The sequence below is a fragment of the Spea bombifrons genome, chromosome 2 (assembly GCF_027358695.1).
Source record: "Spea bombifrons isolate aSpeBom1 chromosome 2, aSpeBom1.2.pri, whole genome shotgun sequence".
Classification (NCBI taxonomy): Eukaryota; Metazoa; Chordata; class Amphibia; order Anura; family Pelobatidae; genus Spea; species Spea bombifrons.
The window spans coordinates 3,610,556-3,682,644 of NC_071088.1; the positions used below are offsets into that span (position 1 = coordinate 3,610,556).

Consider the following 72,089-nt stretch of genomic DNA (forward strand, 5'->3'; position numbering starts at 1 on the left):
GTATCTTTGGGGTCCCTCCTTGTTTTGAGACATTTTTACGAATTGTCAAAATTGGCAATGTATGAGTCTAGTCTTTACAGCAGATAACACAGGCTGACTAGACGGGCCGACTGGGGCCGATTTGCCGGCAGGTTCTGTTCCCAGCATGCGCATGCTCGCGATTACGCGCAGGATTAACTACAAGGTTTCAAGGATAATCTACTCCTCTCTCAGTAAAAGTGAATTGAATATAATTGTGATGAATATTAGACAAATTAAATCGCACGAGGGTTTTAAAGAGCTTTATTCTATGTTCCTACCAAACATGTGATAATGTCACATATAGAATCATAGAACCTGCTGGCAGATCGGCCCCCATCCGGCCCCTGTCTAGCCGCCCATTTCTCCTGCTGTCCTTAATCAGTCGTTGGTCTCGTCTTAGATTCAGGAGCCGTATGTCTATCCCATGCATGTTTAATACCCTCACTGTATTAGCCTTTTACCACTTCTGACGGGAGGCTGTTCCATATAAAGGCTGTTCCCTGTAAAGGCTGTGCATATCTGTGGATCTTTATAACATATTACAAATGACATATTGATTGATATATATATATATATATATGGTTTGTAAGCAAATTGTGAGTTCTGCAGTCCTTGCAGCAACTCATCTTAAAATACTCCGTATAAAAGATACCTACAGACTCAATTATATGACCACCATAGGAATCCTGCTTGAGTATCATTGATATTTGCGTAGCATCCATTTGTTTCCATGGCAACAGGTCAGTGATTCAAGCATCCGTAAGGTATCATGTCTTCCTGTCGCAATGGAGACATTATCATTGGCTACAGAATCTTTGTAATGCTAGTTCCATTCAGCCGGTTGCTGCGAGAGCCTCGTTTCGTACGCTGTAACTATGTAGCTTTTAATATTCCCAACTCGCGGTGCAATTTTTCAGCCTGAATATAAGCACTTAGTGAAAAAGCAACGGAATCTTAAATACAATGTGTCAAGGAGTGGGCGACAGAATGTAATGCGTCCTCGGCATCTGAGGCTATAAAGACTCACACCTTAATAAGTCGTTTCAGGAGCCATATGCATATACCCTCACTGTATTTCCCTCTACCGCTTCTGCTGGGAGGCTCTTCCACCTGCTCAGTAAAGTAAATCTTCCTTCCGTTCCATCTCAGTCTCTGACTCTCAGTCTATGTTGTAACTTTTCTCCTCCTTCTAAAAAACTTCTCTCCCTTTATGTATTAAAATGTATCTCCCATCCCCCTTTCTCTCTCTCTTCTATTTTGGGGTTTTGGAATGGGATGCTTCCTTCTCCTCACTGGGACAGATCCTCTGGCCTTAGGGCTGGGAATGCAATGGAGCCTGAGGTGTTGATTTGCCCCGGCAGCAGTGCTGGAGTCACCATGTGCGGTATTGCACGCCTCTGCACATGGTGAGCGCACGATCGCACTGGCGGTTGCTTTGCACTTACTTTTCCCCTCGTACCATTAGGTCTTGGGGAGAAGAATTTATTTTTGAATCTGGCTAGGCCAGCAATGGCCGCCCTTTAATTATTTTTCTTTATTTATACATCACTTTGTGATTACACGAATGCCCATTAATTTCCCTCATTTAATTCACGGCTTTTGAAATTCACGGCGAAGCCCCCACTTTGAGTTGGCACACGATTTTGGCACCTTCGTTTTTGGACACTGTTTCTTTTTAGACGCAGTGAAGCTGGGTTTTGCTGGAGGAGGATTGGGAGCCTTTCGCCCCTTTCTTCAAATAAGCCCAGCAAAGGAGTCTTACCCTTCGGGGGAACTCAAGATCCAACCCTCCCATGGGGGGGGGGGATTTGTCTGGGTTCTCCTTGTGGGAACCCAGTATCATATCTGGCTTTTGATGCCTTTTGGCTAAGATCAAGTTTTTGATTTCAGCTAAGGAAGGATGGTTGAGCACCTTATTTATTTTCATGATTTGCACTGATATGTGCATGTGTGCAAAGCGCTGTATTGCTATGCTTCTGTATACCACAGCACCGCAGAGGATCCCAAAGAGCTATGTTTCCTGCTGTCTTCGACGCTAGTCCTGCCTGACAGTTGAAGTTTCTTGTCCCCAGTGGCCATGGGGAGAAGGAAGGATCGTCTGGTGGGTATTCACAGTTGGGGTACAGGTCGTTCCCATCACATGGTGGCAGCCGTGGGATGCTTCCTTCCAAGCGGGACATCCAAGCCACCACCGAGATTGATCACCCTGTGGGTGGAGAAGGAGCGATGCCAGGATCCTCAGCTCTGGAAGAGGGGTTTGGATGGTATATGCAGGAGGCATGGGCCAGGCCTGACTCAATGGACCTGCATCAGCAGGGGACAGGCTGCTGTGGAAGGATCGTATGCATCATCATCTCTGGTTGGAGGATCTTCAACAGGAACAGGCTACCAGGGGCTTCATGCATTTCCAGCACTAAGACCGGAGAACCAGGCGCTCACGAGACCAAATTCTCTAGATCCCAATTTTCTACCTTCTATTGCTTGACCAAATTTATAGGTTCTGATTGCAGGATTGTGTAAGTTGGTGTGATTTTCCTTTATAACTAATCTGCATGTGATCTGCATATTGTGTTTTACATATGGCATGATGCATGCTGGTCAGAACTCACCACAGCCTATTGAAAGGCTCTTGGAGGCTGGTGGTGATTCTTTCTTCCGTAAAGATAGTTTTTCTTTTACTTTAACTTGAGCTTTGGACTTTTGGCTAAGATAAAGTACGTGCCTGTGAACAAGGCAAAGCATAATGCCCTGAGGTTGATTTTAAGTTCCCAGTCCTCAGTCCTGGAGCGGGTGCTGTGTACTGGGTGTTAGTGTGTCTGTAAGCACATTTAAAAAATTGCACTGTTATTTTTGTAGTGCGTGTGTGTTTTTACTTTTTGATATATTTTTGTATTTTGAGTTTATTGATGCAAACTGTGATTTGATAGATTGGACACGAACATGACACTGAAAAGCCACGGTGGAGACGGTGAGGAGGGGAGTCAGATAGTTCTTCTGAGCAGATAAAGAGAGCTTATTGGGGCAAAATGAGATAAAACCAGGTTTTGTCAACACCAACCGACATTACTGTATACAGTGCTGGGGGTATATTACTGTATACAGCACTGGGGGGTTATATTACTGTATACAGAGCCGGGGGTTATATTACTGTATACAGTGCTGGGGGTTATATTACTGTATACAGTGCTGGGGGTTATATTACTGTATACAGTGCTGGGGGTTATATTACTGTATACAGCACTGGGGGGTTATTACTGTATACAGTGCTGGGGGTTATTTGTATACAGCACTGGGGGGGTTATTACTGTGTACAGCGCTGGAGGGGTCATTACTATATACAGCATTGGGGGGGCTACTCAAAGAGATAAATATTTTCTCCATGGGACTCCTCGTTTAATGCCGTTAGAAGCTGATGCTCAGGAGGCGTCCTGGATGTCTCTGCTGACTTTCATGTTATGGAGGACGGATATCCCAGGAAGGATGAGTGGCGAGGAAGTGAAGTCTGGCTGCTGTAGACGTCATTAGGTTGGGTTGAGTGATGGGTCGGTGAGACGCAGTAATCGTGGCTTTATTGAATCTTGAAGGTTGGGTTGTATACGGCCAGAGTTATTTTCCACTAATACAAAGGATTGTAGAATAGATTAAAAACACTTTTCATATCCAGATTATCTGCATCCTATACAGACACCGCATGTATCAATCCTACGCCCCGGCTTCTGAATTAATGAGCTACAACATCTAACAAAAATCACACCAATTATTTGTGATGTTCTCAATATTTTCATGGCTATTCAAGCTGTTTGGCATATAAGTGTATTTTTAACAACCAGATCTAAAGAAATTGCGACAAACACAATGAAAAAAATGAAAAAGATAGAAATGAGAAAGAATATTTATATATCAAGACTCGTGCCTTAAAGGGACGGTTTAGTCTCTGAAACCCAAACTATGAAAAAATACCTATTAAAGTATTTAAAAAAATAATTGGTCTTATTTACAGTTTAATTTATAAAGCCGTTCCCTGCTGTTTCTATACACATTATCGGGGCTTTTAGGGCTGTAGAACCCTGCGATCCCCTCATACCCAGCAAACATTCTGACCTCCTAGAAAAGAGGGCATCAGGGGGAGGAAAGAGGGGCAAAAGGGGAGGGGCATTGGGGGAGACCAGAGAGGAAATAGTAAAAGGAAGTAGGGGTATCCATGGTGATCTAGTGGTTAGAATCTGGCACTCTCACCGCCACAGCCCAGGTTCAATTCCTGGTCAGGGAAACCAGTTTCATCAGTAAAACCCTTAAAAATGTCCATTTCCCAATAGCAGTGATGACTTTTTATTTCACTTACAAAAGGCTCTGATCATGTACTATATGCTAATATCACTACCTTTCCAGAATAGTACCCTGCATGGCTGCCGACAGTCCTGAATGTAATGGGACAGTCCTGAGAACTTGTTTTTTTTTTGGTATGATGGCAATCCCAGCAAAGAGAGATCATAAAAACTGTCCTTAGCCAGCAAAGGGAGAGGTTAAAAAAGTATAAGTATGTTTGTGTGTGCGTGTGTGTGTCTGTTAAGTGTGTTAGTATGTATTAAGTGTGTTAGTATGTATTAGGTGTGTTAGTATGGATTAAGTGTGTTAGTATGTATTAAGTGTGTTAGTATGGATTAAGTGTGTTAGTATGTATTAAGTGTGTTAGTATGGATTAAGTGTGTTAGTATGTATTAGGTGTGTTAGTATGTTTTAGGTGTGTTAGTATGTATAAGGTTTGTTAGTATGTATTAAGTGTGTTAGTATGTATTAGGTGTGTTAGTATGTATTAGGTGTGTTAGTATGTATTAAGTGTGTTAGTATGTATTAGGTGTGTTAGTATGTATTAGGTGTGTTAGTATGTATTAGGTGTGTTAGTATGGATTAAGTGTGTTAGTATGTATTAAGTGTGTTAGTATGTATTAAGTGTGTTAGTATGTATTAGGTGTGTTAGTATGTATTAGGTGTGTTAGTATGTATTAAGTGTGTTAGTATGTATTAGGTGTGTTAGTATGGATTAAGTGTGTTAGTATGTATTAAGTGTGTTAGTATGTATTAAGTGTGTTAGTATGTATTAGGTGTGTTAGTATGTATTAGGTGTGTTAGTATGTATTAAGTGTGTTAGTATGTATTAGGTGTGTTAGTATGTATTAGGTGTGTTAGTATGGATTAAGTGTGTTAGTATGTATTAAGTGTGTTAGTATGGATTAAGTGTGTTAGTATGTATTAGGTGTGTTAGTATGTATTAGGTGTGTTAGTATGTATTAGGTGTGTTAGTATGGATTAAGTGTGTTAGTATGGATTAAGCATGTTAGTATGGTTGGCTCTTAGAACCAAACCAAATTTATTGACCCCTCTATACATTTATATATTTAACTGAATTTATTACTTCTATTGATGGGATGGAACTTTCTTACAGCCGTTTTCTGTCACTTTTTTTTTCTATACAGAATATTAATTTACCAAATCGTGTAGGCCGTGCCGTCTGTGGATTTTCTCGATGGGTATATAATTAACCACAGAAACAATGCAGCTGCTATGGCGACACAATTCCAATTATTTGGGATATGTGAGAAAGCGATTGTTCTACAACGATGACTTCTCTTCACAGACTCCGCTAGTGGAAGTTAATATTTCAGGGAAATGGAACTTTGATACAAAAAAAAAAGGCCATTCTTAGAAAAGCTATTTTCAAAGTAGAAGATAAAGTGCAGGAGAACGTTGTCAAAAATAGTCTTAAACAATGAGCGTTGCTGCCAAATCCGTGGGATTTATGTTTCTGTATCAAAAAAATTAAGAAAAAAATGCATAAGGAGCAATAACTGAAATCAATAATTATTTACAGCTCGGGCTGAACGACCCATTCATCAAAATTACACGACTGTAAGAAAAAAATAAAATGAAAACCCAAAGGGCTCTTCAAAAAAATTACCCCTTCTGCTATACTTATTATAAATACATTTTGAATGTTTAGACCCCCTCTAGCGATTAAAAAAAACAAAAACATATGCGAAACATACATAAAAGCCCGATCTATGTGAAATGTATCCAGATTTGTTTTTACATTATTATTATTATTATTTACAGAAGATAGTTAAGCGGAGCAGACATTTTTCACTGAAATATAACAAAATAAAACTAAGCATTTGGGTGAAAAAAACTTTGTGTTTTCACCAAAGCTGCAGATATATCCCCATTCATGACATAATTCCATCCCTCCATTAATCGCTCCGCAACAGATCTTGTTTGGGGTCTGGCTCCTTCAATTCCTAATGGTTTTCCATTTGAAGAAGAGACCTCTGAGGTCCCCAAATCTTATGGGACTCTACATCTCTCTCTCTCTGAGTTGGCCTAATAAAAGATATCGCCAAAGACCATGCCCTCCATCTATAGCTATATCCATTTTCCTTATTAAATGAAGAAAAAAAATTATCGTCTGCATGTAATGGCTCAGAATACACAAAGAGTTAATTCTAAACCTAAAACTATAATGATGGGAGTAGGCGATCTCACCAAAGGTCCTGGCTGAAAAATCATTAGCGAAAGAAAGGATTCTTGCGATTTCTTTGCGTTTTCTACCATTTTTGACTCGGGGGAGTGTGAGAAGCGGAGCAGAGCGCGTCCTCCTAATAGCTCCAGCAGCGGCGATTTCCTCTAATCCTTCCCCGCTCCGCCAGCTCTCCCGGGCGCTGATAGATGGTATCCGTGTATCCGTGCTGTCCAGGGAAGCCTCGGATCATAGAAAACGTCAAACGAAAGAGGCTTTGGTCACAAAGCGATCGATTCGTCTGTTAAGTACGGCCGCAGAGCACTGAAGCTGCATCTCTGGAGCTGCACTGTGACTGGCGATGCGTGTTCTGGATAAACACTTTATATCTAGGACTGTGAATTCGTTTGATCTCCTTTCTATATCAAGATCTGTCTCGTCTGCCTGCTCTTCTAGCTGCTTTTTGACCTCCTAAATTCAGGGTAGTCTTATGAAGCTTCCATGCTGATTTTAATTCCATCGCCATATTAACCTCTACCACTTCTGCTGGAAGGCTTTTCCACTTATCCGCCGCTCTGCCATAAACTATGAATTATATTTATTAAAACGAATGCTTTTTTGGGCAATATAACTACTTTAAACAGCTGATTTTATGAGGTCTATCATACCTGTCAAGTGTCCCTGGTTAGTTTGGCAAGTCCCTCTCTGGGCCTCAAATCCCTCTACCCCTATTTCTGCCCCTTTTTCCTCCCCTGATGCCCCTCTTTCCTACCCTGAAGCCCCCCTTTCCTCCCCTGATGCCCCTCTTTCCTACCCTGAAGCCCCCCTTTCCTCCCCTGATGCCCCTCTTTTCTAGGAGGTCAGAATGTTTGCTGGGTATGAGGGGATCGCAGGGTTCTACGGCCCTAAAAGCCCCGATAATGTGTAGAGAAACAGCAGGGAACGGCTTTATTAATGAAACCCATATATTTGTATAGCCGTATCGGTCTGCATGTTCGATTCTTTGCTGTTCACTTTCCTGGCACCTTAAGGGTTAAACACGGACTCACGGCCCACTCCACGGCCGAGCGAAGCGTTATGTCAGAGCCATTTAAAACGAAATCAATAAGAAACCGCTACATTCTAAACATTACAGCCCGGCATCAATTACACCCCGGCATCAATTACACCCCGGCATCGTGCTATTAAGCCCCTCGCAGGTGGCCGGTGGTCGCCCTGTAATGGGATTCAGCCCCGCCATTTGTTTAATGTGCTTTATCGCATTAGCATTGGCTGGAAAGAAAATGTATATAAAAATTCTTAGCAATTCCATTATTTTAAGTCAATAACCATGATTCTTTAAAGAAAAAATATACCGTATTGGCCCGAATATAGGCCGCACTTTTTTCCCCCACTTTAAGTCTTTAAAGTGGGGGTGCGGCCTATATTCGGGATCTAGCGCCCGACGCCCGGGACATGCAGTCCCGGGCGCCGGGCAGGCAGCAGGGTTAGAATACAGATCCCCCGCAACGGTGCAGAGGACCTGCATCCTATTGTCTGATACGCTCAGACAGCCTCCCCTGCCGGCACTTTCCACGGGGGGAGTACCGGCACGGGAGGTTGTCTAAGCGCATCGCACGGACGTTCACCGGCAGCGGAGATGCGCCGTTGCCGGTGAACGTCCGCACGATGCATTTTAACCCCCCCGACTTACCAGGGCAGACTCCCGGGTGTCTTGCAGGGCCGGACATCTACGCAATACGCGTATACAACTTCCGGTGCCGGCACTTCCACTGAGTGCCGGCACCGGGAGTTGTATACACGATGTGCATAGATGTCCCCCTCCGGCCCCGTAAGACACCCGGGAGTCTGCTCTGGTAAGTTGGGGGGGGCAGAGTGGCAGCATATCTCGGGGGGGACACAGAGTGGCAGCATATCTCGGGGGGGACACAGAGTGGCAGCATTTCTCGGGGGGGGGACAGAGTGGCAGCATATCTCGGGGGGGGACAGAGTGGCAGCATATCTGGAGGGGAAAGAGTGGCAGCATATCTCGGGGGGGGTAGAGGACAGAGTGGCAGCATATCTCGGGGGGGGGAGAGGACAGAGTGGCAGCATGTTTTTTGGTGCTTTTTTAAAGAAAAAAACTTTTTCTTTAAAAAAAGCGCCAAACTTTTAGGGTGCGGCCTATATACGGGGGCGGCCTATATCCGAGCCAATACGGTATATATATTTTTTTTACATGTACACCGATCAGCCGTAACATTATGACCGCCTGCCTAATATCGTGTCGGCCCCCCGTTTGCTCTGTCGAGGCTGGGACTCCGCTAGTCCTCTGAAGCTGCGCTCTGGTATCAGGCATCGAGACGTTTAAGTCCTGTAAGCTGCCAGGTGTGGCCCCCATGGACGCGTCCCGGTGCCGCGAGTTCTCCAGCGACGTGTCCGGCCATCCACGTGAAGTAAAAAAAACGGAATTCATCAGAACGGCCGTCTCCTTCCATCGCTCCGGGGTCCAGTTCTTCTGCTCACTTACCCATTGTAAGAGTTTTTGGCAGCAGACAGGGGTCAGCATGGGCTCCCTGACTGCTCTGCGGCCCCACGGCCCCCCATACACAACAAACTGCGATGCTCTGTGTGTTCTGACTCCTTTCTATCAGAACCAGCAGTCACTCTTTCAGCAGTTTGAGCTCCAGCAGCTCGTCTGTTGGATTTCACCACACGGAACGGCCTTCACCCCCCCGTGCATCAATCAGCCTCGGCCCCCCATCACCCTGCCGCCGGTCACCGCTTTTCCTTCCTTGGACTCCTTTTGACCGGGAACCCCCCACAGTTCTGGAGATATTCTGACCCCGTCATCTCGCTATCACAATTTGGTCCTTGTCCGAGCCGCTCGGATCCTTACGCTGCCTGTTTTTCCTGCTTCTAACATCAACTTTGAGGACGAAATGTTGACTCGCTGCCTGATAAATCCCCCCGCTGACAGACGCCATGATAACAACATTATCCATGTTACTTACTTCACCTGTCAGCGGTCAGAATGTTACGGCGGATCAGTATATATATATATAATGGTATAGCTGATCGCTGTGTGTATATATATATATATATATATATATATATAATGTTATGGCTGATCGGTGTATGTATATATATACCGTATTGGCTCGAATATAGGCCGCACTTTTTTCCCCCACTTTAAGTCTTTAAAGTGGGGGTGTGACCTATATTCGGGGTCTAGCACCCGACGCCCGGGCAGGCAGCAGGGTTAGGATACAGATCCCCCGCAGCGGTGCAGGGGACCTGCATCCTACTCCCCGATATGCTCAGACAGCCTCCCCTGCCAGCACTTCCCACGGGGGGGGGGTGCCGGCACGGGAGGTTGTCTAAGCGCATCGTGCGGACCGTCCGCACGATGCGTTTTACCTCTGCCCACCCCCGACTTACCGGAGCAGACTCCCGGGTGTCTTGCGGGGCCGGCGGGGGATATCTACGCAATACGCGTATACAACTTCCGGTGCCGGCACATCCAGTGCCGGCACCGGAAGTTGTATTGCGTAGATGTCCCCCGCCGGCCCCGCAAGACACCCGGGAGTCTGCTCCGGTAAGTCCGGGGGGGGGGGCAGAGGAGGACAGTGGCAGCATATCTCGGGGGGGGGGGACACAGTGGCAGCATGTTTTTTTGGTGCTTTTTTTAAAGAAAAAAACTTTTTCTTTAAAAAAGCACCAAACTTTTAGGGTGCGGCCTATATACGGGGGCGGCCTATATCCGAGCCAATACGGTATATATATATAATGTTATGGCTGATCGGTGTATATATATATATATATATATAATGTTATGGCTGATCGGTGTATATATATATATATAATGTTATGGCTGATCAGTGTATATATATATATATAATGTTATGGTTGATCAGTGTATATATATATATATAATGTTATGGCTGATCGGTGTATATATATATATATATATAATGTTATGGCTGATCAGTGTATATATATATATATATAATGTTATGGCTGATCAGTGTATATATATATATATATATAATGTTATGGCTGATCGGTGTGTATATATATATATATAATGTTATGGCTGATCAGTGTATATATATATATATATAATGTTATGGCTGATCAGTGTATATATATATATATATATATAATGTTATGGCTGATCAGTGTATATATATATATATATATATATAATGTTATGGCTGATCAGTGTATATATATATATATATATATATATAATGTTATGGCTGATCGGTATATATATATATATATAATGTTTTGGCTGATCGGTGTATATATATATATATAATGTTATGGTTGATCAGTGTATATATATATATATATAATGTTATGGCTGATCGGTGTATGTGTTCATGGATTTTTTCTACCCTTGACCAGAATGAATCATCTGAATCTATCTTATATGATCAAACTCGTTGGATGATGTCATATTGGATTGAAATATGATCTCCGGACTCCGTTACAATAAAAGAAAGACAATTACGCATCATGACTAAGACCCAGGGCCGGACTGGCCCACCGGGATACCGGGAAATTTCCCGGTGGGCCGGAAGGTCCGTGGGCTGGGCGGCCATGAAGACAGCCGCTGAGCTGCCCCCCAGGCTGCCCGAAATCTAATCAAAGCGGCCGCTGGGTGCTGATGCGGCCGGCCGGCATCAGCACCCAGCAGCCGTGTGCTATAGCCGTCTAGTGATGGGAGCAGTGTGAGGGGTGAAAGCTCCGCCCCCTCGCACTGACCTTTCACCCCTCACGCTGCTCCCATCACTATGCGGCCATCAGACTGCTGGGAATGTAATCTGAATGGCCGGTGCGTGCTGATGCCGCCTGCCGCCTCTGCTTTAATACTTTTTTTTTACTTTATATGGCGAGCCGATCCAGCTTACCATATAAATAATAAAAAAGTGTTAAAGCAGCTCCGGCCGGCGGCATCAGCACGCACCGGCCGTTTAGATTACATTACCAGCAGTCTGATGGCAGCGTGAGGTGGAAGCTCCGCCCCCTCGCACTCAGACTGCTGCAGCACCGGATGTCAGGTCAGTGGCATCCTGGCTGTCAGCATAGAGGAGAGCAGTGTGCAGCTACCAGGAAGTCAAGAGAAGTAGAAGGTGAGTAAAATAATGTATTTTTTGTACTGTATAATGTTTTTTGTATTTGTTAAAAACAAAAAAATCGGCATGTGTGTGTATGTAAGTGTGTCCCCCTATATGCCACTCTGCCTCCATAAATGCCTTATACCCCCCTATATGCCACTCTGTCCCATGATATGCCTTTTAACCCCCTATATGCCAGAGTTGCATATAGGGGTATAAGGCATTTCTGGATGCAGAGTGACATATAGGGGGTCAAAAGGCATATCTGGAGGCAGAGTGGCATAAAGGGGGTTAAAAAGGTATATCATGGGGCAGAGGAGCATATAGGAGGGTATAAAGCATATCGGGGAGGCAGAGTGGCATATAGGGGGCATAAGGCTTTTCTGGAGGCAGAGTGCCCCATGATATGCCTTTTAACCCCCTTTATGCCACTCTGCCTCCAGAAATGCCTTATGCCCCCCTATATGCCACTCTGTCCCATGATATGCCTTTTAACCCCCTATATGGCAGAGTGGCATATATTATTTTTTATTTAATATGGCAAGCTGGATCGGCTTGCCATATAAAGTAAACAAAAATGTCCCATGATATGCCTTTTAACCTCCTATATGGCAGAGTGGTATATAGGGGGTTAGAAGGCATATCATGGGACAGAGTGGCATATAGGAGGGTTGAGGCATATCAGGGAGGCAGAGTGGCACATAGGGGGGTATAAGGCTTTTCTGGAGGCAGAGTGCCCCATGATATGCCTTTTCACCCCCTTTATGCCACTCTGCCTCCAGAAATGCCTTATACCCCCCTATATGCCACTCTGTCCCATGATATGCCTTTTAACCCCCTAAATGCCAGAGTTGCATATAGGGGTATAAGGCATTTCTGGATGCAGAGTGACATATAGGGGGTCAACGGCATATCTGGAGGCAGAGTGGCATAAAGGGAGTTAAAAGGGATGTCATGGGGCAGAGGGGCATATAGGAGGGTATAAAGCATATTGGGGAGGCAGAGTGGCATATAGAGGGCATAAGGCTTTTCTGTAGGCAGAGTGCCCCATGATATGCCTTTTAACCCCCTTTATGCCACTCTGCCTCCAGAAATGCCTTATACCCCCCTATATGCCACTCTGTCCCATGATATGCCTTTTAACCCCCTATATGGCAGAGTTGCATATAGGGGTATAAGGCATTTCTGGATGCAGAGTGACATATAGGGGGTCAACGGCATATCTGGAGGCAGAGTGGCATAAAGGGAGTTAAAAGGGATGTCATGGGGCAGAGGGGCATATAGGAGGGTATAAAGCATATTGGGGAGGCAGAGTGGCATATAGAGGGCATAAGGCTTTTCTGTAGGCAGAGTGCCCCATGATATGCCTTTTAACCCCCTTTATGCCACTCTGCCTCCAGAAATGCCTTATACCCCCCTATATGCCACTCTGTCCCATGATATGCCTTTTAACCCCCTATATGGCAGAGTGGCATATAGGGGGTTAGAAGGCATATCATGGGACAGAGTGGCATATAGGGGGTATAAGGCATTTCTGGAGGCAGAGTGGCATATAGGGGGTTAGAAGGCATATCAGGGGGCAGAGTGGCAAGCCTGGGAGCAGAGGTGCATAACTCGGGGGTAGGTTGTCAAATGAAAGGAAATAAAAACCAAACCTGTCTCAATCATAGCTTTTATTAAATATGGAAAAAAATAGTCTACATGAATTAATAAAGAAATAAAAGTTTCTTACCAGAATATGGTGAAGAATAATGTGATCAGTGTTTTGTTCCACTGAATAAAATGGAACTCTTTCATCTAAAAATGTTCGCCGTAGTAAATGTTTTGATCCCATTATGTGTAATGTATTTCATTTATTAGGGCCTTTTAACACTTTTGCTTTCTGGCATTTTAATACAAATAATGAGATAAAAAGAATGGCACATAGTGTGACTCGGGTGTGTATAAGGGGTGCGTGTGGGTATAAGAGCTTCACCGTGAGATAAACTATATGGGGCTGCTCTCCAAATTTTTCCAGGGCTGCTTTTCAGTCCCAGTCCGGCCCTGCTAAGACCGTTAGTAAAGCAGGATCCAATCCTTAGGTAAAGACTCCCATGCCGGTTCTAGGCCAATGAGCTCGCACTACACCGACTCCCTGTGATCACGGTGGCACGGGATAAACCGCGCGAACGGCATGCAGCCGGCTGATTGACATTTGAAAGCTTTATGAGTTGGTAGAGAAATGCGGAATTCTGAATTTGTAAGGATCGCCATGGAAACCAAGGAACTATTCCTGCTGACTGATCCACCTTTAGAACATTGTGTCAACATTCAACAGTTTTCTTGATTGAAGGACCTAGAATCGCTCAGAAGGCAAACATTTCATCAATAATTTCGCAACCAATAGATTTTATGGCAAAAAAATGAAGCTTTCTTAGATCTTCTCTGCAGGCCTTCAGGATCTCCACTGAGGAATACTAGAGACCCTGAACTGCCCCTATACAATAATAATAATATTAGATGTTGCTCCCAACCCATAGATTTATTCGTATTGTTTTGTAACTATTCTGCTCAATCGGACACTTTTGTAACTAAATGTAGCATTCCAGAAACATCATTCCTAGTGCTGGTTAGCGTGCAATTGTTTCCTAGAAGTATTTTTTTTCCAAACCATTTAAAAATGATCATGTGATAAAAGCAGACACTGATAGGCGGTTGCCGTAGAAACTGTAAAAGCTCCCGTGTCGCCTTATACGCGATTAAACCCTTAGCTCAAAGAATAAAATGTCAGCACCGCCGAGGGTTAACGTAGTAGAGGATGCAATTCAATGTTTGTGTCTAAGTGGAACAGCAGCTTTAATCCTTCCTAAAAACCTAAAACTAATTCAGACGGAGCGGCAAACGGCAACCAAAACCGGTCCTCGAAGGCAAGCAAACGGTATATTTCCCCCCGCAGCGCGATCCCGCCAGGTGTCGGAGCGGAGAAAAGGTCTGCGCTGTAAAGATAATTCAGAAATGATATTTATAACGCGGCTTTCGGATGGCGGGTCACGAATAATCAATTAGAGTCTCGTTATTACCGTCTACAGAGAGTTAGCGTCTCGCTGCTCCGCTCTCTGCCAGCACATTATTACCCGGGACCTTTTCGCTGTCTCGTCCCTGCATTGTCTCTTATCAAAAAACATATCAGTGGGCATTAACAGGGGGCTGGGGGGCTACATTGTTACCCCGTTCCTCTCAACTCGTGTCGGCTTTGATAAATATGGCTTTTTAACTATTTGTGAGCAGAAGACACGAACAGTCACAATGAATTGTGTATCAGAATTGTTGCCATGGGTGACTGGGGGGAGATTTAGGGCAGATTGCACTATAATGTGAACCCCCCCCCAAAAAAGAATGAATGTACATAAGGAACGGAATCTTGGACCATAAGGTTGATTTTAAAAGCGGGATCAAGGTTAAGGTGTTTGGGTTCGGAAACTTGGTCCATTTAAAGTTAGAACTTTGAGCCTAATGTATGGGGGCAGAGTTTACTCGTAAACGCAACCTATCAAACGCAAGGTGAGGAAAAGGGGCGGAGGGAAACAGAGTAGTAGTGGAATTTTATAGAAAGGCCGAGGCTCATACCGGGGATAGGGAGGGGCCAGCAATGGATAAGGGTGGAGCTGGCCCTGATAACATTGGAAGGTTTGGGAATGGGGAGGAATTTGGGCGGGGAGTGGGTGTGGCTAAACACCATCGCCCAAACCTGGAGAAAAAGAGGAGAGTGACCCGAAGACTCAGGAAAGCAGCACTTGGTCCTGAGACTCCAGGTCATACCTAGTAATGCTGAGGCCCATACCAAAGCTTTGAAGGCTTCTCATTGGACGACACCGTGCTATATATGTTTTATATATGGCTATGCTAGGCTTCTAGCTCAGCTCGTGATGTATTATCGTCGACTTCTAGACGTCGGTGAAAAGCTTTCTCCAGATCCAAAAACAGATGATAAACAGCACCGTCCACGCTCTATTCCAACGGCATTTGTTTAAAGCAGAACTTTTTAGTTATTTTACTTTTTTTATTTATTCGGAGTGAAAAAGAGTTGAACCCAAACTTTCCCCGTTCTCTCCCGCCGCTGGTTCTCCATTGTCGGCTCTCGGCTGTCATTCTCCCGCCCGCTCGATTCTCCTCATGTCGTATAAGCTCTGCGGGGCCGATCGATGAACTCCTGCCTGTTATGGCCTCTTGTGCAAATGGTTTACACCTTCTCTATAGTCCTTCGGGTAATTAACCCTTTCCCTCCCTAAATGTAAGGGAAGGGAGTATGTATGTCAAAGTGAGTGTGTATGCGTTTGTTTGAATGTGTGGTTGTAAGTGTGTGTTGGAGGGAGTGTGTAAGTGTTTGTTAGTGTAAGAATGAGTGAGTGTAAGTATGTGTGTGTGTGTGTTAGCCATAATCACCAATGATGCGAGTAGTAATACGTGGGGACAGACCCTTGGCAGGTATGTTGTTAGCATGTGTAAGCGTGTATGTTAGTTACCGGGTGAGAGGGGCAACGCATGCCGATGGGGCCACTTGGCTTCACTTACCCCCCCAGATCAAAAAGTCCCAGCCCTCCCCTGCACAAAAGTGACCTGGTGGAAACTTCCCTGAGTCAAACTGCGGCTGGACTGCTCTTCATTTTAGCCTCTTTACTATTATCTTAAACACAGTTTTAAGTGAAAAGACGCTTTAAACAGTACATCTTTCTGTTCTGGCTACAACAAGTAAGAACGTTAAGTCTCTAATGCTTAGAACAATTGAAATAGGTGACAAGTGGCCTGAATGCTAAAGCCCAAAAAAAAAAAAATGTAAAAAATATAAAAAAATTGAAAAGTAAAATATTTCATAGCAATAAAAAAAATATATAGTTAGGGATATGAATGGGTTAATTCTTCCATTGTCCATGGGGTCGGTTGGAAGTAGATGTTTTGTGTCCAGATGGTTTCCTTGCTTTACTTATGGACAGATATTAAGTTTCTGACTCCCCGACGCGGCACAGAGCGGTTATTAATGTTACCGGCCGCGGTGTTTATATCCAGTCTCGGGCTGTTTAGAATCATTCTTTATGGGAACCGATCTGGATTCTAACTTAGAATTCTGGAAACATCGTTCAGATCAGCTGATTTCTCCCCAAAGTCTCTGCTTCCTCTCGCAGGCAGGAGGTGCGCTTTCTCTCAGCCCGGAAACCTGATACAAACATTACTTGGAAAGGATTCTCAGAATCCTCTTAATTGGCTAACAGGATCACAGAGAGAAGGGGGGGGAGAAGGAAAGGGTTATTGTACATGCGCCATTTGGCTAAGAAAGCCTGAGCGTGCAGCTGCGGGCTTTGCTATGTGATCACATTACTGATTGGGGAGGAAAAAAACCCAGTAAGGACAGATCCGGAACAGAAGAGGAACATTAGGTATATACAAAATATGTAAACAGGGGCAATCGGATAAAGCGTATTTCTCCCAATAGTTAATTGCAAAGAACTGATTCCGGTGCAAAGTTAGTGCAAATGTGGCCTGTTTCCCATAGCAACAGCTGAAGTAGTTTTGCTGACTCTTTTTGTTGCTATGGGGATTAGTAGACTCTGGATTCATATGAATCGGAATTCACATGAATTAACGAAATTTCATTTCGGGAATTCGTACGAATGTCCGAAAAATGAGGAGGGAACCCACCGAAAAAAAAAAAAAAGGAAAATAAATAATTTTGTTTTTTCACTCTCACTCACTTTTATTCACTCTCTCTCACACTCGCTCATGCTAACACTCTCTCTCAATGTCTTCCTACCTTCTCCGCATCCCCGTCTCCTTTCCCGCAGCTCTTCTTGCCTCTTCTTGTTCTTCTGTCTTCTTTCTTCATCCGCCGTGCTGTGGGTATGACTTTGTAAGTCTTTGTTGGAGGAAATGACAAGCATTTGTTGGCATCTTACTTCCTCTTTTGTTAAATACGTAAAGGAAGTGCTCAGTCTACTTAGCGCAAAGGGAAATTGCTTCCCCCATCTTGAAGGAAACAATACAGGTAAGTAGGAATTGCTTAGCTTGTCGTGGAGTTTTTCACTCTCTATGTGAGAATTATGTGTTTTATCCACTTCACTCGTCTTTGGTTATATTACAAGCAAAGGGGATATTGCCAAAGTTCTAAATATGTTAAAACAAAAATTAAATACCATAAATCAGTATTAAATATTTAGACAAGTCGGCAACCTGGCTCCTTGTGTTTAAACCAGCGATTGCAACAATATAATTTCTCAGCCACTGACCTACAGTGACACACAAGTTCATTCCGTGTTTAATTATTTTGGTGCTTTATATTTAAAATATATTTAAAAAAACAAAAACAAATTCTACCCGTTTCCATTTGGGATATGGATTCGATCTCGCGTTTAATTGGAGCAGATACAGCGGTGACCTTTTTCTGGAGCAGAAGACGAGCGCTGTGGTTTGGGGCGAATCGAGGATGTGGCAGCGATCCAGGTTACTGAATGATTTCAGATGTCAGAAAGAAATCAAAGGGAAAGCGTGACACTGGTGCTAGCGGGAGATACTGCGAGGCCGTCCGGCTACTCTCAAGGTCCAAATAAAAGGGCCGGATGCGCGACATCACGGTATAAGAAACATCGCCACAACGCCACCAGCCACCTCCACTGCTGGTTGAGGGTCCCATGGGGTCTAATACAGGCTCCGATACAATGTAAATGATATATATTAAAGTACGTGTGAGCATTTTAATATAGGTTCTATGAGAGAAAAGAAAACGTACCTTTAAGAGAAGCTGCAGCTCCAGAGCAGCACCGCACAACCCCCCTCCGTTGTGCAATTTTCCTACCAGCAATAGGCAACGATGATAGGCTGCTTCATGCAACCAACACTGCTGAGAAAATTGCACAGTGGAGAGGGGGGGGTGGTCCTCTGCTGTTCTGAAGCTGCAGCTTCTCCTAAAGGTAAGTACTTTAATATACATTCGTCCTTGGTGGGGCTGCAGGAGACACTTTGCATGGTGTCCCTTTAAGTGTTAAAGCCGCTGTCAGAACACAATGGAGAGGACATGACACTCCACGGTGACACATGGTCCAAGTAACAGCAGGGCTGTCTGTCTGTCCCTGGCCCATAGGGATAGCCCCGACCAAAGGCTTTTCACCTGACCACACATCAGAATGCGAAATACACATGGTTTCCGTGTTAAGAGCCATTTGTTGGCCTTTTGCATAAATATTTTATCCCAACAAGAGTGCGTGGGTCCAGTCTTCAGATGACATCATCAATGCTGAGTATTACATGTAAGGAACTTAGATAAAAATGATCAGAAAAGACTAAGATGTCTCAATACGTCCGGCTTGGAGGAAAGAAGAGAGAGAGGGGGATGGTAGAGACATTTAAATACACGAAGGGGTTAATAAAGTACATGAGGGAATTTATTCCAGAGGAGAAAAGTTACAACAAGAGACCAGAATCTAACACTAGAGGATCAGAGACTGAGATGGAATGGAAGTTTAACTTTACTGGGAGGGTGGTGTGTAAGTGGAACAGCCTCCCAGCAGAAGTGGTAGAGGGTAATACAGTGAGGAAATTGACATCAGCAACAGTAATTGTTTCACAACTTTATCATCTTTCACCTTTCATCGCATGCAACAACAAAAAGGAAAACATTTTTTTCAGCAGAAAATAGTTTAAAATGTGAGATTTTAATTTAGAATATTCACAGATCCGAAACATTTTTCACGGGAGCTCCAAAAAAGCTGTTAATTAAAGAAAACACAAAAGCTGGAGAAAGCAGCAAAACCAAATAACAATAAAAATATCCATTTAATGCCAGTTTGAAGCTTTTCCTTGCTATTATTTTACCTACAAAGACCACCATATCATAAAAAAGACCCAGCCCCCCCCCTGGTTTGGTGAGATAATGCTATTCCATCTGGTGATCTAAAGGCCAATAAAAAAGTGATGTCATCAAGTCCATTCTTCGTTACTAGTCACAAAGAAATCTGCCTCCCTACAGCACACACCCTTGTGACGGCATCGCTTGCTGTAGAGATAGTAGGGTGATAGCCGAGAACAGACAGACAGACAGACAGATAGAAACAATGTATCTTTAAATATATATTTCAGGAAAAAAATGTCAGTATTTGGAAAAAGAAACATGCTTTTAATTTACTTTACTTACCATAAAATAGCAAGAAGATGTTTCTGAATATATTTCACCTTTTACAATGCATACACGCATACACGCACACACACATACTTACCCATCGCACACATCCATACCCTCCAATATCTTATTTAACCTGCCCCGGCTCACTATTAATGAATGAAACACCTATTGATTTAGGGCTGAGGACCAGACTGGGATGTCTGATCCATTGTAAACCCCTTCTTATCCCTAATCTGCTCCTCTCCACCTGAACAATGGAGCAGCCCTCCGGTGAGTGAGTGCAGCCCACACCCTGTGCTACGGAGAGATCTGGTGAGCAGCAGGGTGCAGGCTGGGGAGAGGAGGAGAGAATGGGAGAAACCGGCAGAAATACCCAAAGAAATCGTAGAATTAAGACACAAAATGCCCCCTCTGCTTATTTCGTACACGGGACGTGGCGGGTAATTGGGTACAGAATCGGAGATGGTTAAAAATTCATGATTGTGATGGGGAGGGGGGACTGGAAGGAGGTGGCTCGTAGGGATGGGGAGGGGTATGGATGGGAGAGACAGAAGAGGCAGAGTAATCACTGAAAGGCAGAGAGCAAGTCTGCGAAAGATACAGGGAGAGACAGGGTGTGCGTGCGTGTGTACTGGGCAGATGCTCAAGACCTTCCAGTTTTTGGCTCACCCCCCCCTGGTGCATGTGTGCGAGAGTGTGACTGCGTGTGCATGAGCGAGAGGAGAAGAAGAGGACAGAAAGAAGAAGAAGAGAGGGGGGATAAAACGAAAGAGAGAGACGAGAAAAAAAGAAGGAAAAAAGCAGGAAGGAGAAGAGAGAACACACAATAACCCAACCATGCTGTGCTGTATGAGAAGGACCAAGCAGGTAAAGCAGCTCCAATTTCACCCTGTTTTGGGGGGGGGGTGTCAGGGACTGGCGGAGGCTCATACCCCGATGGGCTTTCCATGTAATGGGATTTTTCGTAGTCTTGTGCGCTGGGATGGATTCATTCAGCCTCTTTTTATAGGGGTTTGGTTCCCTTTTGTGTGTGAAATGAACTTAGAGAAGCCTATGAATTAGCCGGTGTATCGGAAAGGGGGCACATGGTTATTAATCAAGAGAAAAAAAAAAAAGCCAGTGCGGTCGGTGAACGGCGGGGATTGTAGTCGGAATATGTCGTCGGCGGCGTCGGTAACTTGATTTATTAATCAGATTTTTTTAACATTATGTAGATTCTGGAATTCCAATATTGAATTCTCACTGATAAAATAAATTAAAAAAATTTAAAAAAACCTCAGCCGCCGCGCCGATGAATGAAAGACCCGTTTCTTGACGGATGGATTAAAACCTATTGTTTTATTACGGGGATCGGTTTTTGCATTAAAGCAATTAACGGAGGTGAATTATTATCCAAATAAAGCTTTCCTATCCTCTTAAAGTCACCGTATCCAGATAACCAGCCTTAAAACAGCTGTGCGGCATCTGGTACGGAGACAGACACAACCACGCCCCTGCCGAAGCTTCAATGAGCCGCCGGCGCCGAGCGTTTTGGGAGACCTGTTGGGAAGCGGGGCTCTTGTGAATGGGTGGGTGGGAGATTTACTTAGATAGAGGGATGGATGGATGGATGGATGGATGGATGGATAGATGGATGGATAGATAGATAGATAGATAGATAGATAGATAGATAGATAGATAGATAGAGATAGATGGATGGATGGATGGATAGATGAATAGATGGATGGATAGATGGATGGATGGATGGATGGATGGACAGATAGATGAATGGATGGATAGATGGATGGATAGATGGATGGATAGATAGATGGATAGATAGATAGATGGATGGATGGATAGATGGATAGATGGATAGATGGATAGATAGATAGATGGATGGATGGATGGATGGATGGATGGATGGATAGATGGATGGATAGATGGATGGATAGATAGATAAATGTAACCCTAAGAGTAGCAGAAGAGTTAACGAAATGTAGCTAGTACTCCTTTACCCATCAATGGATATTCTTAGATAACCCTTAGATGTTCTGCTTTTCAAAGGGTTAATCTTTCGTGTAACACCAAAAGGGTAAAAGTGTCACCCCCCCTTGCAAGATTCTAAGAATCATTGATTTCTTTTGTATCCACTTCTGTTGCATGTAACAGGTAGGATTCTACGGCATCAGACGTGACCTGCTGGGTTTCCACGCATGAAATTTGCATGTATAACGGGCAGGAACCAATCAATAGCGTCCTTGCCTCGCGTGCGCCGGGTTGGGAAATATCAATTTTGTATCAAGTAAAAGCTGAAAATAGACGTAAATTGTGTATAAATGGAACAAGGTGTTTAAAATGTATCCGGGATTTCCAAGGCGTTTTCACCTTATTATAGACGGCGAGCCCCCTGAAGATGACAGCGAGCTGTCGTAAGACCCCCGTGCTGAATACTGACTGATCTTTAGCATGAATATAAGTAATCGATGTATTGATTTGTGAATCTGATTGATTGTGTAAAGGGTAAAGCACACTTGGGACTCGCTACGTGCCTTAGCCTTACATTGATTGCCGTAAGACAGAAGGGGCTGGGAGCGATCCTGTGTGTGACATGTTGGCCACGGCGTCTCCACGCCCAAAACATTTTCTGGGTGTATGAGAAAGATGAAAAATCACAATCGATTGCCATACGTTTCACGCGTCGGGTCCATTTAATGCAATTAAAAGGTTGGAGGATGCAATTCCACATTCTCTTCGGCTTGTGGCGGACTCTGTGTCTTGGTGGCCGAGAGGTTAAAGGTGTGGTAGACACAGAGCGCATCACTTGTAGAATAATGAAGAGACGGAGAGCGGGGTGGGGTTATGGATACGCTTGGCGATGGAAAAACCGGCGCGTTTCACATGCAGAGCATCACATGTGGCGACGCTACAATGTATCAATGAGGTCTAAAGGCTGGGTGGGTTTCATGTCACCAGCTTCATGGTCTTGGTTGATATAGGTGTTCATTATTCACATTTTTGAGATCAGGGGTTCTTTATTTCTCCTTTAGAGTATATTTTGGGGGATGTTACTTATACCGGTCGGTTTAAAGCGTATAAGCTTGTCGGTTGTCGGTAGAGACCTTAATGGCGGGCGGCTGAATACCGAAGGATGGGGCTGGTAATGAGTAGAATAAGACATTTGCTGAGACGCAGAAGCCGGGGGGCCGAGCCCAGGCAGGCGGCAGGCAGATTGCGTTGGGAAGACGCCGTAGACGGACATTGATGTTGAGCCCCAGACCTGTCCGTCTACGGTTGTAGCCTTCAGAGAAGGCTTTGGGAACGTGGACCGCTCATCACTTTGCGGTCTACGTGCTTCTCAGATGAACGACCATGCTGGAAAAAAATCACCTGGACGGCCATTTTTAAAGAGCCGATAGCTTTACGCCTTGTTTAACCCTATGCTGGCTGCTGGAAGAATAAATTCACCTCTTATTCAAAGTGTTAACAGTTTCTTGCATTTCATGAAACTCTTTAGCATTCTTCCTGTTCTTTTATTATTTCTTTACCGTGTTTTGCAAATGATCCAGCCCGATTTGAATCGAGAACCGGCTAACCATTAAAGGAGGCAATTTGTGTTCTACCCCTGCTGCAGTTTAACTCTTTCTACACCACCCGGGGTATTAGAACCTCATTTTGTTCTGAATTCATTATTCTGAAATCCATCAGAATCGCTCAAGGTTCTCTCTTTGGATCCGCTTCATTCCATACGTGCTCAGCCCCTATGGATGAACACTGGGTTTCACCTATACGAGGCACCATAAAGATGCCACACCCTTAACGACAAAAGATCGACGAGGGGTATAAAGACAGACGTGCTGTAATATAAAGCCATAACGAGTATCATTATAAGATTTAAGATTCCAATGCGATCGGATACATTTATAGAACCTTAAGTTACGGTGACAGTAGAACCCAGAAGCCTTCGTGGATATAAAAATTGGATTAATTTGCTGGGGGTCCGCTTTTTTTTGGGGGGGGGGCAGAAGGACCGCAACGGGTTAATTAACTGTAAATGGGAAGACGTCACAGCCCCACTGAGTTCCACTCCTTTATTTTAATGACTTGAAGGCTTTGACTAGTCGGTCGACGAATGAATGAATGGAAAGACACGGAAAACGTATTCTAGATCCAAAGGAGCGGAAGGTGTGTCGAATTTGCATGTATGACAGATAGCGTGATCAGAAGAACACGTATTCCTGTGCGGAGAGGCGTCTTATGAATGGACCTGCTGGGGGGTGAGATGAGAAGCTTCTCGTGCTGGGAGGAGGAAGACACAAAGAGGGATTGCTGGAGACGACATGACTTCTGGCTCATTCCGGATAACATCATTAACAGGCTTATGCTCAGCGTCCAGCTGAATAACTCAGAATTAAAAGGAAAAGCACAATAAATCTTAAAAGGATGGAGGCTTCACAGTTTTTTTAGCTTTTGTCCATTAAAATTCACCTCGCTTTGACATTTTTAGAATTTTAATGCAAAATGGATGAATTCCCCCCCTTTTTTTTTTTGGTTAATTGATACTTGATATTTTTTTTTCTACTTTTTTTTTCTCCATGTTTTTCTCCATGCGGGAAGGCTAGTGGAAAAATGGATCTATGCATGTGGGAATTGGAAATCTAATTGGTGGATTTTTAGTTTAAGTACATCTGATGTATACATTTTAAATCTGGAGACGATGCCCAGATGTCGGAGAATCAAGTGTTTTTTTGTTTTTTTTTTTGCAAAAATCCAGAAAATGAGAAAAAAAAGCGGAGAACGGCAACTCAAAACTCATTGGGTGCTGATTTAACAATCACATAGAAGGCTATTTTCATAATTCATTCCAAGAATACGTAATTCTGCTCTAATTCTTTTGGAAGTTTGGTTCTAGAAGAGATCCGCCAATGGTACGTGGACCTTTTATAGAAATTGGCTTCCATTTATTGTGGAACTGCTCTAAATATCACTTCTCGTGCCCCCCAAATGGAAACCATGTGAATGGTGCAATTTTTATAATTTCTAGAGCAAAAAAAAATACTGAAAGTCCTTTTTTCCCCAAAAAATTCTGGATATATTGGACAAAAGAAGGTAGTCATTTTAAAACACCTCTGCTAAGATACGCTGATATGTACTGAATGTTTCGTAATCCTAAGGAGATCTTGAGAACGTTGGGACTCTTGGTCAGATAGTTGGATTACAAAGCATGGAATGCCCAAGGTTTTTAGGAACCCCGAATCAAGAAAAGGAATGAAGAATGGATTTCCAGATTCACGTTAGCGGATCTGTCGACTCTTTCCTCTGTAGATTTAATCACATAAAAGAAGCTTTTCACGCACTTTTTTCAGTTTCTATGGCAACGGCCTATCAGTGGTGGAGCTGGTGTCACATGGCAATTAAGTGTTCCTGGCACAAAATAGAATTATGCAAAAATGTAACACGACTAAAGAATTATTTCTGGGAAGGGATTGGACATTCAGCAGGATTAGGAATTCAGCAGAGTAGATGGAACAGCTCCATACATGTATGTCTGTGCACGTGTCAGCATGAATGAGTTGATTTGTGAGCATGAATGTGTAATTGTTTGGGTCATAATGGATGTGTATATATAAATGTGTATGAGTATGAATGTGTATGTGTATATGTTCGTGTAAGAGCATGGATGTGTGTGAGAGCATGGGTGTATATGTGTAAGTGTGTATGAGCATGGATGTGTATGTGTAAATGCTTGTATGTGAGCATGGATGTGTGTGTGTGAAAACATGGGTGTATACGTGCAAGTGTGTGTGAGCGTGTATGTGTAAATGTTTGTATGTGAGCATGGATGTGTGTGAGAGCATGGGTGTATATGTGCAAGTGTGTATGAGCATGGATGTGTATGTGTAAATGCTTGTATGTGAGCATGGATGTGTGTGTGAAAACATGGGTGTATACGTGTGTGTGAGCGTGTATGTGTAAATGTTTGTGAGTGAGCATGCATGTATATGTGTGAGCATGAAGGTGCATGTCTAAGTGTGGGAGCATGCATTTATAAGTGTATGAGCATGGATGTGTATGTGTAATAGTATATAAATATAGGATCCTCCTCGGGTGACAAATAATCTACGTACACCTCTGACTGGCAGTAATCACTTACACTGATCCTGAGTGTCAGCGGGCATTTGAGGAACCTCACTCATCTCCTGCCCTCCTCTGCCTGGACTAAAAATTAGCTGTATTTAGAATTTGATTAGATAATTAGATCAGAGAAGAGTATTATTAGAGAATTAGATCAGAGATCTCCAAGAGTATTAATCTCTGGATGAATCCGCTCAGTAGACAGGCGGCAGGATCTAGACGTTTCCTGGGAAAATATGATCTTTTAACACTTTAAAGACCATTAATGTAAGCGCTGCTTTGACAAGGAGCAGCTGGGAAGCCAGAGGCTGGAGAGAAGACCACGGGACCAGCTTTCTCCGCCAAATTAGAATTTCTTCTTATAGTTGCGGTAACAATCTGGGAATCTCGCCAAATGAATAGTAGCTACATTAATGTTTCAATGTTGAATTTTTCTGGGCTCTGCACCAAACATAGATTGAGTAAATCTGACACGTTTCGCTCGTATTGGGTGAAGGTGCTGGAATTTCCGAATTTACTATTTTAAATGTTATAATTTGCCTTGTAAGGCTGAAAATTGCCCTTTTCATCCCACAAGCCAATGGAATTTTACGGAATCCATAACCTCCATTATCTTTTGATTATTATGCTGAGATTGGCATAATTTGGCAATAAGACACGTCATGTGATTGGCCCAACTGGAAGACATCAAGACTTTCAAGACTCAAAAGGAACTCCAGATCCATCAATGTCTGTCCAGAAGTTCCATTTGATGGCATCAGTTCTAGAGCAATCACAGCTGATACTTCTACTTGTTAGTATGATTGGAGACTTAGGAGAGTCACACAGAAACATAGAACCCGCCGGCAGATCGGCCCTGTTCGGCCCGATCTAGACAGCCCAGTTTTCTCCTGCTGTAACGACTCAAACCTTAATCAGTCGTTGGTCTCGTCTTAGATTCAGGAGCCGTATGTCTATCCCATGCATGTTTAATACCCTCACTGTATTACCCTCTACCACTTCTGCTGGTAGGCCTTCCCACTTATCTACCACCCAACTAGATGCCTAATGTGCACACAAGGAGAAGACTTTACGGCTCTGTGTTACAAATCAATCAGTTTCCAGGTTATATTTTTTTTATTTTTTACATGAACAATTTTCTATAGCAGCAGGAAAGAACTATAACCCACCCTTTAATTTTAACGAAGTGATGTTTTCCATTACAAACCTCCAATAAGTTTATTGCACCATAAAAAAAATTAACACACTGGACACCCATAGTGATAAAATTCTTAATTTTTTAAATAATATTTGAAGACCTTTTTTCAAGACCCTAATACCCTTCTAAATTCCACAGGAATGTAGAAAAAATAACGCCACACATTCCAATATCATTTAAGCATATTTAACATATTCTTCGAATAATTTAAAGAGCTGAATGAAATCACAAAGCCATAATAACTGCTGGCTGGCAGTCATCGGAGTGGTTTTCAGTACCTAATTCTAAAATATATTTTATGGATTTTCAAAAAAAAAATGAAGCGGAAAAACCAAATTGGGGGGATGGGTAGATTTGCAGCCAGGGGTGAATAATTCCTAAATGGATTCAAGAAACCATAAGTAACGTACGCGGCCCCTGTCTGCGCTCTGATTCGCCAGCTCCGCCATTACGGTAAAATCCGAAACCCAGCATCGATTCCGGCGCATGCATTAGAATTTGCTAGCATTGTGTCGACACCTTTTGTTAATGGGTGTTGCTAATTAGCACATTTTGCAGCAAATATCATTGAACTCAACCACGGAACTAATTAAAGGGGGAACTGCAATCTTCACAGCTTTTAGAAAAAAAAACTAAATTAATAAAGTAAAAAAAATACAGTTTTGGGCTTGTTATTTTTCGTTTTCCAATTTATATAAATATTATATTGAATAAATTAAGATATGTGGCAAAATGTGGCAAAACCAAAATGATCTTGAAAGATCATTTGTAAGCAGAGGGACCTAAACTGTGGCAAAAAATAATCTGTTCTGTAAAACCAGAATATTATTTAGAAAAAACCCCCCCACAATGTGCCTTTAAATAATTAATAGTCCATTTGCGTCCAGCGCAGCGGAGATGACGAGCTCCGTCCCCGAGGAATGCAACCTACATTTTAAGATTTAATGTTCGTTTTTCGCATTTGTCAAAACAGAGGAGTTTTGTATATATTATGTTTTTTTTTTCTTTGGTTAAACAATGAAACCCGAGAGTAGCTTTCTGATCAACGACGTTTTGCAGGTGTCCCCAGTAGGTTATACTGGTCGGACTGGAGGGCCTTTATAAAGTTATTCTGGCCAATACTGGTGATAGAATCGAAACACCCAACAAATATTTATGGACGTAGGGATTGTGCCTTCTACTTCTTGGCCTCGCATTTCCATTCTGGAAAATATTGATGCAGAGCCATGCTTGTTACCTCTATTTTTGGACCTTAATAAGTATCCCTTGGTGATGTCTTTGACTCGAGAGATCTGCTCTTTCAGCAGGAAATAATCACACAAACCTTAACGAGAAGTTTATTTTCCATGAGACAGTTTAACATAAAAAATACACAATCTCACGTTGGGAATGTTTGGAATTTTTCCACCCAAATAGACCAGCACGGAGTGGAGCAACAACCAATGGGTTCCATTTGCAGATTTCAGTTGATTCCTCCATATTTAGCATTTTAGGTCTGACTTGTTCTTTTTTAATCTCAGAATGTGCACTAATAGCCCCCAAAATGTAACAGTGTTATTAGCAAGCGGTGTTACAATGTATCTGCCAGGTGAGAGCCGTCGGTGCTAATTGTTGTCCTAATACTGGTTCTTAGAACAGAAGACGTTCTATGCAGTGCTTGGAATGGTCCCAACAACAGAGCACATTCTAAGTCATCCTTAAAATGGTCCTTGGATTATAGGCCATTCTATGCCACCCTTTGTCATGAAGGGCCCGTTTTCACGATAGCATTCTCCCTCACAATGAGGTAAAAAGACTAATCATCTGTTTTGATGAATCAGCCTGGCTTTTTCAGGAGAATGGCCAAGATATCTGACATGAGGACCCGATATCACCAGAGAACATATTAAGTCAACTCACTTTTTTCTAGAGGCGAGAGGGAGTTTTTACATCTCATGTTTATTTTGATAAAAGGTCTTTCAGGAGCTACTATTTGTCAAACACGTATATTGCTCCATTCTGGTCTTCAATGGGTTGTTTGCTTGGGTGGTCAATTCATGGCAAAGTCTTGGTTCTAGATTGGACTTCCTTAATGATCAACTCCAAACGTTTTTCAATAGATCATTCAAATTAGTCACACCAAAGCTTCCTGGTTCTCTAGAAGATGTGGATGACTGTGGTCCAACATGTTCAACTCACCATTAACTCCCATTAAATCCCAAGGCGGACCTTGAATTTTGGTGAACTGGCCCGGTCTTATTTGTAGTTTAATTAACTGGTCCATCTCTTTCTTAATGAGCTGCCAGCAGGGGGTATAGTAATTTCCAGCGCGATAAAGAGGTCATTCATCTACGCTGCACTTCCCAGGCTAGGGTCCTCTAATGCCATCTAGAATGAAAACACTATTACAGCGAACCTATTTATTTATTGTCTTTAAAGTTAAAATAGGACTGGCATAAAAGGGCGAACGGGAAATTACTTCCTCTTCTTTGTGCGACTACAATTACTCCGAGACACGTTCTAGAGCCCATTCCCAGCTGACCACAGACAAAGGAATCATTGATTTCTTTTGGTTTATGCTTTATCTTAAGGAGGCAGCTGCTTAAGGAGACAAAGGGTGCTTCAGGTTACTGTATATTCTTAAAACGGATTAAGGTTCCATTAAAAAGGGAAAGCAAATGAGAAAACATGAGGTGATGTCGTGTTCTCTTCATCGAGTGCTGTCGGGGACACAGGTGATGTAAATCAAGGGTTCATTTCTCAAGACCCTTTTGTGATCAGATACAGTGTTGCGCTCTTTGGTTAAGCAGGGCTTCCCGAGTTTCCCGACAGTTATTAAAGAGTAATTAAGTGTCATGTGATCTAAACGTGTCGATGAAAAGGGTCAGGAAAGCTTACTCATATCTAGGAACTGCCGGGGTTTGCCCCAGAGACTCGGGGATTTTACCCCAATCTCAGGGTGAATGGGACACCCAGCCTGGAGGCGACTCCTTCATCTTGTCCTCTGACTTAATATTCTTCATAATGTCCTCTGATATCTGATTGGTGCTTTTCTAACTGCTCTATCACAGCTGGAATCCCTACTTGAATTCAGGCTAGCCCCGCCCATACCTCAAATAGCTCCGCCTCACCTCACTTCCTTGGTGTGTTGAAAATGGCCTCACTTTTATCAAATCCAAATTTTACAGTTCTCCACACGCAATAACTCTGTGTAATGATAATTAAAGATAAAATAGGCAATCTGTATCTATAAGAACCCCCCCATTATGTTAATCGCATGGGAGAAGCCATCTCAACTTCCTGTTTTCAGGATCTGCTTGATTACTCCTCCCCATTAAGTTATCTCTAATTGATAAGTTGCTGATTGTTGCTGATTGGTTCAGGCAAGCTTTCGGTAGGAAGAGGACAAGGTGGAGAACTTTAGGGGAGGAAATCTATTAGATAATATTAGTTTTGTCACATAAAGATGGAGATCTCGGCTTTAATAAAGTAAAATAAAATTAAAGTAAAATATCTCCACGACAACCGTGGTAGATTTAGGAAATGGATATGGTGTTGACGGCTACAGATCCCCTTTATAAATGTGTGTAAAAAGGGGCTGGAAACCCCCCCCCCGCAGAAGCCTTCAGGTCCCTGAGGAAGGGCTCATCCAGTTTGCCGAATTTATTGGATTTTCACGGATTATAAATCATTTCTTCTTAGAGAGAAAGACCCGTGGAAAAGAGGATTAACCCCGTCAATTCACTGGTGGGATTACCGACCACACCTTAGGCAAGGGTCGGCTTTTGGCCTGGAGGGGGGGGCAGAACAAAAAAAGCACAAAAACAGAATAGGGAAATCTGACAAATTCCCTAAATGAGCTCAATGAAAGCTGATCAGACCAGGACACAAAAAACAGGAACACAGACATCATAAACCATCTCACAGGGAGAGCCAAGACAGAGCGGAAATTCTGCCTAATGTCTGGCTCTATCTGGCTGTGTGTACCTGCAGGAGAACATCCAAAAAAAATAGTTTGGTGTCCCTGATTGGTTTACTCAGTCCCTGCTTGCGCCCCAAAACCATGATGCTCCTATGTGCCCCTCTTTCTTCCCCTGATGCCCCTCTTTCCTCCTCCGATGCCCCTCTTTCCTCCCGTGATGTTCCTCTTTCCTTCCCTGTACCCCCTCTTTCCCCCCCTGTACCCCTCTTTCCTGATAAATGTAGAATGGAAGGTTGTGGGTCCGTGTTGTAGGACAGCCTTGTGCATCATAAGGATATAAAATTCCCTCGCATTTTCTGGAATCTCAAAGAGTTTCAGGATATCCACTTCAATTTTGGGGTCACAGTGAAAATGGGCTGTGGAAATGGGTGGAATTTAGGGGGTTTCATAGACACTCGGACTCTCGGGTCAAAAGGGCAGTTTTGACTAGACCTCATATTTTCAGTGTCATGTTCTGGAGCTGATCCTTAACCATTGCTAAATCCCCTGCTTGAACAAAGGTGTTCTGGTTAGTCGTGTGTTGCGGTCCTACCCTAATAAGGTCTCCACGAGGACCAGTGTAAGATGGGACTGGTTGCTCAAAATGTAAGATGGCTACATAGACTCATCTCATTTACTCCCAGACCATGGATACCCCAACTAACATCCATTCTCCTCACTACCGAGTATCACGGAGCTCTGCTTGACTCCTGTACTGAATTCTTCTCTAACGCTGAGTAACGAGGTGGTGCTTTGGGATTCTAATCAGACGCTCATGCGAGCGCGCCATCCACAGAGCCGCGGGCTGGGATTTTAATAGAGACTTATCTTCCTTGATTGCAATTAGTAAATGACATTTTTGATTGCGCAATATTTTAATGTTCCTACGCATATCATGGATCACCACCACGGAGCACGAACCTTTTAACCCTAACTGCGTGTAATACATTTCCCGTCTTACCATTAGAAAAGCATACTGCCCGAGTGTCCCTGTTTAGATGGGAGAATCCCTGTTTCGGTCAAGGCCTTGCCCTTGGGAGCTTACAATCTTTTAGGAGGTTGAAGGAAATGAGATGGAATAGGGACTGCTTGGGCAAGGATGACCTTTGTCTACTATAGTTATGACAACAGGCTAAAACTACTAGAATTTCCTGCAATTTTAGTGGAAACAATGTTATTAAAAAATGTTCTTGAACTAAATAAACTTTTGAGGTTCTTTTATTAATGGGAAATACCGGTATATGTTGGTTCTTGGAGTCCCTCAGCTGCGTGGTGGACGGCATGTACTAAAATGTGGCTGTACGTGTCATGTATAAGGATGGTTTTATATACTGCGGTCTCTTAAGAGACAGTAATGCCCAAAAGGTACAAAAAAAGGTAGATTTAAGGAGATCCCTGCAATTTTTGGTAGTTCTTAGCAAGTGTATCTTCTTTTCATAAAACTCGATTCAGAAAGTTAAAATATGTCTTGCGTTTTTTCTTTTTCAAGGTTGAAAAGAATGAAGATGGAGATCAAAAAATTGAACAAGATGCCAATAAGCCAGAAGATAAAGCTCACAAGGCAGCCACCAAAATCCAGGCCAGCTTCCGTGGACATATAATCAGGAAAAAGCTGAAGGGAGGAGACAAGAAGGGAGACGAAAACACCGGGGAGGCCGTGGAGAACCACAAAGATGATGCCAAGGAAGAGCCGGGAAAGACAGAAAACGAAGCCTCCAAGACGGAGGAACCCACCGCTGATGGGCCTCTGTCTGAAGATGATAAGAAAAAGGCTGAAAGTTCTGCAGCAGAAGATAAGAAGGAAGCCGCCTCAGAAGAGGAAGCCAAAAACACAGAAAAGTCTCAAAATACCCCTTCAGAAGAGAAACATGCCTCGGGGGAGACAGAAAGTACCACAAAAGGTACCACCGAGAACTCCTCAGGCAATGATTCCAACCAAGTTAAGGATGAGTCCAAACAAGCTGATGTGCCTGCTAGCAACCAGGAAACTGCCCCGGCGAAAGACCAAGAGACAGCAGACAGCAGCCAAGGGGAAGAGAAGAAAGGCGGTATGTAGATGTCCTCCAGCATTCAGCGAGTGTTTGTGTCGGGTGTTTAAAAATTAACTTTATTTTCATGCAATAATTGTATTGGGTCAAACCGGTGCTCTTGACGAAGCCGATCAGCTCAAGAGTCGTTGACATTTCGGACATCAAAAATAATAAAAGTAATGTATTATCAGCTCATTTTTTTAAAAAATGAGTGGATCTCTGAGTTGATTGGTTCAATGGTGTGCAGAACATTCAAGTGTCTTCACTGACCAGTTTTGTTCAGATTGACCAACACTGACCAAGTGTTAGCTCTGTGCTAATTGCTACGATGTATCTCTTCCAATGCCCTGCAGAACAACCCAAGGACGAAGGCCCATCTCCTTCCATGCACTTCATCACCACTCATGTAGAATCTTATTTTAAGACTGTAGGTTACGTCTGTGAGCGTCCGGTGAATTGAGAAATCTCTCCTCCCCTGATGCCCCTCTCTCCCCCCCGATGCCCCTCTTTTCTAGGAGGTCAGAATGTTTGCTGGGTATGAGGGGATCGCAGGGTTCTACAGCCCTAAAAGCCCCGATAATGTGTATAGAAACAGCAGGGAACGGGTTAATAAATTAAACGGGGTAAATAAACCCCATTATTCTTCTTCTAATTGCCCCACTCAGTTACACCGATACCCAGCGATAGAGCACAAAGCCCAAAGCACAAAGCACTTCTGCCCCCGCTGGGATCATATATAATACTCCCAGTTGGTGCTTTTGTTCCCAGTATGTTATGGTTGATATCCCTGCTTGAATGCAGGTGACTCAATTAAGTGTATCTTTGAATAATGACAAATCAAGGTTTCCATGATGGCCGGGATTAGAGCCCTTTGGGTAACACATTTGGCGAGTCGCTACCTAGAACTATGTGCTATTAAAGGGTTAATATTGAATCTTCTCAGTTTCAGCTCCTTTGGAAAGTTCCCAGATAAGATAATAGTTTGTTCAATAAAGTCCTGTGTGGATCAAATAGGGACCAGGGATCACGGACGGAGTTTAACCCTCTCATACCTGAGTTCTGAGCTTGGCTCGGCTTCCATGACAGATGGCATTCCCACATATTCACAAAGTTTGCGCTCTCTGCTCATTATCCGGAGAACATTTAAGGCCATTATTTATAAATATCTGATTTTGTTACTTAATTAGTAATTTAAATTTACTTCTTTAGCACATTCAAAGTCAGAGTTTAACTGAAATGGTCAGGTTCTCTGGTGAGCAGGGTCCAAGGCGACCCCACCATATAGGTGACCCCATCATATAGGTGACCCCATCATATAGGTGACCCCACCATATAGGTGACCCCATCATATAGGTGACCCCATCATATAGGTGACCCCACCATATAGGTGACCCCATCATATAGGTGACCCCATCATATAGGTGACCCCATCATATAGGTGACCACATCATATAGGTGACCTACGCATTTCTCTGTCAGAAGGCCAGTAGAGGCCTGAGAGGGACGATGGATCCGTAGTTTAGCTGCCGTCTATCTTCAAAGAGATAAGAGAAACATTTAAATACATAAAGGGGTTAATAATGGACAGGAGGGAAGATTATCTCAAAGGAGGAGAAAAGAGAGGTACTCTTAACACTAGAGGGTCAGAGACTGAGAGGGAATGGAAGGAAGTTTTACTTTACTGAGAGGGTGGTAGATACGCAGAACAGCCTCCCAGCAGAAGTGGTAGAGGGTAATACAGTGAGGGTATTTAAACATGCATGGGATCCTAAATGTAAGAATGGATTGATTTTTTATGACTATTAATTTGTGTTGATTGGTTGGTCACAGAAAGTATCTCCCCGGCCATTTAGTGAAATCGCCATACATTATTCAGGCGTATAGGGGAAGCAGGTGCAGGGCTTATGGGCGATTTCCTGCCACCTACGGGCTCTGCTACCAATCCCCCCCCCCACAAAGCACCGGCCGCACAGCCCGGAGTTATGTGATTAGTTCTGTTACCAAGTCCTTCCGCGCCGCGCTTTATGACCGCAGAGCGATTAATTCAGATAAATGAGTCTGAAGTTTGTGGCTTCGGGATGAAAGTGACCTGATTCTCTCTCCACCAGACGAGACCCATGCGGCGCTCTACACGTCAACTCGTTTTAATCGCATCCATATGCAATGCGCAGGGTGGGGGCCGCTGCCAAAATGCACAAATCCCTCTGATTTTCTACAGCTACTATTATTATTTATTATTTTATATAGCGCCATCATATGCCGTAGCGCTGTACAATGTGGGGGCTATTGCGCATGTGCACAAGCATTGAAAGAGTGCATTCGTGTGACCCCAATGCATTTCTCTTTATTTCAAGACCAAAGCCGGAGGAGCCTTGTTGTCTCTTTGGCGCACAAACCTGCCAGACGGGCTGTTATGCCGGCGAGTGTTTAACGTACAAACGCTCTGCGTGGTACAGAGAGCCGGCGTGGGGGGGGGATTCATTTGTTTTTGGATCAAATATATATAAAAAAAAACAAAATAAAAATAAAAAAATATCACATTTCATTGTTTACAGGGACAGAGGCAGGCAGGGTAACCGGTGAACATGGGAGTAGTGATCGTTTATAACGCTTTTTAAAATTTAAGAAAAAAGGAAAAACTGCTTTTTTTATCATTTTTTGTCTCTGTGTTCAGTGAAGACGAAACAGATGCTCGCTTTTTAAGGTATCACAAAAGCTAAACTCGCGTCATCGTTTTTACAGCTTGAATAGGTGAGCGTTTTATTGTTGCAGTTGTTACGATGTATCAAAGTGACTTCAAATCTCCATCGTAGGATGTAGCTGCTTCGCTTTTGTAGCATTTAACTATTTGTTGCTTAACAATTTGTCAAGCATCAGATGACGTGATGCTCTGCACTGCTCTGCATTATCAGCCGTTACCTGTGATGCTCTGCACTGCTCTGCATTATCAGCCGTTACCTGCGATGCTCTGCACTGCTCTGCATTATCAGCCGTTACCTGCGATGCTCTGCACTGCTCTGCATTATCAGCCGTTACCTGCGATGCTCTGCACTGCTCTGCATTATCAGCGGTTACCTGTGATGCTCTGCACTGCTCTGCATTATCAGCGGTTACCTGCGATGCTCTGCACTGCTCTGCATTATCAGCCGTGATCTGCGATGCTCTGCACTGCTCTGCATTATCAGCGGTTACCTGTGATGCTCTGCACTGCTCTGCATTATCAGCGGTTACCTGTGATGCTCTGCATTATCAGCGGTTACCTGCGATGCTCTGCACTGCTCTGCATTATCAGCCGTTACCTGCGATGCTCTGCACTGCTCTGCATTATCAGCGGTTACCTGCGATGCTAGGCACTGCTCTGCATTATCAGCGGTTACCTGTGATGCTCTGCACCGCTCTGCATTATACTTAGTGGGATACTTAGTGATGCTCGGTGCACCTCAGAGATGCCCTGTATCATTACAATAAAATGGCCATTCAATTATCGCACGGCTTATATATTCATACCTCCCAAGAGTCCTAGTTTTAGAAGGACAGTCCTGATTCATACCCAACTGTCCCACTTTTGTGGGCAGTGAGGATCATGGGCCAGTTGGAGGATCCCTGCACCTCCCTGAATGACCCAGGGAGCTGTAAAGTCACTGGATCTCGGTTCTGCGCCAGTATAGATCTACTTTGTAGCCACAACGCGATGGTCTGAACCTGGGTGCCGCAAGGCCACGCCCCTCCTCCTGCCCCCTTTATGGCTGACCCACCCACTTTTAGCCCCTTTCCAGCTCTAGTCACACCCCCAACACAGTTGCCCTGATTTTGGGCAATTGTTTTTTTTGGGGGGGAGGGGATTAAATATTTATAGAAAGAAATATTTGCAATGAATGTAAATATCTTTTTTTTTTCATTTGAAGCCTTTTTGTATTTCATATAAAAATAATTTGATTCTAATAATTAAAATGACCAATCATTCATTTTGTCGGTTCCCAGAATGCATTGTAAGCTTTGGCTTTTAATTCAGAACAGGATCCACTTACTGAATGCTTTTTTGATTTAACTTTTATTGAATATTATTTTTTTTTAAAAAATACGTTATGAATATATTCAATAAAAGCTGCTTTCTGGGAGAATCCATCTTGAATTTAGAATCAAGCAGCTGGTTATTTTCTGTAATTTAGAGAGGAGCTCCTGAAATAAAAATAGATGGATATCGCAAGGATATATATATATATAACGTAGTGTAATGTGTGTCAAAAATGTCACGTTTTCACTCCTCATTTTCACTCCCTCACCAGGTCCTGCCGCCTCCACGTAAGGAACATTAGCCAAATCCACCCAAGATGCATCAAAACCCTTAATTCACTCCCTCGTCATCTCCCATCTTGACTACTGCAACCTTCTTCTCACTGAAGTGTCTTAATCTCATTGTACGAAAAAAATGTCACCACCACGGTCATCTTCCTCACCCATCGGTCCTCGTCAGCTTCTTGTTTGATCAAAACCGAAACTGAATATTTAGACTATTACAAATTTGCCCCCCCCTTTCAATTTTGGCCTTATAAGTAATTACCCCTCTATGTGACCGTCGTTTCCCCCATTGACTCTCCTATTGTTCCTCAAGACTTTTCCAGCGCTACCAAAAACCAATGGAACCCAACACAATCAGAGCTCCAGACATTCTTCCTTTCCCTTATATTTTCCGATTCTCCATCGAAATTTCCTTCAAGAGAAGTCCCAGCTCAAAGAGCCATCCGGTATCCTCCACCTTATCTGTGGGAATTCTTTTCAGGCTCCCTCTCTATTCTCCACCGCTCCTGACATCCAACTGTATTGGTTTATCTCTGTCATATCAAGTATTGTGATATTCTTTGTCATAACGTCTACAAAACACATTGATCTTGTATGAATAAATTCCAATTGTAATCACCCCCCCCAAATATTATTATTATTATTATTATTTTTGATAACCTTTTATCTTTTAAATGTTTAAGATATTTTATGGCATACCCTCCGTACACTACCAATGCCTATAGAGTACACCGTCTGTAGTGGTACCTCAGGGGCGGGTTTAATTGTTGCCCCACCTATCTCACCCAACCACCTTCTGTTTCGACTGATCTTCAGCTATTTCCCGCCTATTATATGCAGTTGCTCCTCCTACATTTTTTTTATACTGTGCCTAGGGGTGCTTGTCCCTGAAAATTGTGTTTGTTAACAAACTTTGTACATTTTAGTGTCTCCTGATTGTCTGTTGGTAGGAAGACCTCCAAGTTGTGTTACACGTTAATTAAACCTGATATGCAAAAGAAGCCAAGACAATTATCCTCATCCTGAAAGTAATTAACGCAATGTTCTTAATAGCGGCAATCGCCAATCAATCTCCATAATTGTGATTAGATTAACTATTTTACTGCCATGTTAAGTCATTATTTGATTAAACCGAGCCATCTCCATGCTTGAATTATGGCTGAGGTCCTTGTGTGGTTACTGAGTGACTCGTAGTTAATTAATCAGCAGCCAGCGCTCTGCCAATAGTGATAAGTGATAAATTACTCCCGTTCCTGTTACTCGGCCCTTGGTACTTAAAGCGGAACTCACACCGAGAGGTTTTTAGTAGAATCAGATTAAAACACTCTTGCACTAACATACAAACACTTTAAAAACACACACTCTCTCCTCGAATAATCTTTCCATCGTTCCCCCATCTCTCCCTTTCTTAGAATTTCTCTCCTGTCTTGTTATCTCTCCCCTTCATTTCCCCTTTCTTGCTATCTCTACCCTTTCTATATCTCCCATTTCTTTTATATATTCTCCTTTCCCATCTCTCCCCTTCCTCTTTATCCTCTTTCTTGTTATCGCTCACTTTTCTCTTTGACCGCCCCTTTCTCATTATCTGTCCTTTTCTTTATCTCTCTTCTTTCTCTTTATTTCCCCTCCAGTTTCTTATGATCTCTCCTCCTCTTTCTCTTTATCCCTTTCTCTTCAGCCTCCCACTTTTATCTTCATCTCTTCTCTCCCCTTTCTCTCTTCTTTCTCTTTATCTCTTACCTTTTGGTTATCTCATCTCTCCCCTTACTCTTTATCGCTCTTCTTTCTCTTTATATTTCCCCTTTCTCATGATCTCTCATCACCTTTACCCTTTGATCTCTCTTCTCTTCTATTATCTTTTCATCTTCTCTTTATCTCTTTTATCTATCTTTCTTTTCCTCCATTTTCTCTTTATCTCTCCCCTTTTCTTTGTATCTCTTCCATGTCTCCCCATCTCTCTTCTTTCTCAAGATCTTTCCCCTTTCTCATTGTTTCACGCTTTTTCTTTATCTCTCTTCTTTCACTTTTTCTCTCAATCTCTTCCCTTCCCCATCTCTCTTCTTTGTCATTATATCTTCTTTCTCACTACCTCTCCCCTTTATCTTTACGACTCCTCATTATCTCTCTCCTTTCTCACAATCTCTCCCATTTCTCACCATCTCTTACCTTTCTCCCGTTGCCTTTCTTTCCTTTTAAACATGGCAGTCCTGTAATGGGAGTGCAAAGTCTGCTCCTCCAGACCTCTGCTTCAGTGCTCCCTTGAGGTTCGTGCGACATCTGACATCATATGAATTGCTAGCACATAACGTGAGGGACTACTGAAGCAGAGCAACTTCCATTTCAATGTTCATACTACACTAAAAAAAACAATTGCATTTCCCTTACAATCAGAGATTAGTATAATTTAGAGATATTTGTCCCGATTTTGCTTGCTTGCTGATGTCATAACGCACATGACAACAATGCTTCCTGTTTCGACATAAATATGACATCAGGTGACATAAATGTCACGACACAAATGGCAGCAGAAATACATTGTTTTCCGTGGTTTTTAGAGTGAAAGGGTAGATCACAGAGGGTTAATCTATTTTACCAACCCCGCTGTTAAAGTATAATATTCTATGCGATTTCATTTTCAAATCATGCTCTTCAGAGATTACTTATTTTCCATACAATTTACTTGGCTCTGTACGATAGTTCCCTTTACTCTGCCAACTTGCGTTTTTTTGTGCTTTGTTACGCATTTTTTACTTATTTTCCCCACAGTTTCACTTTTTTTTTTTCTTTCTGGCTGTCGACGGTAATTTGATTTCTTGTGATTTAATTTCCCTGTGTTCCGTGCAGTTTTTTTTCTCCTTAGCTAGGAAGTTTAAGTCTTAGCCCAGCACAGACAGTAGGCATCACACACCTCTTACTGCAGGGCCTGCCAGTCTATTATTCCTATCACTCTCGGCAAGTTTACTTGCTGGGCATGATAGGAATTTTGGTCTGCTAGAATCTGCCACTGGCTGGAGGCAGAAAAGGTGTTTGTATCTTCTATGCCGTAGTCCGCATGAGTGTATACTCACTCAGCTCCATCTGATAGAGTTCTGAGTGGTCTCATGAGACCCCCCTCCCCACATACATGCACAGAAAGTGCTTCCATTGACTTAAAAGGGAGTTCTTACCTGCCAGCGATTGGCTACTTCAAGCAGACAAAACGAACATGAGAAAGTGGGCAGTGCGAGGGTCTTTTATTTTATTTAGTTACTTTACTATGCATTTTGGGGCAATATGGGGCATTAGTCTGTCCCTTTAATTACATTGAATTGCTGCCCAAAAGGGTCATTGCAAACGCAGTTTACGGGATGTTATTCTGCAGCGCTTACTCAGATGTGTTTCCTAAGTCAAAGTGAATGCTCGTGCTACAGTAACATTAAATTATAATAAAAACTTGGACAATACGGTATTTCAGGAAATTGCACCAAACTTGGCAGGTTCGGTAAGCGGCAAACCGGAAATTCAAATTCTCATCCGATAGGTAAATTCTTAACCAGGATATCAGATTATCTACCAAATTCCTTAAATTTGCCTAGACCTCTCCCCATTAAATAAGAGGGATGAGGCGGGGGGGGGGGGGGTCTTTTGCATGGGGTCATTGAAAATAAATAAATCCTGTAAATTAGGATTATGTCAAGAAGCACGCACCTCGGGCTTCAAAAAAAAAAAAAAAAATTGTTGATCTGTAGCTGTTACATGCAACCGGAATCTAAAAAGATAAGGAATTATTTAAATCTAAATATAATTTTCCAGTTTCCAATCAATTTAAAATTTTACGTCCCTGAATGTGGTGAACCGGTATTTTTTCTCCAAAAATGTTATATTTTTTTTTTTTACGGCGAGGAATCCTTTTCTTTTCGCTTGTATTTATGTTGACTTTATTGGGAAAATAATAAATCAAGTCACTTAGGAAATGAAGCAATTAGTCTCGTTGCCCGGAGCAGCCACGGGACAATGAATGATGTTAGCCTGATGCAACGCAGAATGATACAATGTATCTCTGCCATTCATTCTGTGCCGGCGTGGTTTTCTTTGTTGTCCCACAATTTCTGTGATTATTTCTCCTACTACGCATACGGAGCAGATAGAAAACCATGGCTTGAATGTACTTTGATGGTTAAGGGGCGTAGATATTAAAAGGGTGACACACAATCTGAACTTCATTTTAATGTAAAGAAAATGGTAAAAATGGGCAGGGGTGCAGATAGTCCAATTCTTCATATATTTTGTGGCACCCCTAAAAATATGGCGGTGTACGGTAGGTTAGGTGTGCGAGTGCCCAGTTTCAGAAGGGCAAAATAATACCCTTAAAATGAATTTAGACTTTAGAGTTTTTCTTTCTTCCGATATTTTGTATAATCGTTTTTATATCTGAAAAATCTCTGAATTTGCCCCAGAGATTCCAGGTTGCACATGCGGAGAAGAGGAGATGTCTGGGCAATGATACTTAAGAACTTCTCAGGTATGACCACTCACTCACTCTCGATGTCTCTCTCCGTTCTCTGTCTCCTTTTCCACAGCTCCACTGCTTAGCCTCAGCTTCTTCTCCTTCTTTGTGTTCCCCATGCCTTCTTCTCTCTTCTTCAGTGATCTGTTCTGTTGCCCTGTCCTCCTGGAGCACTTCAGCATCATGGTGGCACATCGGTGCAAACCATGGGGACGACCTCTCCACCCGACTGGAGGAAAGGAGCAGAAGCTGAACCCATGGTGCGTGCCGAGGTTACAACCTGATGCTGAAGTGCTTCAGGAGGCCAAGGTAATGCAGCGGATCAAGAGAGAAGAATGAAGAGGCGGAGAACACAAAGAAGGAGAAGCCAGGGAGACATAAGAAGAAGTGAAGAACAAGAAGCCGAGCTAGGCAGACATGGAGAAAGTAAGGAGACAAGGAGAAAGAGAGTGTGAGAGAGAAGTTCACACATCAAATATAATAAAAAAAGTCTTTTGGTATAAAGAAGTATAAATAATATATTATTATAAAATATTTCAGCTCGGATATATAAGGCTCATTATTACATGAGTGTACCTCAATGGGGGAAAAATATTTGAGGGAGCCTGATTTTTATTCACTATAATTTTTTTTACTGTAAGAGTGTGATGAAAGAGCATGTGAGGGTGAGTGACAACAATCTTACTTTCGATTTACAAAACCAAGCCCCCCCCCGTGTGTTGTGTCCGAAATGAAAGGACAGGAAATTAAATTCGTTGTCAGAAACAAAATGAAAAAATTTTTCTCAATCGTTTTTTGGTGCAGAAATCTACCGTATATCATTAACCTGAAAATCCATAACCTGATAAATGTCTCTGCATTACTACTTTGTATTAAATATCACTCCTGTCCGATCTTGAAGTCGGGATTTGGGGGGTTTAGCCCCAGTAGCCCCTCCAGCGACCCCACTGATGCAGGTAATGATAGGACAAAATACAGCTGGACTCGAGATGCAAATAGGAATAATGCGCCCATTTATTAACTGATCAATAATAATGTAATAAGAGCAGATATATGATATAACGTAACAAGCTGAAGGCACCATCTCTGACATCTCAGTCCCATGAGACTTTCTTTCCGCCAGCATCCTCCCTCCCCAATAATCTTTGTAGAAATTGGTGATGAATATGCTGGGGGTCTTAGATGGGGGAGACATGGAAAACCTTCCTCCATATTCTCCTCAAAAATCTCCCCCCCAACCCCCATATTCTGCTGCCAAAAAAACCCTGGTAGATTGGTGCGGCAGATCACATGTTCCAGCAGACAGGAGAAACAGCCAGCTCCTCCAATAGACGTCCTGGTGGTTGCTAGGCAACTCATCTTTAGCATAGCAGATAATGAAAATAGAGGGGCTGTGACACTCTTTAGTCGTACTTCTGTCTGTTTTACCTCCTCCCCCCTGCTGCCTCTACTGAAAGCAGGAAGTGTACTCATGTACACTTCCGGTCATGCTCAGTAGCATTTCTATTCAAGTCAACCCCCAGTAAAATTAAAGGGGCTATTAGCAGCCAATCACATGTATGCTATTTGAGCACTGATGAATTGCCAGCATTCCGCTACTAGCCTCACTTCCATGGGAGCGTTACTGAGCATGTGCAGGGCTCAGGGAGTGCACTTCCTGGTTTCCGTAGTGACAGCCAGGGGGAGGAGTTTTCCCGCACAGTAACTATAAAATGCATGAAAAATGGACTCTTACATGCATTTAAAAAAATAAAAAAATACAATTTAGGCCACTAGACTGTTTCTTAAAACAAAACCTGCCAACGGACCACTGGAGCGCAATCAGTGACATAACAGGAAGAAGATTTTAAAATTCTAAAATAATATATATATTTCTGCCCACTGATCTGCAATTTTTTCTCTGCATTCTACTCTATTGTTGTACGGTTTTAGGACACCTAATTATCTAACAGAGGTCTTAACGATCCAGACTTTCTTCCTTTTTTTTTTACCTTTTTTGCCTTTCTTCAAGGAAATTAATGAGAACAAAAAGCTAATGGAAGTCACTGTTGAGCATTAAATGCCTCTGACTGGCCGGAGGATATTATAGGAGCCGGCATCTATTTAATATGTAATAAAAGATTGAAGCACCCCCTGTGCATCCAAATACTAACGTATTATGTAGAAACTTTGGGGTTTATTCACCAAAGAGGAAGTTTATAGGAGAGCGTATTTCCATCTCACTAATAACTCTAAGTATACATTAACTATAACATATATACATTATACATTATGTAGGGCCAACCAAGGATGCTTTTAGGGCTGTAGAACCCTGCGATACCCTCATACCCAGCAAAAAAAGAGGGGCATCAGGGGAGGAGAGAGAGGGGGTATCAGGGGAGGGGAGAGATAGGCATCAGGGGAGGAGAGAGAGGGGTATCAGGGGAGGAGAGAGGGGCATCAGAGGAGGAAAGAGGGGCATCAGAGCAGGAGAGAGAGAGGGGTATCAGGGGAGGAGAGATGGGCATCAGAGGAGGACAGAGGGGCATCATAGCAGGAGAGAGAGGGGTATCAGGTGAGGAGGGAGGTGGGCATCAGGGGAGGAGAGAGGGGCATCAGAGGAGGAAAGTGGGGCATCAGAGCAGGAGAGAGAGGGGTATCAGGGGAGAAGAGATGGGCATCAGGGGAGGAGAGAGGGGCACATGGGTTTGGTTGTTTCCATCCCGCTGCCACCCTTTAGAACGCCTCATCAGCTATATGAGTGACTCTGGCACTGACCCGCAGGACATTTGCCTGGTTTGCCAGATGACCGGTCCAGCCCGGCCCTCTAATTGTTGCTTTCTTTTAAAGGTTAATTCACCTAAAAACCACAGACTTGTTTTTAGTTTCCATGGCAACATTCTACCAGTGACTGTTTCCATGTCACATGACAATTGACATTCCCTAAAAAAAAATTATGAATGCAGCAAACATTTCATTGATGAAATAATATTTTTTTCGGAGGGGTTTGGCCGTTCAGTGGTAAAGTTGTTGCGTTAGGGAATGGACCTTTTGGAGACGAGAAAGAAGATGTCAGCAGGTGTTTGAAAGCTGAGATAAAGCGGCTTCTCTCTTGGTACAAATTCAGAGCTTTTTCCTCTAAAGGGGTTATTTCTGTCTCGCCTCCTGGGGGTAGAAAATGGTTCTGTGGTTGAATGACGGCTCCCGGCTCCCCTGGAGCAAGAAGAAAGCCAGCGGTAGTGAATACGGCTTTCTCTTCTCTCTCTGGAGATGTTTAATCCGGTCTCCTCACCAGCGGTGGCAACCGTGCAGCTGTTGTCTAGACAGGTTGAGATGTGGGTCTCTGATGCCGTCATATCCCTTTTTTTACTCACAGCCCCCGGGGTATTACTCACCATGGGGTTACAGTGAAAGGAATGATCTCCTTTATTATAGCAGAAAGACGAACGAATAAGTGCCAAAATTGGAAAAAAATTGCTAAATTGGGTTTTTTCCCCTCTTTCTGGATGAAAAGCAGGAAGGATCAGAAGAAGGGTTGAACTTGATGGACTTAAGTCTTTTTTCAACCGATATTACTATGTTACTATGTTACTATATTCCTATTGTTCCTTTGTTACTATGTTACTGTGTTGCTATGACTACAAATAAGACAATCGTTTGCCGTATTTTATATATATATTTAAAGTTTATATAGTGCGAGTTACGATTTATCATAATGGTAGCTCAATTTATTAGCAGAAGAAGGGTTAAACGCATCTACCAGGTTGCTCGCAGCGTTTTTGCAAGAAACAGGGCATTTTCTAGCCGCTGTTAAAATGCACATTGGGTGAGAAATGTGGTAGAATCGGTGAATGTTGATAACATTTTATTCTGGATGTTTTTACAGCTTTTAGCATTTTTTGTCAAATTTTTAAAACTGCCTCTTTCGGTTTGTTTTCTGGGACTGTCCCTTAAAAACCAGGACTGGGGGGAAGTATGCATACTAACGCTAACACACAGTTACTTTGAGGATCTAAGTTTTGAGACAAACCGCCCCCCCCAAAAAATAAGGCAATTTAATAGGGAGGATTAATCATCTCAATCCAACTAATCCAATGACAAGAAGGTGATATGGCTGCTGCCACTGTGGATACCACTAGATATTATTACATGAAATATAGAATATATTATAAAATGTGCAATGTATAGTAAAAAAAATAATAATCCCTGATCTTAAACCCCAGCGCTGTATACAGTAATACAACCCCCAGTGCTGTATACAGTAATATAACCCCCAGTGCTGTATACAGTAATATAACCCCTAGCGCTGTATACAGTAATATAACCCCCAGCGCTGTATACAGTAATATAACCCCCCAGCGCTGTATACAGTAATATAACCCCCAGCGCTGTATACAGTAATATAACCCCCCAGCGCGGTATACAGTAATATAACCCCCCAGCGCTGTATACAGTAATATAACCCCTAGCGCTGTATACAGTAATACAACCCCCAGTGCTGTATACAGTAATATAACCCCCCAGCGCTGTATACAGTAATATAACCCCCAGCGCTGTATACAGTAATATAACCCCCAGTGCTGTATACAGTAATATAACCCCCAGCACTGTATACAGTAATATAACCCCCAGAGCTGTATACAGTAATATAACCCCCAGTGCTGTATACAGTAATATAACCCCCCAGTGCTGTATACAGTAATATAACCCCCAGCGCTGTATACAGTAATATAACCCCCAGCGCTGTATACAGTAATATAACCCCCAGTGCTGTATACAGTAATATAACCCCCAGCGCTGTATACAGTAATATAACCCCCAGCACTGTATCCAGTAATATACCCCCCCAGCGCTGTATACAGTAATATAACCCCAGCGCTGTATACGGTAATATAACCCCCAGCGCTGTATACAGTAATATAACCCCCCAGCGCTGTATACAGTAATATAACCCCCAGCGCTGTATACAGTAATATAACCCCCAGCACTGTATACAGTAATATAACCCCCAGAGCTGTATACAGTAATATAACCCCCAGTGCTGTATACAGTAATATAACCCCCCAGTGCTGTATACAGTAATATAACCCCCAGCGCTGTATACAGTAATATAACCCCCAGCGCTGTATACAGTAATATAACCCCCAGTGCTGTATACAGTAATATAACCCCCAGCGCTGTATACAGTAATATAACCCCCAGCACTGTATCCAGTAATATACCCCCCCAGCGCTGTATACAGTAATATAACCCCAGCGCTGTATACGGTAATATAACCCCCAGCGCTGTATACAGTAATAAACCCCAGCGCTGTATACAGTAATGTAACCCCCCGCGCTGTATACAGTAATATAACCCCCAGCGCTGTATACAGTAATATAACCCCCAGCGCTGTATACAGTAATATAACCCCCAGCGCTGTATACAGTAATATAACCCCCAGCGCTGTATACAGTAATATAACCCCCCAGCGCTGTATACTGTAATATAACCCCCAGCGCTGTATACAGTAATATAACCCCCCAGCGCTGTATACAGTAATATAACCCCCAGCGCTGTATACAGTAATATAACCCCCCCAGCGCTGTATACAGTAATATAACCCCCAGCGCTGTATACAGTAATATAACCCCCAGCGCTGTATACAGTAATATAACCCCCAGCGCTGTATACAGTAATATAACCCCCCCAGCGCTGTATACGGTAATATAACCCCCCAGCGCTGTATACAGTAATATAACCCCCCAGCGCTGTATACGGTAATATAACCCCCAGCGCTGTATACAGTAATATAACCCCCAGCACTGTATACAGTAATATAACCCCCCAGCACTGTATACAGTAATAAACCCCAGCGCTGTATACGGTAATATAACCCCCAGCGCTGTATACAGTAACTCTCTTTATCTGCAGACCTGGAGCCGCCGTTGCTGTCAGTCATGTGATATTTTGGGTGACTTTCCCGGCTCAAACACTGCACTGAGCTGATGCTTTATGGCGATGCTGATGAAGTCCGTCCCTCCATAGACTTTCATTAGTCAGAGAGTCTGTCTGGGTGATTAAGACTGAGCCATTCTATTGTTCCCCACAGGCAGTATGATAAGAAGTTGGGGTGTTTAGTAGATTCTGGCTCAAATAACAGAACGAGAAAATGGCTGATAGGCAGCTGCCTGAAAACATTATATTATGGGGCAAAAACTACAAAAAAGAAAGCACAATATTTATGATGATAGCAGAAAGAACCGGTGGGACATCCGCTTTAACCTTCCCGTTTTCTGTGCATTATTGGAGTCTACAGAACCCACAGGGTTTCTTTGCTAGCAATTATTCTGAAGGGGAGCAGTATGATCGGAACCTGAAATTCTTCTTTATAAACGAAATATCAATCTCTTTATACCTGCCTTACGAATGAATGCTTTCTCTCCAACGCATCTAATTACCCGCAGAGGGCTATCATTTAAGTAGCAGTCAGACCCTTTTCTTGAGCTTTCTTTAAGAGTAGAAGCTTTCTAGGGTTTCGTTCTGCTTTTATACTATTAATGTATGGAGAGGATGTATTGTAATCCAATCAGTATTGTTCAACTGTTGAAGGGCGCATTCACAACGCAGATTTCTTTCCTCCTCTTTCCTCGTCCAGTAGGCTTTTATTGTTTACTGAGCCACCATTTATTCGGAATTCCGGAACAGAATTCTTTATATGCCGTGGCAGGAGGGTAAAATGTCCTTAGAATGTTCCAATAGATAACCTGCCTTTTTAACCTGTAATTCTAAATATGACCACAAGGGGCACCGAGGGTAAGAAGTTCTTTTTTGGCTCTTTGGTGTTGAAGCATAAACGTTAGGTGAAGAAACCGCGTCCATTCAGTCTTGAGCCAGCGTAACGTTTCCACTCTTTGCTAGAGAATTCATTATCATCAAAAAAAGGACACAAAATCCATTTTACCCCAAATATTCTAATCCAGAAGTATAATATCATTAATGTTTCCTTTCTGCATCATCCCTTACATCTGAGAGGGTGGTAGATAAATGCACAACCTACCAGCAGAGGTGGTAGAGGGTAATACAGTGCGGGTATTAAACATGCATGGGATGGACATACGGCTCCTGAATCTAAGACGAGACCAACGACTGATTAAGGTTTGAGTCTTTACAGCAGACAGGGGCCGAATGGGGCCGATTTGCTGGCCAATTCTATATTTCTATTCTAAATAGTTTTAGATTTGGAACGGTATCACTGATTGACTAGTTTCTCTTCTAGACAGGGCAGACACCCTCTACTCTCTAAGCTTCTCAACGCATGGAACGTCTCTTTCTTAATAAACACGAGTCTGATTTTAATTACATTTTTTTTTTATTCTGTCTTTTTTTCCACCAGATGAAGCAGAACAAACCAAACCAAGTGAAAGTGCCCAACAGGACGAGGCCGTAAGTGAAGAAACCAAGGAGAACCAAGAAAATGCCTGAAGACGTCGAAATGTTCCCGTTGCTCTCCTCTTGGACTCCATCGTTCCACCTACCCGGTTCCCCTCTCTCTTATTCTCTTGACTGTCCTCCTCACGTGGATCCCTCCGACTCACTCTTCCTCCCCTCTTATTTCTCTCTGTGTGGCAGAACATGAAAAAAGGGCAGGAAAGTTTCAGTCAAAACAGTGTGGCTTAAACATTTCTAAGTGTTTTTTCGGTGTTGTTAATGGCGAGTTTTTCAGTATGGTCCAATCCAATTCATTTTGGAGATTCTCTTGCACTGTATTCGAGTTTTTAATTCAGCTCCCGCGGTCTTCTACTACTCTCTCTCTCTTCCTCTCTCTCTCTCTCTCTCTGTTCCACTGTGTGCAATGTTCCGTTAACTTATGGGTTACAAACTATCCGGTGAACTTAAAGAAAAAGAAAAAAAAAAAAGAAAAATCGTCTTTTTTTTTTTTTATTTTTTTTTTGTTTTCAATTTGTTTTTTTTTAGTTTTTTTTTTTTTGTTTTGTTCAATTCTTGGTCCTCTTTAATGTGATGGAATGAATTTATCAAAAAAAATAATAAGCCCTCTCTGCAGTTTGTTTTCCAAAATAAAGCAATGTGCCAATTAGCGTATAACCTGTGACTCGCGGTGTTCTTTTTTCTTTTTATATATTATTTAAATTCAGAATAGTTGTTACATTTTTTGAAGGGTACTTTTTTTTTCTATATTGTTCAATAATTTTTTTTACAATTTCTCTTCTTGCGGTTTCAAGAAGCGTAATGTACATAAAACAAATGTGTGTACGTATAACATTTTTATGTAGTATTCCCCCCCCCAAAAAAAAAGTCCTCTAGGCTTTGCACTCAAAAAGTGATGCAATTTTTTAAATATTTTTTATGCGATACTAAAATTTCTGGGTATCGGACATACCGGGTACTTCCACTATCACAGTATAGTTGATAATTCCTAGTGTATCACCTGCTTATATATATAGATATACACATGCTTACACCAATCAATGTAAAAGAACCAAAAACACTCAAAAAATAAACAAATTAGTTGCATATAAGATAACAAAGGGGGAGGGGAGCAAAAAGGAGAAAGAAAGGAAAAAATGTCAGATCTCCAGTTTGTGTTTATGGATCCAGGTTCTAAAATAATAAAAAAAAATACTGGGGTGAACTTATTGTAAGTCCTTCCAAAAAGCAACAAGGGCTCGTCTTCTCAAAAGCGATCGCAATCAAACGTTTGTGCGGCGCTCCGATACAAGGAATTGCCCTGACGGATGGACGGCACAGACGGCCAACTTCCATGAATGTGAAAGATCTATGAATTCGGTTTGGGTGCCCAACACCCGTTTTCTCCAAGGTGTGCGGTGCCGGCTTGACCAGGCTGGATACTCACACTCCATTCTTCCAAGACGCAAAGGGGAGAAAAAACATTTCGGCTTATTATATACCTTGGTGGACGTTCTCATACATGTGACGCAATCCCCAACCTGCCAAGGTACCAGGGGAACCAGGTGGGTTATATCAGTAAGATAATAAAGAGCCAATCTCCCTCTTCCGGGGCCATCGGGCTCCCGGTATTTCCACTGCTCAATGAGTTGGTTAAAAGGGAATACCGAGTCGGCACAGCCTCCATAGTCCATTTCCATCATATGATGTCATATCCCCGCGCTTAGCAGTGAGGACGACGTGGTGCGGAGCAGGCAGTCGGTGGTAATGCCCTGGGTTTGGTAAGAAAAACACGCCACTGGACTATGTGAGGGTTCTCCGAGTACAGGAGGACTTGAGTATGAATACCGGGGCCATTTCGTCAGCTGCCGTCCGGTAGACTTTTACGAGTCAGATCCCCCGGCAGATATCGAACCTGGAAACGTGATATATATATTATTTTTCTCCAAAGGACAGATAAGGAGTTATGAGTTAAACACCGGCAGGGTGAGGAGCGATACGAATATGTGAACAGCAAAGACGGGAATAAAAAGATGTTCCCATTATGCAAAGTATCAGCCTTTGGGCCACATCAGCGCTTTTAATTCGCAGGAACGATGTTGACGAACGTATTAAAAATGCAGTGCGGTTTACGGAGCGAGCGTCGGTGTTAACAGGACTGCAAAGCCGTCTCCAGAGACTTCTGTGTTAAAGATTTAATTTTGAGTGCGAGTGATGGAAATAGTCATTTATAGATTAATTCTATGACACTCACAGGTTAATTTAAATAGTATTCAGAAAGGCACAAAGCGCAACACGAGCCAATTGTTACCTTTAAATTAATAATATCATTATGTGGGGGTGGGGGGGCATGGAAAATTATTGTTTAAAATGTAAAGGATGAGAAGAAAGATCTGATCCCCTGGATACAATGAAACTGAAAAAGGAACCGGTACATTCTAGAATATGCCTAAACAATTATATAATCCATGCCAATGTTCGCCCCTCCCCCGGCCTGAGATATCTGTGATAATAGCGTTACGTAGGGACCTGCGCGGCTGGAAACAATCTCTAGCGCTGGAGGCTCCTGCGCCGTCCGCTAAAACAACGCGGGGCGAGAACAGGAAGCGGCTTCCAACTTCCTGCTTGGGCTGACAGGAAGAGGAGATTGGTGAGGTCACAAATTTCCTGTTATGTGACCCTGTGGTAGGAGCGATGCAGAAGATAGGCTTATTGAGTCAATGAGTGTGTGTTAGAATGTGTAAGTGTATGGTGTAAGAGACTGTGTGTGTTAGTGTATGGTGATAGAGTGAGTGCGCATGTGTTAGTGTATAGTGTGTGTGGTACCATATGGCGTTAGAGTGTAGTGTTAGAGTGAGTTAGTATGTGGCTGTGTGTTAGTTATGGGGCAGTGCCCCTGATGCCCATAACCCTAAACTCACCCTTGAAGAGTCAGGGAAATAGAGGAGAATTTGCATGAAACGCCCTCCACATGGCTGCTCTTTCACCCGATTCTGCAATTTGCTGAGTCTCATCCTTCAAAAAACAAACTTATCAGCCAAGACCTGATTTTCGGGAGTTCTGGAAAGTCACAAGTAATTTATAATTATTACAACCTTTTACTAGGGCACCAACAGGTTCCGCAGCGCTGTACAACTAGATTGCACATAACAATTATATATTTCAGTTGGGTTTTCTAGGGTTCATATGGAGCTTCAGAGTATAAGAAGCCTGGAATATACTGTGAGGCTATGAACACCAGAATCTTATATTATACAGAATCCTTAAAAATAGGGATTATTATTCTGCAATTAATTATTCTAATAATTAGCGGAATTCAATCATTTTAAGGATGTGAGAAAGCTGACCCCGTGCTCGTGCGATCCAGATTTATGTATAAATAGATCTACATTGGCCTGGAATTCCTTGGAGTTTCTTGTCAGCAGCTCTCCCGCAAACTCCCATGTAAGCGAATAAAGCCCCAATAGCCCCCAGGGTGCTTCTCCAGCCCAGATTTGCTAAGAAATACAAAGTATCAGTCTTTGTGTGAAAGAAGACAAATCACTATGTACTTATTATTGATTTTTCAGCTTGAAATTCCGTTTATAGCCACAATCGTCATGACTACACAATACGAGTACACATCCATGCTCACACACAAGTACACATCCATGCTCACACACAAGTACACATCCATGGTCACACATGAGTACACATCCATGCTCACACACAAGTACACAGCCATGCTCACACACAAGTACACATCCATGGTCACACACAAGTACACAGCCATGCTCACACACAAGTACACATCCATGGTCACACACAAGTACACATCCATGGTCACACATGAGTACACATCCATGCTCACACACAAGTACACATCCATGCTCACACACAAGTACACAGCCATGCTCACACACAAGTACACAGCCATGCTCACATCCCCGATACACTCCTGTCTCCATGTGCTGGTCCAAAATAATTCCTAAACTATTTTTAACCATTATGAGGAGACAGGAAGAAGGGGTCACTGTGGTTACGCCGGTGGGCACTGGGGCATTTGAAACCGGTCTATTCACAGTGCGGCCGTGCGTTTAAACGTCGATAGGTATTAATAGCAGAGGCAGACTGGCTCCAAAATCCTTAAAAACCAGGCTTGGAGCAGCTCACCAGCTGAGGTGGGAACTCCGTGGGATCCAAAAATGGGAAGTTATGTGACCCCACAAAAAAACGCCAAGAAAGAAGGTTCCAGAAAGGTAAAGGGATGGGGGAAGGAGTGAGACAGAGGTAATGGCGTTAGGTAGAGGGTGAGTATGTATGTATGTTCTAGTGAGTGTTGCTAGCAAGAGTGTGTATGTGTGAGTGTGTGTTAGCATGAGTGTGTGTGTGAATATGTGTGCCAATGCATATGTTAATTACCCCGATGGGGCCACTTGGCTTTATCTGCCCTCTGGTCAGATGCCAGTCCTCCCCTGGTTAATGGTGCTGAAAAAAGCAAGCTTTATTGTCCACCTACCTCTCAATACAAAGCTTGCAGTTGCCAATTCTGCATTAATCACCCCAAAAAAAACTGATGCATTTAAAAGCGATTTAACGGGGTGCGCGGAATCTACAGCGATACAATATAACACTTACATCCCGCTCCATAAATACTTCCAAATATATGTAACTTACCTTAGAAAGCGGGAACTAACACCCTGTACATGCGCAGAGAAGAAATAGTATATCATAGTATGTCATAGGCTGTTTAACCCTTTCCATGTCAGTAACATTTTTTACATCATATCATACCATTATAATTGTATTTAAATGTATTGTTAAATTCCTCCTCCCAGCAGAGGTGGTAGAGGGTAATACAGTGAGGGGATTTGAACAAGTATGGGATAGGCGTACGGTTGCTGAATCTAAGACGAGACCAAATTCTGTTTCTTTTTGTAGTTTTAGGAGCTCCTGGAATCGAGCCAATTGTATCGAACGCATAAAAATGGAGTTTTGACTGTTTTATAGAAACGCTCTCTTATACGCCTTTTATCGGCGTCTGATAACATGTGACGTTACTTTACATTATAACGCGCTGACCGACAGCAAAAACTTCCCAATAAACCAGGACGGGCAGATTCGTCCAGAGTTATTTCTTCTCGATTTGCAAACCTCGGTACTCAGCAGAAAACATTCCTTGTGGAATAAACCGAACGATTCTAACGGCGTCTCAACAGCCGAATCACGGCGTAGATATCACAGATTTCATAGAATTTAAAGATTGCTTAATGTTGCAGCTTCAATATCTTTTTAACTGTGAGACCAGCAGAGGAATCGAGCCCGGGGCGTAACCAGAAACCACAGGGCCCCATCCACGGGAGACATGCATGATCTCATACACTTATACATACACATCCATGACCTCATACACTTATACAGAGACATGCATGACCTCATACACTTATACATACACATCCATGATCTCATACACTTATACAGAGACATCCGTGATCTCATACACTTATACATACACATCCATGACCTCATACACTCATACATACACATCCATGATTTCATACACTTATACATACACATCCGTGATCTCATACACTTATACATACACATCCGTGATCTCATACACTTATACATACACATCCATGACCTCATACACTTATACATACACATCCATGACCTCATACACTTATACATACACATCCATGACCTCATACACTTATACATACACATCCATGACCTCATACACTTATACATACACATCCATGATCTCATACACTTATACATACACATCCATGACCTCATACACTTATACATACACATCCATGACCTCATACACTTATACATACACATCCATGACCTCATACACTTATACAGCGACATCCGTGATCTCATACACTTATACATACACATCCATGATCTCATACACTTATACATACACATCCATGATCTCATACACTTATACATACACATCCATGATCTCATACACTTATACAGAGACATCCATGACCTCATACACTTATACATACACATCCGTGATCTCATACACTTATACAGAGACATCCATGACCTCATACACTTATACAGAGACATCCGTGATCTCATACACTTATACATACACATCCTTGATCTCATACACTTATACATACACATCCATGACCTCATACACTTATACATACACATCCATGATCTCATACACTTATACAGAGACATCCATGATCTCATACACTTATACAGAGACATCCGTGATCTCATACACTTATACATACACATCCGTGATCTCATACACTTATACAGAGACATCCGTGATCTCATACACTTATACATACACATCCGTGATCTCATACACTTATACAGAGACATCCATGACCTCATACACTTATACATACACATCCGTGATCTCATACACTTATACAGAGACATCCATGACCTCATACACTTATACAGAGACATCCGTGATCTCATACACTTATACATACACATCCGTGATCTCATACACTTATACAGAGACATCCATGACCTCATACACTTATACATACACATCCGTGATCTCATACACTTATACAGAGACATCCATGACCTCATACACTTATACAGAGACATCCGTGATCTCATACACTTATACATACACATCCTTGATCTCATACACTCATACATACACATCCATGACCTCATACACTTATACAGCGACATCCATGATCTCATACACTTATACAGAGACATCCATGACCTCATACACTTATACAGAGACATCCGTGATCTCATACACTTATACATACACATCCGTGATCTCATACACTTATACAGAGACATCCATGACCTCATACACTTATACAGAGACATCCATGCTCACATACACTTATACATACACATCCATGACCTCATACACTTATACATACACATCCATGACCTTATACACTTATACAGAGACATTCATGCTCACATACACTAATACATACACAGAAAGAGAGGTTGGAATGCAGCACTCAGCAGTGAGATGGCGCACGAGCCGGGGTGCCACCAAGTCCTTCAATAAATCCAAAATAAAGAAGCAGAGGCTCAGCACTCAAATGATAAGGTGAGTTTATTTCACACAGGCAACGTTTCGACGCACAGGTCTTTCTCAAGCCTGAGTCGGTTTACTGCATGGGAATAAAGAGAGATTCAGTCGGAAGATTTTTCTAGATTTTGAGTTTTTTTCGCGGCTCAGAAGAAGCCAGGAATCTAAAATTAGTTGACTTGTCTTATTTTTGGCAAAGAAGGAAACACTGCCCCCCCCCCGCGACACAACGTTGCAGACAATTCTTTGTGACGAAGACACTTTTGCAAGAACTGTAAGATCTAAAGAGTCAAAAGATCGACCCGACAGGCATTTTTTCAGTCTCCACTCCCCGGTTTCTGGGTTTCTCGAATTGTCTTCTTGACAATTACACTTGTATATTACACTTTAGTGAGTTTGAGGGATGATACCTTATAACTAATGTTTGTTTGTTTTTTTTTTATCCAAATTAATAACGAGGTTCATCGAACTCTCTCCCAGCAGAGGTGGTAGAGGGTAATACAGTGAGGGTATTAAACATGCGCGGGATAGACATACGGCTCCTGAATCTAAGACGAGACCGACGACTGATTAAGGTTTGAGTCTTTACGGCAGAAGAAACGGGCAGACTAGACGGGGGCCGAATGGGGCCGATCTGCCGGCAGGCTCTGTTTGTATATACTGAATGTTTAATTGTTATAAAAAAATATTATTATTATTTTTTTGCTGGATTATTTGTGGGTTTTCCAGGTTTTGGGAAGCCTCCCATGGGAACGGGACCACTTGCGGAAGTAGCGCGGAGACTCGCATGCGCGACATGGTTGCTCCTGCCGGAAAAAGCGCGTATATCACAGGCACGGCGCATGCCGCGCAGGACGTCTCTGGCCGGCCGCAGGTCTTGTGGCGGATTCTAGACTCGCATGAAAAAGGTCTGAGAGTTTCAGGAGCCGAAGGAACTTCTGAAACGGAAACAAAACTCAGATATGTGGCTCCAGGCCTCTCTGTATCGCGCGGCTGCCCCGGCCGTACGGTTCTAACGGACTTTTATTCCGAGCGCCGCAGTCTGGCGCGGAGACAGCGATGCCATATTCCTCTGCTTTTACCCCAATTCTACATGCAAAAGGCTGAACAAATTGCAATTAGAACGAGCCACATCCCCCCTACAAAGTGCGGCGTGCGCCAGGGAGCCAGCGTGGGGCTCTGCACAGAAAATTAATATTATTTATTTCTTTTCTGGAGTGAAAATTGTCCGTTTGGCCAAAGCCCATCACGTTTCTGCGCTCCCCTCGCTGGTTTCCGCGTCGGTAATAAATGTTTCATGTTGCTTGTCTTTTCGAGGATGGATGGCTTCAAATCCCCGATCTCCTGGGTCCATTAGAGAGAAAGAGAGAGTCTGTCGCAGCATATGGTCACGCGAGAGACTGCCTGGATGGTGCGCCCCGCAGACGTCTCCTGCCGTCATCAAAATGAATTTAAAGGTTAAAAATGCACAAAAAATATACGTATAATTAAAATCCACAGAAGAATATTTTTTTGTGGGTGAGCACCAAAAAAATCATTTTTTTCCCCATTTTCCTCATTTAAAAGGTTTATCTACAAAGAGTTCTAATGCAAAGTCTGAAAAATGGTCTTATCACCATAGCGACTAAATGGAATGTTCTAATCAGAAGTGACATTCCATTGGCTGCTATGGTGATAACATTTAAAAAAAAAAAATATCGATCCGAAATGGCTCTTAGTGAATAACCGAGTTTTAGCCGCGGTGCTTATGACGTGGAACCGAGTCCCGGCGTTCAAAGAGTTAAACACAGAGCCTTGGGTACCCCGTTTTTCCACGTTTTTTTTAGTTTGCTCTACGTTCCACGAGCCTCACCGCTCGTTTTCTTTAAAAAAAAAAAACAACTATTTATGTGGATGTGTTTGCAATTCTTATATCCCAAGACTTTCCTGATTTGTGTCTTTTTAGAGAAATTTTATTGAGCCATAAAGCCGCAATATTCTACCCATTAAATATATATATATACCGGTATATAATATTATATTATATTATAATGAGGACACTAAGGCCACGCAGGAGCCCCATTAATGGTGTCCAGAGTGGGCTTTAAACTGCCTGAGAGTCTCAGTGGGTTAAGATGCAGTCCCACTGATTCCGCTGCTTGGTAAGTAATACAGACAGAATAAATTAGACTCTCCAAACTTGGGCTACATTGACTTAGTGGGGGGCTAAGAACTAAACATGTGCAAATGGGCCAAAAACTATTGGGTTCCTGTTTGGCCCGTTCATTTTCAGGCAACAAATTTCGTTTTCGTTTCCTGCCCATTGGGCTCGGATGAAAATCGGGGAAATGTTTAATTTGGGAATTAAATTCGTTCTCTGGTGCCCACATTCACTCTCTCACACTCTCATTCCTGTTCAATCTTTCTCATGCTCTCTAAATGTTTTTCTCCCGACCACTTCCTCTTCCGCATCTTCTTGTTCTTCATCGTCGTGTTCTTCATGGCGGCTCTTACGGTGACGTCCTCTCCCTCGATCCTCCAATGGCGGTGCTTGCATATTTTTGTGCATAATATTTTGTGACCCTGATTCAGAAAAGTGGAACACTTCTTGGATATTCCAGCTAATTGCTCTTTTCGCAGGTCTACCAAGTCATCTCCACTCTCCAAAGCTGACCAGTCCTAAACCTAAATCGGCGGGGGGGGGCATCTGCTGCATAACAAAAAGTCGATTGCCCCATAGGGTGAACAGTCTGACGGTAACGCCGCTGCAGGAAGGCCAAAAGGGAGACCACTGATCGCCACAACAGGCCCATTACCACCATGGAGGAGCGAGCTGACTGTGGTTCTCCTGCGTCTTTACAGAGTGGAATCTTCCGACTTCTTGTGCTTTCTTAATGTTCCATCATTCAGAGATCAGAAGAGCTCTGGGCTGATAAACGACTTCCAGCCGGGGTGGAAGAACAGTTTGGTAGACGTTGTAAAGAAGACGCCGCTCGGCAGACCTGTCAGTTCTTCTCCTCCGTTCTCTTTTTATTTTTGAATTTCAAATCTCTCTGGTTTTCTCTTTGTTCGTTCTGCTTCATTATAAACCGCAGAACTCTGTCTCCGGGCCAAGGTTGTGTTTTTTCCGAGAGAATAATCTGGTAACAAGGAAAACAGCGGCGTGTGTGAAGTGCGTGATTAAAAGCAAAGATGGAGAGACCTAGATTTATAATAACTCAGCGAGGAATCAAATGTATTCTTTTATCACCGAACTACCCAACATTTCCATCGGGTGGAAAGAGGATCTTTAGGACCCATACGCTACTGTGATAAATCCTACTTAACAACCAGATAACATAATGAACGATCTCTAAACACACAATCTGCCGGCAGATCGGCCCCATCCGGCCCCCGTCTAGTCACCCGTTTCTCCTGCGTTGGTCGTTGGTCTCGTCTTAGATTCAGGAGCCGTGTGCCTATCCCATGCATGTTTAATACCCTCGCTGTATTACCCTCTACCACCTCTGCTGGGAGGCTGTTCCACTTATCTACCACCCTCTTTTAAGAGTAAAAACTTAACACGTAAACCCTAATTATTCATCTGCTTAGACTTTCACTATAATTTATTTCTTAGCGTCTCCAGCAAGAATTGTGATTATTATTATGATTTCATAGCGTCTCTTCGGTATAAAGTCTATAGAAAGTATAATGTACGTTGACAGCAATTTGGTTGAAAAATCCCAAATTATAAAAGGTTTGGTCAAATCCCAAGCATCCTTCGTCTTGTGTTCTTACGTTAGGTTTATAGCGTCTATAACGGCGACTAAAGAGACATACTGGTATCGGGAAACTTCTGTTACCTCCGGAGATAATCCCTCGAGTTTTTCTTTGTGACTCATCATTGTTTTTTCTTCGCTTCTTTCTGAAAATTGGATTTCTTTTCCAATCACGAAATATTTACATATCTGAGTCACCAAGATCGCTTTTAACCCTTTGCTCTCTCTAAGCCGAAGCCAAAAACGTAGTGTAAAAAAATGAGCCCTTTTAATTTAAGAATGTGCGTGAATCGAAATATTTAATAACGTTTTATAGCATAGCCATGTTATGGACGCCCCTAAAGTACTCTACATCTGTATTTGCATAATACCCCATCACTTACTATCTACTGACATATAGGTTGATTTTCATGAACCCCCTCCCTGGCATAAGCTGGTGGTGATAATTCATCTGTGGTGGTGATAATTCATCTGCTCATTCCTTCGCTACCGCGCTGGAATGAAACGCTAGGACGCCAGAAAGATTCGGTCAAAAAAAAACAGCAACATTTTTTTTATCATTCTTATATACCTATAATTTAAAATTAGCTTATATTTAATTTTTACTTGCTTACTTACTAAATGGAAATTCTATATTTATATTTGGTGAATGTTTGCAATAGGGAAGCCACAGAAATGGCAAGAAAAGAGTGGATACAAAAAAATGCAGTAACCAAAAAAGTTTATTCCTCAGTCTTAACGGAATAGATCCCTGGAAATATTAATGTCTTCATAATAATGTCTATGTATTTAGAATGTGATGTCACCAAAGTCCCTGTTGGTGTAATGGTCAGGTGTCCCAATACTTTTGTCCATATATATATTACCGTTGTATGTAGTTCTATGAAAAAAATGCCATAGGAAATTTCATTAAGAATATTGAATATTTTCTTTGCATTGGGAAATTATTGAAGACTGGATCCAGAACGCTACATAGACTAGGGGTTGTAAAATATTTTATTAATTAAGCACTGGAAGGTTCAGGGGTTATGGACATAACATGGAAACCCCATTGACAGCTGAGTACTGGGCCTCCAGAGACCTCTTTGCTGTCTGGGTGGGGGAGAGGTCTCTGTCGACCCCATTTTGGGGTAATGGCAGCCTTTGGTCTATCTCTTGCCGAGCCAGGGGTAGGCACCAACAGTGCTCATGGTGGACTTTACAGGCGCCAGTGTTGGACAATTTAATAATGTTCTATAGACCTTCATAAACCTTGCCACAGACAGTGGGGTCCTCGTAACAACACTTTCCTTATCTTTGTGCCAAGCTCCGTGCTTGCTTGACTCCTACATGGAGCAGGATGAGTAACTCCTGATGAAGGTGCATGTGAGGCCGCCATGTTTGGTTGTGGTAGAGCAGCGGCCACGTTGCCCAGTGCTGTTCCTACATGAAGACCACGAAGCTTGGCCGAGATCCCCACCAGCCCCAATCTCTCTTCCCTTGCATTTGTGACAAAGGGTGCTAATGGGGCATAACACCTCTACTGGACTCAATTATTTACCGAGCGCCATGAGGACATCTGTGTCTTTTGCCATTTTCTTTCATCCTGATAAAGAGCAGAAGATTGCATTTGAACCACAACCTCCATGTACACTGCTAGGATGGGAGATAAAAATGGACTTTGGAGAACCATGTAAATAACCCGGTCCTGACCCATTTGGCTCTAAGTGAGGGGCAACCTTCCCAACCACCCAACGAGTCCACGCTATTCGCTAACGACAGTCATCTGTACATTAAGAAACCACACGTATGAATATTATCAATCAACTCTTTATATCACACTTTATACGTAACCACAGAAATCATCTTAAAACATACACAGGTACATTGGCATCTGTCACATGTCATATGGAAGCTACTTTTGCCTATTCGTTTTCATAATTGTTTTCTCCAAAAAAAACTGAAAGGAAAAAATAAAAATAAAATGTGAGTCAGTAAAAGTATAGATAATTAAGGGAAGTAGTTGAGTTGAGTGGTACACCAAGCGAGGCACCATCCGCTGATCTCTGGGGGGTATTCGTGGATAGTACCCCAGCCCAGGTATGCCAGTTTTCACATGTAACTCCACCGATTTCTGCCCCCAATCCTTCCTATTTGCCCACCCGGAGATCAGCATTGATCACTCCCTTCTTCTCATAACAAGAAAGTTTTGGGTCAAAGGCTGTTTTTCTTTATAGGACACGATTATAATTTAAGGTAACGCATTTGTGCCTTCGGCTCCCTTACTCTCCCTAACCTATACCATTCTCTCTATAGGAAAAATATTTTTACCCCGACATCCTTGAAACCTAATTTTCAAAAATAGGTGCTGCTGAATGAAGTAACTAATATGGACTAAAGTATTTAATACCCCCAGATTTAGTATTTTTTATATTGTTCCAATTTTTTCATTTTCATAAATTTTGGGGGGAAAGTGAGTATCTGGGGTATTTTATGCCCATTGAAGTAATTTTTTCATGAAAGATCTCCCATGTATATTAACTGAAAGAAGTCCTGAAACTGAACGGTGATAAATGGGGGGGGGTTGAGATTTTGACAATAAAAAATTACAAAATACCTTTTTTCCAGATTTTTGGAATTTATACTTAAGTAAAGCCATTTCATTTTTTTTTTTTAATGTCTTGCGGTGAAAAAAAAGTAAATTTTTCTAAATGGGCATTCAGGAGACTCCCACATAACAACGAAAAATTATTTTGTAGAGATGTTTTTGTTAAAATTGGAATAAACCCCCCTCAAAAAGAAACTATATAATAATTATATGTATGCGATTAACAATTAACAAGTGACAATAATGTCTAAATGGATAAATACATCCTGCCTTCGTGTGAAAATGTTCTGATTTAATTTAACTGAATTTCCTTTAAAAAAAAAAAAAAGATAATAAAGTAATCTGCGATATTGTGAAGATTATACCTTTTAAAAGCTGTAATTGCTAAAAGCTCCTAGTCGATAACATGAAGTTATACTCAAAATAATAGATTTACCTGTGCAATGTAAAAAAACCCCAACTCTATTAGAAGAGACTTCAGCCTCACAAAAAAAAAAAATATATAGTTTCACAATAACTAATCTGGTATGCCCCCCCCTGAATTAAAAAAAATAGTATGGTTGACGATATTATTTATAAGTGTTTTTTATGCATCTGACAAGCTGGTATTATATATATATATATTTTCCCTATAATTGATTTTTTTCACTCCTGGCACAGAAAGGGTTAAAGAAAAAGATATTTGTCCCAATGATTCCCCTTACCGCCGAAACCTTTCAGATTCTTTCAACACTAAAAATGAACATTCAAACCCATAAAAAAAAACTGTCGTAACCAGCAGAAATGTAACATTTTCAATAAAATAAAAAGTAAAATTATATATATTTATATTGATTTTTTTTTTATCAACCAAACATAAAATTTTTATTCTGCTGCTGTTTTTTTTAACACTAATTTCTATTTTTTTAATTTTTTTTTTTATTTTGCATAAGAACAAACTCTGCCAGCTTAAACTAAAATTGAGGTTGTTCTCCGCCACGATGGTTAGGTAGAATTCATTAACCTTTACCTGTGATTGCGTATAGAATTTGTTCATTCATTCGCATCCAGTCAGAAATCTAGAATTTACTATGAGCATTCATAGAACCAAAATGTAGCCGATATTGGGGGTAGAATAGTGGAAGGAATTTATTTTTTCATACATTATTATTAATTTTTATTCTTCAATTCACAAAACACACTGATTCATCTGGTGTCCCATATCATTTCCCAAATTCTGATTTAGGGTTACGTGAGGTTATACGTAAGAAGAAAAGAAAACAAAATTGTCATAAGGGGTGAAATAGGGAACCCCCTGCGCATGTTTAATGATCATCACTTACAAACATTTTAAATGATATTAGTATTTGATATACAGGTCTATGAGTAAAGTGGTTTTAAACACATCCAAAAGTGAACGGCAAATTCTTTAACTAAGAAAAGGAAAAATGTTTGCATTTCAAAACTTTCTAAAATTCTTCGTGCTTAACTCATTCGATTTTCTACAAAACGTGTAGTAACTGATATTCAGTTTTTTTGTTTAAAGGGGGGGGGAAGCCACAAATTTTATGTAAGTTTGTATCACAGACAAAAATATTTTTGTAAATGTCCTAAAATTTGCAAAAAAATGAAAAACAAAACAAAACCTAAATATGCAGTTTAAAAAAAGATAATTTTTTTTTTTTTTTTTTCAGATTACAGCACAGTTACATCATACTTTAATAACATTCCGTGATCATTATGGACCTTTATGGAAATGAAGGACGTTGAAAATTTACATACAAGTACATCTGCCTCTGCAATAGTTAATACTCCTGTCTTGCTGTTTGTAACTTTTTTTTTTGGGAGAGAATAATAAATTTTGGAATACACATTTGACGCATAATATTTCTCTTTTAAAACCCATTATTCGCGGAAATATAACAAATATTGATAAGCAATAAAGTGACACAATAAGGAGGCTACAGGGAACCCCTAAACCATCTCTGATTGGCTTTGAGTCATGTGACGGAGCGTGCCAGTCACTGATTGGGTTAGTTCAAGGTGCTGGATTCTATTAAAAATATTGGGGGCTCTATATAAAATCCATTCCGCTGAATCACAGTTTGGAGCTTAACTGCCTTTTTTTTCTCTAATTAAATCCCAAATTGTGAAATGGTTAAGAATGTAAAATCTACCCTGTGTTAACCAGTTTCTGTAGTTTTAATTATAGGAGGAGGTTTATATACCCTTGACAAGATTATATTTAACACCAATGGAGCTCAGGCAATGCGGGTCACTCGTATCACATTTTTGGCACCACTGATTGGCTGCTTAATGGAGCCAATCAGTGATAGGTAAGTGTTTCCATTGATAGAGGACTGATGGCCCTTTAAATAAATCTTGGGCAGTATTTGAGGGACTGTGCGTTTTGCAGATAACATAACCGAAAGAGCTATCAATTAACTTTGGGTTTAACTAATACGGTCAACTTCTTCATTCATTCTCCAGCTTCCTAAGACCCGATACATAATATCCAGTTCATATCAATGCATCAAGCAACTTGGCCTGCACAGACACAAGATTCTTGCAAAAGGAAATGTGGGATAATTTTTTTTTCTCCTATTACATATTCTTGGTTAACAGAATTCATCTTATTTAACAAGTCAGGTGATTTGTATTTACTGAAAGATCAGAGAAAGATAATCCATCGTATTGTAACAGAGTTTCTAAAGCAAAAGGGATGGAGAGTCCCTGCAGGGGGGGGCACCATTACTTTTTGTCATTATCCATATCTTTGTTCTCTATGACGCAAAGCAATTGGGTTTATGATTCTTGTCTTAAACTTTAAGACTATGCTTCCACTTTTGGACCATTAAGAAGTTGATCTTCATGACGAATAAACACTTATTAAGCAATCCATCGTTCACGTTCTTACTGAAATGGTTAAAAACTATATTATGTAGTTAAATCCAGGTTCACGTAAATAATACTGTATATTGCCTGCTCAGCAAACCTGTAATCTAATGCCCAGACGTGCTTCATTCTACGCAGCTCTGGAAAGCTATATGTATCGGTACATTATCTAGAACCATCATCCCTTCCATGTATCTAGAATTCGTTACTGCAATCCTTTAATTAACCGAGGACATTTTAATGAATTGTCCATAATTACATGGAAATGTGGCTAATATCTATAATCTCTGTCTGATTCCAAACTCACTGCAATCGCCTACAAACTACCAAATCCAACAAATGAAACCACTGATCTTATCTCAATTCTCCTTTATTTCTAGATCACCTTCTACGATTAAATACCAGCCAAATGACGCATGATTTCACCACATCACCCAAAAGCCGATCCATTTCCACTCAACGAAGTATCTTCTCACCCCTCGATGATTCTTTCCCGAAAATAAAATAAAATCAAATCTTAGCTCCTCCTTTCAGTTTTCATTTTTAATTCCTCACTTCCCAAATCAGTTCACTCGTATTACTACCCAATAGGTCATGGAAAATTTCTGAAGGACCTACTGGCAAACACCTCTTAAAATCTAATGTGACTCGTATTCTGTCCACTAACTGTATTACTAACAGAACCGACACTTGACTTTTCCATCTTATAACAAATTTCCATCTTTAACGGCCTTTAATTCATCCACGTCTTTAATTCTCATTCTTCTCCTCGACTAAAAGACAATTCTGTATCAACGTCATGGTGGCTTAGTAAATTAACAATGTCTTTACAGTTTTTCTTTAAGTGAAACATTTTAAGGAAGTGTTTGTCTTCTGATTGTGGAATATCGTATCAATACGTATCAACCAAAAACCAAATTGCTTGGAATGGCCATCGTTGGATACAAAGTAGCACCTTCTGTCCAAGCAACCTATCGTAGATATTAGCTACACATTTCCTGTGGTCATGGAGGCAACAACTCCGGATGATGGGATGATCTGACTTTGGGCTTGGGTTTTATATTTAAAATATATAATTTTTGTCTATTAAAGGAGTTCTTTTAAAGAAAATCTTTAGTTTTGGTTGGCCAACAGACTTCTGTTTACATATTTTTCATATTTTGGAGGATAAACATATCGATGGGGGTCAAGCGCCCAATTTTTTTTACATTTCCAAGTCATTTTCTGGGTGAGTTCAGACTCTTACTCAACTGGATCTGATGGAACATTGCCGGTTAGATAAATATTATCCATATCGTTGGAGAAAATGGGGTGGGGTTATACATTAATTATGGACATTGTATGGTACTACTTAACGATCTTCCATTAAATTCAACCTCATTGTATTTTTATATTTTTTTTTACTATAAAACCAAAATTATTTGAGGTTAACGGTTTACGTTCATTTGGAGGAAGTTCAGAGGGCCTGCCAATTTATTTAACAGAAATTGGACGTTTTGACCAATAGGAGAGCTGGAGAAGATTAAATTATATAAAAAATGTAAGCACTTTTAGTGTGCTGGAGCATCTTATTGTATTGTCCTCAAAAAAATGACAGAACGACCATTTGAGGTCTTCATATGGAAATTTTGGCCTCGTTCCAATATAGACATCGTTCAAAAATGAGCATTTTACAAAGTAAAATGCGTAAGGGTTACTCCTTGCTGTGGTTTTGACAGAGTATGAGTTTGCTCCACAGAAACAATTTCCTTTTGCTCTTTGGAGAGGAGGAATATAAGCATTTTGAAGACATCAGAGTGGTGGAAACAGAAATAGAAGGCGAAACGCGAAGCGCAGACATGAACTCAAAACGTCCTCCCTTCCACTAATTTAAAATCCCATCACTACGAAGAAAATGCACCTCAACAAGGGATTCTCTTAAAAATGATCTATACTAGTAGAAAAGCATAAAGAGTTGTCCAGCTGGTACCTATTCAAATTAATAAAAACAAATAATGGGTAGAATAATAATAGAATGGGATCAAAACGCGTCGGCTATAGATTACTTTGCTGCTACTTATAAGTGTCTCTGTATAGTGTAGTCGGAGGGGAATCTATATATCAAGGAATTCTGATGAATAATGCTCACTTATACCATTTTCACGATTGAAAGTCGGGCAGGTCACTAGAAATTCAAAACGCGTTGGCCACCACGTTAACACAGACTTAGCTAAAAAAAAACAAAAAAAAGGTATTCTATTAACGTTTTATTTTTAACGATTCCTTATAGATATACATTAGACCCATCTTTTCCAGTGCCTGTTGCCATGCCAACTATTTTTAACGGAATGTGCTTTACTAAAGTGAAACGCGCCGGGTTCCGATGTCTACTCTTTAAAGTGACTTCAATGCAGTCGAGCCCTTCCAAAATACCCGTCCAATGGATTTCGGTTGACTGTGCTCAGGGTAAAGGTCACGTACGTTTTGTCTACCATGTTTTTTAATGCCAGCCCAATGTTGGCTGCAGTTTTTATGAAAGTCGTTACATGCCCGGCTTGCTCGGTGGAGTCAGATTGGTTCCACAAGCCACATTTTGGTAGCTCCACAAGGTCCATTGATAAAGCACTCCGGTGGGATATATATCTATATATTTATATATATATAGCAAATTATAAAATATATATTTTAATAACTACTCCCTATGGCTATTTGTCTGAAGGTCTCTTTTGTCCCTATGGTTCCTTATCCTATCATGCAAAATATTTTATTAAAATGCTGAAACAGACTCTCTATTAACAAAAACCCTGTTTATTTTGATATGTGTTAGTTCCTACGGCAAGCGTTTGCACACGCACTCACACTCACAAAAAGCAGGCAAAAAGCAATCCCTGTAAGAGTTGAAAGGAAGGACTTTAACCCCTTTGCCCCTGTTTCGCTCAACTTGTTTTTCCGTTAAACCCATGGTGTGCTGGTGTTCGTCGATGCCTACAAAGTTCCCAGTGAATCTTCGAAACGGAGAAAGAGAGGGAATTGAGTTAAAATCGTTGCGTATGACCTCTAGGATTCACCATTAATGACGAATTACATTGTGCCATTGCTGTAGGTAGCCTATTGGTGGAGGGCAAAGGTTTTAAAGTAAAACTGGGGTCTACTATACAAGATGCAAAGGTAGACGGACCTTGGAGGACGACAACAACCTTCAAGCTGGTTAAAGATCTAAAAAAGTAGTACATCTAGGCAGAGCTGTCCAGCTTTGAAGGGTGGAAGGTCATATATCAAGGACTTCAATAGAACCTAAAGTTTTTTTATTTTATATGGCCTTAGGCCATATAAATAATATTTTCGGGAGACACATGACCCATTGGCCTCTAAATGGAGGACTATCATCATCTGAATCATGTATCTGCATCACCAGCTTAATAGAAGCTCCATCTGATATCTCAAAACGATTGCTCATGAAGGTCACGCATTGGTTGGTGGGTTTTTTAGGGTCCTCCAGTTGGTCCACCTACCTAGCATGGTGGTAGAAGAGATTTAAGAAGAACCAAGACCGGTTTTGATGTAGAAGGGTCTGTTATCGACACTCCGACTTCAAAAGGGGTTGAGGGACACCAGAAGACCAGGATTAATCGTAGCATTAAGAGTCCGTTGGGTACAATCGAGAGAGAGGCTAGGATCTGAACAACATAGCTAGACAATTACATGAAAAGAATCCAAAACCAATAAAAGAAAATGACAGAGAAAAAAGAACAGTTTTATACAACATTTCAATGTTCTCAGCATTATGTGTTTTTGTTTTTTTGTTGTTTTTTTTTTAATATTTTGTTTGTTTTCACACAGATTTCAGTCCCTTCGTCTTGAACGTTGTTTCTTTTTTTTGTTTCTTGTTGGTTTTAATAAATTTTCTGGTCTTCCGTTTTTTTTTTTTTTTAAAGAACGTAGTTTTTAACTCCTCAAACTGAAGGAAACAGTTCTGTCTCTCTCTCTCTCTTTCGCTCCTCTGTTACTTTTTTTTTTGTGTATTTTCTTAATTTTTTTTTTCTTGTATATATTTGTTATATTAACATTTGCAGAATAGGAAGAAAAGGGAAGCTGCCATTAGCCAAATTGAAACGGCCATGTCGCTGGACTCATTGCCTACTACTGTCCCGGGTCCTGTAGATGGGGGGAAAAAAAAGTGTTAGAAAATGTACCAGAAACAACTATAACATTCAACTGAGCCTAAGAACAAACAGCATAACTGTATTTAATGCAAAAAAGGACAACAATATGGAGGTTATTCACCAAATGGCCAAAAAGGCTAATAGAAAGTCAACAATTAACTAAAGTTCATAGTAAAATGTGTCCTGAGTTGAGTCTGTGTTAAGAGTGGACTTGGACCTTGAATTGGGGTAGACTTAATGTGAACCTCCTAAGGGGTAATGGAGATTTAGAGAGAGGAGCTTCTACCCCTAGTTTCAAGTGGTTCGGGTCCTCTGTGTTGTCTCGAACCTCTTACTTAAGTTCTCCTGCAAGGGAGCTGCCCTAGTAGAGTTGGGTGATTGTTGGGCAGATCTCCCAGATTTGGTAGACATCGCTCCCCATCCAGTGGAAACTCATGTGGGAATATTGATGTTTCTGGAGCTGAGTTTGTGAAATCACATGGCCGGCGGTGTTGCGCGGAAAGTGAGTGTTGTACGGGAACTCCTATTCAACTTTTGCCCACCTCTGATCCTTACTATGAAAACACCAATTTACCGTTTCCGATGCCTTGTTGGAAGCCGGTGGCTGAGGGAGTTGGGATATGACATCATACTACAGGATGAGCCAATACGAAGGAGAAAGGGACAAACTAGCTGAGCCATTGGTGGCCATCATCCTCTGCTCTCATGAATTTCATCTGCATTCTACATTAATCAACATAAAGTACCTCTAGATGGTAGGTCCAGGAAGAGAGGGTTTTGGGAGTTAAAATGCCGGAGGTTGGATGTCCGCAAATCTTTTCAAAGGATTTCTTTTTTTGAACTAAACGTAGGCTCTAGGAATGCCATAGTAGTCTCCTTCTAAGACATCTCCTTAATTAGCTTAAAAATACAATGAAACGCCAACGGAATCTCTACGACACTGTTGGAAGATGGCTGTTTAACAAGAGATTAGGTTCCACTACAAGTCGAAACATGAAACGTTGAGCAGCCAATGATTATCGTTAGGAAAATGTGAAATGTGGCAGATAAGATGTAAACGGAATTCGCTTAATCCTTTGGTCTCATCTATGATGAACTAATTTTGGAACCCTTAGAAACCAATAAATATTTGGTTTTCTAAAAACCTAATCTATAATATCTCAGAAAGCCAAAAAAAAAAATATATATTTAATTTTAATATTTTATTATATGATTGCAATATTTTCAATATTTAGATTTTATTTAATTATATAAATTCGAATAAAAAAAATTATTTCCAAAATTTCCACAAATTTATTTTTACAAATAATACTAATTTTTAATGAGTAGTAATTTTATTTTAGATTTCTGGTTTTGAATTGATAAAATCAAAATATAGACCCGTTGTGTGACATTTTGATGAATAATGAAAGAAAATTCCCTTTTTAAATCTAATAATGAATCAGCGGCTGCCATGAGGGTAAATGAATATATCACAACGGCCAGAGGGTAGGAGTAAATAATGTGAGTGATGTTTTCACCCAAAATATTTAAAAAGAAATATACAATTTTAAATTTCAATGACTTAATAAGTCAAAATAATAGGAAGAAAGAATATAATAATAATAATAATAATAATAATAATAATTAATACTATAGTCTTGGGTTACGGTTACGCATTTATGTCTAACGCCTTAAAATATTTTTCACCCGGAATTTAATGTGATTTAGCAGTTTTACGCCTCTCTCTTCCAAGGCTTTATTTGATGGATTGACCACTTTATTTGGGGATTTTTCCTTAAGACTTGTCTTAAGATAACAAAGTATCCTGTGTCGCCCCAGGCTTCAGACAATCCACATGAACTCTTTGATCCTTAGAGGACTGTTGCCATGGAGACCCCTCCGACCGATCAGAACTCTCTATTTCCCTGAGCTGGAGGAGACTGGGTCGGAAGAGTTGGATTCTACAAGGAGCTGACGAAGGGATCTCTGATCCTGAATGCCGCTCCCTATTCAAGGCCTGTGCAGCTCACAGCGGAAGAAACTGCAGCTTCCCTGTAAGTATCAGACCCAGGAGAAGAGTCCGTGGAAGGCAGCAGCCAGTACTGAGGACCTGCCATGTTATCTACGGGGTTCAGAGTTCCGCTGGTCAGCACCAGTATGGAGTCTGTGGACGGGGCCAGAACCCCCATGTCATGCATGTTCTGTATATTTTTACTTAAGAAAACATATCAATGAATCTAACGTGTACGGGTGAAAGCGTGTGTGTGTGGCCGATATCATGCTGTGGCCTTGACCGTGATGTCTACGACTAACTCCACCATCAGGATATAACAGGTTAACTGGTATGGAAGTTTCTACGCTGATCACAACCTAAAATCTAGAACTGGGGAACGTCCCTGGGGTTTTATGTTGGAACACTTTGGGGACAATTTTCCCAAAAAAGTTCTAATGAAGAACAAAAGTAACAAAATCTGACCTTAATTTTAAATTCACTAATAATT

The 72,089-nt window shown here is 41.8% G+C and overlaps 2 protein-coding genes across 4 annotated transcripts in view; one reads left to right on the forward strand and one right to left on the reverse strand.

Annotated features, from left to right (window-relative positions):
• The first annotated feature begins 20,306 nt into the window (after nt 1–20,306).
• GAP43 (growth associated protein 43) lies at nt 20,307–49,911 on the forward strand. Of its 2 annotated transcripts, none has more exons than XM_053455432.1 (3): nt 20,307–20,650; nt 32,522–33,080; nt 37,349–38,519. In XM_053455432.1, exons 1-3 carry the CDS (start codon nt 20,621–20,623, stop codon nt 37,366–37,368), a joined length of 609 nt encoding a protein of 202 aa, XP_053311407.1. In that variant the 5' UTR covers nt 20,307–20,620; the 3' UTR covers nt 37,369–38,519. The 2 variants fall into 2 exon arrangements, with proteins under 2 accessions (XP_053311407.1, XP_053311406.1); XM_053455431.1 differs by lacking the exon at nt 37,349–38,519 and adding an exon at nt 49,202–49,911 and having other exon boundaries at nt 20,308–20,650.
• A 19,265-nt stretch (nt 49,912–69,176) lies between these two features.
• LSAMP (limbic system associated membrane protein) overlaps nt 69,177–72,089 on the reverse strand; it is a 280,742-nt gene continuing 277,829 nt past the window's right edge. For both annotated transcript variants that reach the window (XM_053455439.1, XM_053455440.1), the window contains one exon: nt 69,177–69,598. In XM_053455439.1, coding sequence (XP_053311414.1) covers nt 69,504–69,598 — 95 coding nt within the window. In that variant the 3' untranslated portion in view covers nt 69,177–69,503. The remainder of the gene's footprint in view (nt 69,599–72,089) is intronic.

Coding starts and splice junctions, on each gene's coding strand:
- GAP43 (XM_053455431.1), top strand. CDS start 20,621: ATGCTGTGCTGTATGAGAAGGACCAAGCAG. Junction 20,651..32,521: donor GTATGAGAAGGACCAAGCAG/GTAAAGCAGCTC, acceptor TTCTTTTTCAAG/GTTGAAAAGAATGAAGATGG. Junction 33,081..49,201: donor AGGGGAAGAGAAGAAAGGCG/GTATGTAGATGT, acceptor TTTTTCCACCAG/ATGAAGCAGAACAAACCAAA.